Source organism: Salvelinus namaycush, chromosome 37, assembly GCF_016432855.1.
Source record: "Salvelinus namaycush isolate Seneca chromosome 37, SaNama_1.0, whole genome shotgun sequence".
In the NCBI taxonomy this organism is placed as follows: Eukaryota; Metazoa; Chordata; class Actinopteri; order Salmoniformes; family Salmonidae; genus Salvelinus; species Salvelinus namaycush.
In genome coordinates this window covers 9869177-9926288 of record NC_052343.1, presented here as the reverse complement: position 1 = coordinate 9926288, position 57112 = coordinate 9869177, and the positions used below count along the sequence as shown (strand labels likewise).

The window sequence follows — 57112 nt, the reverse complement described above, 5'->3', positions numbered from 1 at the left end:
AGCCTGTAGGTGTGTTTTGGGTCATTGTCCTGTTGAAAAACAAATGATAGCCCCACTAAGTGCAAACCAGATGGGATGGCATATCGCTGCAGAATGCTGTGGTAGCCATGCTGGTTAAGTGTGCCTTGAATTCTAAAGAAATCACAGAAAGTGTCACCAGCAAAGCACCCCCACACCTCCTCCTCCATGCTTCACAGTGGAAACCACACACGCGGAGATCATCCGTTCACCTACTCTGCGTCTCACAAAGACACGGCAGTTGGAACCAAAAATCTCAAATTTGGACTCATCAGACCAAAGGACAGATTTTCTAATGTCCATTGCAAGTGTTTCTTGTTCCAAGCAAGTCTCTTCTTCTTGTTGGTGTCCTTTAGTAGTGGTTTCTTTGCAGCAATTCGACCACGAAGGCCTGATTCACGCAGTCTCCTCTGAACAGTTGATGTTGAGATGTGTCTGGTACTTGAACTCTGTGAAGCATTTATTTGGGCTGCAATTTCTGAGGCTGGTAACGCTAATGAACTTATCCTCTGCAGCAGAGGTAACTCTGGGTCTTCCTTTCCTGTGGTGGTCCTCATGAGAGACAGTTTCATCATAGCACTTGATGGTTTTTGCGACTGCACTTGAAGAAACGTTTTAAGTTCTTGAAATTTTCCAGAATGACTGACCTCTTTGCTTATTTGAGCTGTTCTTGCCATAATATGGACTTAGTCTTTTACCAAATAGGGCTATGTATACCACCCCTACCTTGTCACAACACAACTGATTGTCTCAAACGCGTTAAGAAGGAAAGAGATTCCACAAATTAACTTTTAAGAAGGCACACATGTTAATTGACATGCATTCCAGGTAACTACCTCATGAAGCTGGTTGAGAGAATGCCAAGAGTGTGCAAAGCTGTCATCAAGGCAAAGGGTGGCTATTTGAAGAATCTCAAATATAAAATATATTTTAGATTTGTTTCACACTTTTTTGGTTACTACATGATTCCATATGTGTTATTTAATAGTTTTGATTTCTTCACTATTATTCTACAAAGTAGAAAATAGCAAAAATAAAAACCTTGAATGAGTAGGTGTGTCCACACTTTTGACTTTTGACATGCACACGTAGGAACTGTACAGGCACTGTACATGTCGCACCTACATTTTGTCATTATTTTACAGTTTGTAATTGTGGCCTTATAAGCAGTACTCTACCTCACACAGAATGTGTCATATGGAGTGATGGTGGAGGGGTGAGCTTCTCACAGGCAGCTCCGAGTGCTGTGTGTGTGGGAGGGGGGAAAGGGTGTGCTTTAAGACCATCTGCTCCTTGGGGTATTTTAGTGGGTGCCAGAGCTTGTGGACCAGCGCTCGTCACAGGCAAACAGCAATGCAAGCTGTGAGCTGGCCTGTTCCGGAAAATTCCTCCAGTTTCTGCCTCACAATGGGCAGTGTTCCGCGTACAGTGTTTCCTTTATTCCAATGAGCCACCAGCGAGCACTCACATACATACAGTATATGATATTAAGAATACAAATGATCTTGGCTAAGCTGGCTCGTTCTCTTGAGGACAGTGGGGCCATTTGTTATTGGTTGATCATTTGGAATATGAGTCATGGTAATATGTCAAGGTGTCATGGCCTGTTTCGGCCCTACTGATTCTGTGCCGATAGTCGCATTGTTGCACTAGACGTCATGGAAATAGCCTACACTAGGGCATATGCACAGTGTACACTGTGATTTTCTCTTTGAATAATAATTGATAGAATGAAATTATAGGGATAAAGATGCCTGTGATTATTCTGTCTATTAACTACTGTGTTGGCGCTGGGATAATCCAGCCCCCACAGGCTATGTGAAACGTTATGAAGAACAGGAGGAGTGATCGAGTGTACGCCTAGGGAGATTCTCAATTGAGCAAAAGTACATCCTCTCCTCGACTCCCCCGTCCTCCTCTCCTCTGTGACCCGGAAACCGATAAGTGGTCGAGAGGTTGAGGACAGCGTCAATTCGTTAGTTGGTGAACGAAGGAGTGTCCTCCTCTACTCGATTACCTACTTCAGCAGAGGACGCACAAGAGCATCCTAACGGCGGCTAGCGCGGAAGGGTTTTAACATCCGCCACACCCCCTTTGAATCAGCTGTTGTTTTCTCGAATGAGAATGCACACATAAATGCACACATTTAAAAACTATACACTACTTATTATTTTACCTTTAAAATGGCTTGCACAACTAGCTACATTTGTTTTTATCACTTTACACATTTATTTTGGGATTCCACCCCTAGAAACGTCATCTGCCTGCTGATGCTTGAGTGGAGAAGGAGAGTCTCATTTCATACAAGGACATTTGTTTCCAGATTCCCTGGACAGAGGAGAGGATGCAAGAGGCGAGCAAAGCCAATTGAGATTCTCCCATATACTCCTAAAGGGGAATTTGTGTTGCAGTCATTTATACAATGTGAATGTTTCATGAGTGAAAGTCCACACTAAGGTCATTGCCTATGTTGTACATTTCAACTACCGTATGTATCACAATACAGAACTGTGACCTGTAGCAGTGTAATGTTGTTATTACTGTATAACACACAGAAACCGACAATCATGAATAAGAAACAACTTTATAAAATTATTTCATCAACGTGTTATTTTTATCTCAATACCATTAACTGAAGTATAGCAGTTTGGAAATGTTGCTGTGCCAACAATGCTAACAATGACAGTGCGATAGTGGTCAGATTAGCAGATGAGCATGCATACACTCTCAGCTCTGTAAATGTTTGACATGGCTTAGGAGGATCCCTCCCCATGTGGACACGTACACACACACACGCGCATGCACACACAGGCACACAAAAAATGACCATGGCGCAGGGAAACACTGCTTTGTCCCAACGGAACGACAGCGAGTGGAGGAGGATGGGGGGAGGAGAGAGGAGGGGGCAGGGAGGAAGGTCACATAGCTGTCGTGTCGCCATAAAGCTGTAAGGGCCACAGTGCGAAGTGTGCTGGCACGCCGTGTGCTGCGTGTGTGTGTAGGGGTCTGTGGCATGCTGCACATTCGTTTGTACAGGCTCCAGTCTGTGAATGAGGTATTCACTCTGACGTTACCAACCTCCCCCACCCAGGCCTACTCAGCCCATCCTCAAGTGTGTTTGTGTTGGGATTCCCTTGAAAACATCCATGGCTTGGTGGATGTCATCATTTGGCCTATGGCTTAATGGCTCTTGGAGACAGTGACTCACGCCACTTAAACTATAACAACCGCTCCACTATGAAATAGAAGTATTCTTTGTTGCGTTGATATGTAAAGTAGGGGATACTCCTAGTTGCTTGCTGGACCATGTTGTCATCCCACATCCACAAACATACCTTATGTGGGAAAATATTTGGTGTGTGTAGTGCGTCCAAGGGAATGCCCAAAACATTTTACAACACTAATATACTTATTTTTTAGTAATAAAATAAAAACCGTCGTTGTTCATTTCTAGATCAAAATCCCAGGTTAGCATCTTTTGGCTTAAACGGTAGTCAACGAGGGCACCGTACAATAACTAAAGCCTCTAACTGAGGGGATGTATGATTCTAATGGAACTGTTTGGAAAAGGAGAATATTCTCATCTGTATGGGTATACACCCAGCCATGCTCCTCTAGTCATAGTCACTAGTCATAGTGATGTTATGACTCAACATCACCCTGAGGTCACTGGCTCTTTGTGGATACAGTAGGTTCTAGCGGGGAAGTTATCTAATGCTAGCAGGGTTACTTTGACCTGGTTGTGAGAGTCAAAGGCCTGGTCCATGGTCTGAGACAGACTGGCCACAGCAGAGAGGGCGGTAGAGGAGAGGAATGTGTGGAGTGGGTCTAGGAAAAGGCAGAGAAATGTTTGAATTCATATTCAAAACTACACACCACACATTCACCACAGCCTGCAGCTCACACAGTCGCTCTCTTTCCCTCTTTCCCTCTCTCTCTCTCTGCCTCTGTCCCTTTTTCTCTCCCCATCCCCTGTCCTAGAATCCATAGAACCCGGCAGACAGGATTTTACAACCCGTGGAGACGCACAAGGGAACCACACGCCCGGGGAGAACGTAGAACCGACAGAACCGAGGGAAGGAACCGAGAGGGAGCCGGAGCCTGGTGCTGAAGCTGGTATGAGGCAAGTGGTCTGTGGCTGGTCTCTGTGCTGGCCATTTGTCTGTCAATCAATGGCTCTCGTTGTTGTTGCTGGTGGTGTCAGTGCCCTGCTCTCCGGGCTATTCTGTTCATCCTGCCATTGCTGAAGCATTGACTCTCAGCTCAGACACAGTCCCTTCTCTTGGGGTTTTGTCTAATGCAGATGGTACAGCTTGACGCAATGTTTTAGAAATATTTTACTGGCATTGGCTATGATTGCCCTGACCTAGAGCCTCATGGTTTGATTTAAAGGGGTCCATGTCAACTTTATAAGTGATCTGTATGTGGACCGTACTTTTTACTTTGGATTTTAAATGTGTATGTCTGTGTGTATAAGTGTTACGACACAGTTTGGAAATACGCACGAGCATGCTGTTTGTGTGCGTACAATCGCATGTTTGAGAACGGGATGTTCGTGTGCCTCAGCCCAGAATAACCTCTCGCTGTTGTTGCCAAACTGCCTAAAACCAACAGAATTTGCCCTTATTTTCCGTAGGAACACAGCTTATCAGCCTATAGACTGTCTGGGGACGTAGTGATGTGTTAATCATGGAGCTCTCCAACACAATCCACTCTTAGGCCCACCATCTGCAGCTACCGGCTGCTCGGGAGACACAGACTGGTAGATACAGAGTAAAGGGTCCAAACAACCAACGGACCAAATGATGATGGTTGACGCCATGATGTAATGTAGTGGATAAGGGCCTAGGGACTAGGGTAGTGAGTCATGGTTCTGAACAGGTCCCAACAGTGACTGTCTGTCGAAGACCTGGGACTTACATATGAATAGCCTAATGAGGGACTCTACTAGCACTGCCACTACGGCGCGGCCGAACAGGTGCCGTCTGAGAGAGAGAGTGTGCGTCATCATGTCTATGTGTCAGTGCCAGTGAAGAGCCTGCTGTCCGTCTAATGCAGCAGGGCTGATGTCATCGCCTGATGCTGATGTCACTTGTTGTGTGTTTTTTTTTTATACAGAGAAGTTAAGGGAGAGGGCTGTTGAGGTGTCTGGGTGTGATTGGGCACCCTCTAGTGAACATTACTACTACTACTACTGCGACCACCAAGCTGAGGAATCAGATATTTTCTGTCTTGGCTACTTTTCGCCCATTGAGCAATTCAAGGTAATAGTCAGTAATGTCTACTGTCTTTTTACACACAATCATATGGACATATGTCATTGTTACCTGAGATAAAAGCAACATAGGCTTATTAGAATATGTAAACAAAAAAAGAAGACATTTAACCATTGCAGCTATATGTCACCACATACTTATATGTCACTATAATATTATATTCAATATATATCACATAGCATTGGGCTCCATTGGTCCAGAACAGAATGGTAAAGGGTGAAGTTTTGGATGTGTAATTGAGGTCTGATGTCTGTTACAGAGGCCTCTGGTTCAGGGTTAAATAGACGCCATGTGGTGTTTGGAGCTGCTTCTGCCGCTGTTGCTAATCATCAAAGGTAAAACTTGTATGTTTCTCATTCCCTCTTGTCAGTGTGAATAACTACTCGATTACATCACAATAACTCAGACTGTAAATTCCCTTGAAGACTGCAGATGTAATACTAGAAATCCAGTAATCTAGATATGCAATTGCAATGTAAAACTGATTGACAGTTGACTTTTTAGAGTATGTCAAACTTACAGCAAACAACACTAAAACAAAAGGGTACAGCGTTGCCACAGGGTCCAACTGGCACACATGGCAGCAGGGAATCAGCCTACTGTTCCAGTGCTTTGTGATGGCTGGCTGGCGTCCATCTTGGCTCAACCTTGTCCCTCTCACTTAAACAGTGGTGCCAGTGGTGAGAGTGAGACATATGCTTCCTCCACATAGGGTCTCTGCTCTTACCATCTCAAGCAGGGATAACATCATGATATCATCCTCTGTTCTCTCTCTCTCTCTTTGTCTCTCTATGTTCATCTTTTCTCAGTGATTCCATTTGAAACTGTAGATGTATTGTAGATTGATTGTTCATTGATACAGTATACAGTTTCGCTCTCAATATTCCCATTTCCAATCTTAGTCCCATATCACTCCTTCCCTCCCCCAGATGTCAGTGGCCAGTGGAACGTATGGATACCCAGGGACATCTCGGCCATGACCAACTCCTGTGTGGTCATCCCCTGCACATTCATGTACCCGTCTGGTATCCGGCCATACCGCGGCATCCACGGCATCTGGTACTTTGGCCAGCCCTACCCCCAGCTCTTCCCACCTGTGGTGTTCAAGACGCGCACAGAAATCGTACATGAAAGTTACCAAGGGCGTACCAAGCTCATCGGGGACCTGCACCAGAGGAACTGCACTCTGCTCATCAGTAATATCGGTACAGAGCACTCAGGGAGGTACTACTTCCGTGCCGACCTGGGCGGTGCCAACATCTACACCTACCCAGACTTCTCTGAGCTCAAGGTGCTGGGTAAGCCTGCTGAGAGACCCTGAGGGGCCATGTTTACAATTGAATGTGTCACATTTATGAGCTGGTTTGCCCTAGCCTGGTACCATATCTGTTGTGCTGTCTTGTCAACTACAGTGGACACTGACAGTAGGGAATGGCAAGCACAAATAGATCTGGGACCAGGCTAGGATTGCACTAGCTGTGATTATAATTATTGTAGTTTTAACGAGAATAGGTCAATATTGTGAATTGGGGAATTTCACTCGTTCACTTATGTCCTCTCTGTCCCCCAGACCAGCCGAACATTGACATCCCTGAGGAGATAGTCGCTGACGAGAATCTGGAGTTGACGTGCTATGCTCCAGACAACTGTCCAGAAAATAGCCCAGAGATCCAATGGATGTACACAGACTACCTGCCTGAACCCGAGTATACCTCAGACTACGTGGAAGAGAGCAACACAGCCGTGCTGTCCAGCACGCTCACCTTCACCCCCAGGCCCATGCACAACGGTCAGCTGCTGGGCTGCAGGGTCTACTACCCCAACACCACCCTGGCCTACGAGAGACTCATCTCTCTGGATGTCAAGTGTAAGTAACCAACTGACCGTTGTCACTGAACCTGTAGCTTGAATCCTCAAATTCTGTGAGAAGCGTGTCATTTGGACACAACAGAGGGGACATTATGTCATGTGGGGGATTATATTCATATGGAAAAACTAATCCTGCCGACTACGCCAAATGTAAAAGTAGCAGTGTTACACATATTTCTGATATACACATTGCAGAACCATAGTCAATATCTACAGTCACCCGTTATTCTCCATCTACAGTAGAAGGATAACAACTTGACTTAGCAATGTATTGCATGATTGTGACATGGTACACATTGGGTATGTTCGCCTGGCATCCAAACCTGTTTTTCTACGTTTCACCTTTGTTTTTCTTTGAAACAATGATGAGCGCAGTGTTGGGTCTGGTTTAACCAGGTTATACACTTGTCACTTTTACAAGTCTAACCCCACCTTCCCCTTCCTCTCACCCCAGATGCCCCTCGCTCGGTGTGGGTGAACGTGTCTGCGGAGGTGATGGAGGGCAGCTCAGTAACGCTGCACTGCGAGGTGGACAGTAACCCTCCTCCCAGGATCTCCTGGCTGTTTGGGGACCAGGAGCTGCTTTGGGACACGGCCTCCAACACCTCGCTCTCCCTGGAGGACTTAACCCCCTCTCAGGAGGGCATCTACACCTGCGTGGGGAATAACGGCTACGGCGTCATGAACACGTCCATGTACCTGGCCGTCTTGTGTAAGTGTCATTGTGCAACATGGTGTTTGTGGAATAATCAAAAATAGTTACATTTAATCATTGTAGTTATACAGTATGTCAACCAAGCTGACATTTTAGTTTCTGTCACTTGCGGTGACATATGTGACCGACCGGCTCGATTCGGTCTTATTTAGTAAAATTTGAAACAGTGTTTTTTTACATTGGATAAAAGTAGAGACTAGAAAATGGTATATCAAACATTACAGTTGAGGAACAATGTGAAAGTAATTCTGCTTTGAAAGTTGATTAACTTGTAACCCCACTTTTAAGAAAATGGCACTTTAATGTTTTGGTAGACCTATTGGAGCGCTCTTCTTTGTCTACACCCATTCAGCATTGTTCACACCCTCTTAAGACATAGCCTCACCAATCTCTGTAAGGATTCACATGTGAGGCAATGTGCTAAACAGTGAGTATGGTCATGTACTAAACAACCAAAGATTTTAAGACTAAAGGCTGGTTTATACTACTTCTATCAACATGTCTGTATACAGTTGTCAATTAATTATTACAGGAAAATAAACTCACAACAAGATCATTATTTACACGTTAATGGTTCGCTAATTACAGAAAATAGCTTATGGTTGAATGTTTTTACTTGGACACTGTCTCGTTGGCCTAACGTTATATCCTAATTTGATTTTGGGGCAGGTCATGCTGTTCTTCACATTACAGTCTCTGGTAAACAAACACTATATCAAATAAAATCTAAGTTTATTTGTCACATGCACAGAATACAGAAGGTGTAAACTGTACAGTGAAATGGCTACTTGCATAGTGGAGTCTTTTGTTTAGACATGTAGCTAGCTAGCTAAACAATGAACCATTATCCCAACTCATAGCATTAGTACCCTGCATGAATCTACAGGTAGCTAAACTAGCAAATGGCTCTGAGATACGAATAATATTACTACACAGATCATACACGTAATGTTAGCTAGCGAGCCAACCAGCCAGCCAGCCAGCTAACGTTAGCTAGCAAGCTAACAGTACGCTTTAACTTGCAATGAAAACGACTTTCTGACAAAATTAGAAATGTATAATATCTTAAAATGTTGCTAGCTATACTCTCTTACCCGTATACAGTACATGGATGAACGCTTCTCCCTCTGTCACGGATGACATGGTTGCCCTTAATTCTGAAGATGTAATCCAGAGACAGGTGTTTTATACAGCAGACTTCCGTGTTTTCTTTTCGACTCCCTCCACATTTGCTATAAAACGCTTACATTTTCTCCATCTCCTTAGCTATCATGCTCTGCTTCCACCGAGAATTCCACTGATTTCAAAACTCGGTCCTCCAGAAAGTGGAGAACTATCTTTCAGAAAAATCTGCGTTAGAAAGGATGACCTAGACATACTGAGCAACTCATTATAGACAGAAGCATGCTACATGGCAGACCAGTCCGAACTCATCTCTCGGCATGTCCAGCCCATCCATTATCTCAGCCAATCATGACTAGTGGGAAGGTTCCCACTTTTTCTGTGGCTAAACCAACTAGGCTCGTAATTTTAACAATTGTATTCATATTTACAGATGGCATACAAGTTTGTTATTAAGGCACATGAAAGTGCACATGATCCAGAAGGCATTTCTGCCCCAAAACATATTTTTAGTAATAAAAAAATTATAATTATGTTCAAATGTCTCTCCTGTGAAGTAGTAACGCACAATATATATAACAATGTATTAGTTATGTGATAAACCTGGCCCATAGCTTCCTGCTCTTGGTGATACACAGTACAACATTTCATCCTCTTTAACTGACTCCTTTGTTCAACTCCTTTCTTTCTCCTCATTTAACTCTACCTTTCATCACCTCTCTATACTCCCTGCAGACCCTCCCAGTGAGCCAGTGGTAAATGGTTCCCTGACCATTATGGAAGGTTCTTCCATCTCCCTGCAATGTAGCACACAAGGCAATCCCGCGCCCACCCTCACCTGGCTGAAGGACGGGGAGCTGGTGGGCACCATCACGGCCGAGGAGGTGTCTGTGCTGGAGCTTCTGGAGCTCACCCCTCAGGGAGAGGGACAGTACCGCTGCCTGGCAGAGAACGAACACGGACGAGCCAGCAGCTCCCTCAACATCACTGTGGAATGTGAGTGGGTCATCATGTTGTATCATAACATATGGTATCATATCATACCGTATTGTACCACACTACATTACACTACGCTACACCATCCCATCCCACTCTACATGTCAGTCATAGCCCTACCTCCACCCTCTCTTCAGACGCCCCAGTCCTTCTGGACGAGTCCAAGTGCGCGGTGGTGAGGGAGGGAGTCCAGTGTGTTTGCATGGCTACGGGTAACCCTGAGCCCACCATCGAGTTCTACCTCCCCGACAAGAACATCACCATCAACGACACGTTCGGCCGCTACAACTACTACACGCGCACGGACGGCCACACGTCCACGGGCATGATCAAGCTACGGGAGAAGGGCGAGCGCCTGGGCAACGGCGCTGTCAATGTGCACTGCAGCATTAGCAACATGTACGGGTCGGAGAGCTTTCATTTGGAGTTACAGCAGGAGAGTGAGTACACAAGTTCAGGTTCATGGTTAAACACAGAACTGCATACCATTAAAATGCAAACAATTGTATAGCCTAGCATACATGAGAGATTGAACTGAAATGAGACGTGTAGTACCTTTATATGATATGTACATTGACTGTATAAGTAAGACCACAAACTGGCTACCCCATTGGCTTGATATTGAAATGGCATTATCTTGAATTAAATACTTTATAGTACCATGACCTAGTTAAACAGTATTTTCTGTTTCTACACTGTCTTCAATATGATGTTCTTGTCTGACGTTAGAGAAGTACATGATGGCAGTGATCGTTGGCACCATCGGTGGAGTGGCTGTCATCGCCTTCATCATCGCAGCAGTGAGATATGTGGGCCATAACAACAAGAAGTGAGTATCCACCCTTCACTAACTGTGACAGGGGTCGATGCGAGTTACAGGTAGTCATTTCCTGTTTGAATTGACGATAAGGAAACACTTCAGCCTAGCCATCCATTCTAAAACACCTCTGTGTATTCATGAGTGAATGATTGATCGATGGACGGACGTGAGAATCATGGTCATAAGTTATGCTAACGCCAGAGCGAGTTCAATTAATTTGCCATCACTAGTTCCCTTTCTGAAATCCTCTGAGACGGAGATCCAAAATGGCTGCCTGGTGGAGTGGGGTTAGCAAGCCAGACTAACCGTAGCCTATAGTTTGCAGGCTCAATTCCCTGCTTTGATACTGCTTTGTACCCTTGACCTGCTATGCTAAAAATACAGCCACGTTAGCCTACTTAACTAAGGTGCTTCAGCATTATAGCAATACATCACATTCAGACAAAAGCTTTTACAGGAAGTCGCTCTAAGAGAGGGTGTCGGCTCAACCGCAACTAAACCCATGAAACAATAACCACAACCATGAACGTCGCCCACAACCATGAATCATAGGCCTGTAGATTATTAACTATGTTGGGAAACAGGCCCTTGTTTTAAAATGGATGCCCAGGCTTGGAGTGTCGCCCTGAGTTAGTTAGTGGCCATGAGACCGAGTCTGATCTTGTGACTCCACCCCCCCCAGAGAGAATGGCAACCCTGGGCAGGACCTGGTCTCTAAACTGGAGAACCCAGCGTTGTACTACAGCACAGTCAAGAAGGACAAACAATGTTTGAGGAAGAAAGTGGTGAGACATGTTGATGATGATGACTATAATGGAGATAATGACCATTCTCAGATCTGTCTTAGACGGGAACATGATAGCTTACCCGTTGCTGATACTGATACTATACTCGTTCAAATCATGTCCCATTTTTGATGCACAGTAAGGTTCATTCCGTGGAGATACTCATAAATAAAACTTCTCATGTTAAAGAGAAAATGTAAACTTCCCCAGCCAACTACTGGCCTAGCCTGAGAATCCCAGTACCACTATAGCTATCAATCACAGTACCACAGGGGTAGCTGCGGCCACAGCCTTTCCAAACCACTGTTTTCTGCTTCATCGCTTCTCTGCGTTCTTCTGTCTCTTTTTCTATTTCCTAACTCTTGCACAGCTTAAGACAGAGCTTCTGGGCTCAAAGTTTAACTCCATTCTAGAGGAGAGCACGGTAAGGTTCCTAAACAACCCCGCCCCAATCCCAACTCCAAGTCTCAGTGGTAGACAGCATCCCTCACACATCCCAGACAGCTAAATGATATGATGGCTCAAATTCGTCCTTAATCTACAATATTACGATTTACCGTTTGGCCGAGTTAACCACTTGGTGTTACGGTCCTGAAGTGGATCTGTATCGTGAAATGTCCAGACCTTGCCTGGCAAGGTGGATGTGGCCCACATTCAGACCTAAAGTAGCCCAGTAACTATGGGATGTTGTTAGGGCCACATAACTCAAGCCAGAGATGGCCCATAAGCAAAGTGCCAACCCTCCCCCAGTTCGCATCTCCTACATTCGGACCAGATCTGGGCCATATGACGCGTTGTGGTGCCAGAACTGAGCTATACTGTATGTGTCACCAAACAACCAGATCTAACCGACAGTCGTCTGCTGTCTGAGATCCGCTTCCATGTGCTGTATCTCCTTTCATTTCCACGACTGTTGTTGCATGGCTGCCTCGATACTAACAGGATATGCTAAACCACCTCAATCTCCTTGTTTTACGTCTCTGCTCATCAATAACTACTAACCCTCCATTCTTCTCTCTCAATGTCTATCATGTTATTCCTTTATACGCTCTATGTTCTGAGGTGTCAATGGCATTGGTGGCACTGCGCAGGTATAACCTGTGAGTCTGAATGGGCCTTCTCTCTTTCCATACCTTCAACAGGGAGAAGACGGGGATTATCAACCTGTGGGCTCTATGGCAGACCTGGAGAGGCAAGAGCTGAACTACGCCGCCCTGGAGTTTCTGGGGGGGCGCTCCAGGGATGGGGGGACCTCAGGGAGGGGGGATGACGGCAGCGACTACACCGAGATCAAGGCCAAATGAATCGCGATCCTTCCCTGACCCATCGTCACCGCGGGACACAGTGGCAGCCATGTTGTCGCCCCCTTCCTCACGTCATTCGCCCCCTCTTCAAACGTCTTCCCCCCTCCCCCGTGGACACCATCACCACCCTTCACCATCACATCAAGATCCCCCATCGTCTCTCCCCGTCCCTGACTCATCTCAAATGACGTCCCCGTTAGTCGACCCTCAAGCCTCCAGGGGGAGCCCCAGTCACATCTCGCCACCCAGGACTGCTGGTAGCTACTTGCAGGGTCGGAACACAGCCAAGTGGACAATGTAAAAAGATCTTTGTATTATCAGCAGCTGTCGGTCTCCCAGCTCTTACCCTACTGGTCATAGTCACAAAATTCCCTCACAACAGGTGCAATGTGTTTGTTACTGTACTGTATCATCTAGATTCAATGTTGCTATTTCCATCTCTATACCATTAATTGTTTGCATTGCTATCAAGCTTGGGACACAGTAACACATTTTCTGGGGCTCCCCTTCTGTATGTCACCCTATATCATACTTATAGCTAGCCTGGTTAAACCAGATTGAACGCTGCGCTCACCAGTTTTCCTGTGAAAGGCAACGCAATCAGCTTGGATACCAGGCGAACTATCTAGATCTGTCCATTATAGTCCTTCTCCACTGTGTCCGCTGCCAGTCGAAGTGTCTGGGAAAGGGGTGTATTTTGTGCTTTTTATTTTCTTATCTCTATTTCTGACCCTGGATCTGGAGGAAATGAGGGATCTCTTCCTGATCCAGCGGTTGTCAACACTGACCAGTGTTCAACAAACGCCAGGCCTGATACATATCCAATTGAAGCCAGTCATCTTCATCTCACATATTCTGTTCCCACATAGAGTTCAATAGTGATGTGTGCTGTGACTCTGTGGCTTTTGATGATGATGAGAAATGAATATTTATTTGATTTTATATAAAGAGAGAAGATGTATACTCTTAGAGGTTTATCCAGCCTTGAACACAAGGTTCTGTTTGTGCAAGAAGTGGGCTGATTTTTTAGTTCTTATGCATTATAAGCACTGGTTGAGTTGTGGTTTGCTCTTCGGGAACTGTGCTGGGCTAACACAGAATGTTCTGTTTATGTCGTTGGCCATGATTTAATTATAGTATTTTTGGACGATTTCTCTGTTTTGCTAAGTGTAAGTGTTAACTTATACTTAAATGGGAACCAATGGGGTAGAATACATTTTTGGATCAATCTGGCATACATGACTCCACTGTAGCACTTGCACAGCAGGCCAAAATGTATCTCGTTGAGACAATGTGTGTGTGTGTGTGCAAACAGTGCTGAAAGATCAGCGAACACTGATCACTGTGGCTGTTTCAAAGGATCACTTTACCTGAGACCGCCTCTCCCAACATGTCTTCTTCAATGGTTGTGAATTGTGAAATCGAAGCCTAATCCTATAGGGTTGTATCAGATGAGGCGTTTGAGTGGCACAACATTGAAGCTGATATACCAGTTAGTTGTGCTATTCAAATATACGTGATCAACTCATGTATTGTAATCTCCAAGCTCACTAATGACATCACTAGATAACAATGACTGTTAATACAATATTAATAAGCTGCATATAGATGGGTAAAAGGATACCAGTATACATTATGTAAATAAATTCCCTGCATGACTATTATGCTGTCAGCCATATGTGTAAATATACTACGGTATGTACATGCTCAGTATTACAACAGTGATTTACACAGGCAAGTCGGATACAGGTTTGGTAACACTTTAACTGACTTCTCTGTCATAAGGGTGACGTAACGCGGTCATAAAATAACACATGTCATTTTCGGTCATGAAAACTGATGTGAAAATACTGACAACCCTTTACACTGTCACGACACAAATGGTTATTTATGTAAATTAGTTGGCTAGCTGTATTCTAAGCCAATAAACTGACTGAAGCAAAGATTTGTGCCATGACAGTGTCAAGACAGCTGTCAAGCTTATGTCAGCTGTCATGACTGTTAATAACATATTTTATGTAATTGTTCTGACATGGTTTAGTCACTAGACCTAATGTCAGAGCGTTCAAGATGTGTTACCCAACATTGAGACATGCCAATATGGACATCCGTTTAGTAACACTTACTGTCGTCAGTTCTCTTGAACGCCTCATGGGGGGTTTATTTCTTTCTAAACCTGGAAACAAAATGGAGAAGCGCTGTTCATGTCTTATCTAATTTGTTTGTCACATAGTGTGTTGGAAAGCAGATTTGTACTTTCTTTATTTTGTGGTATTCATTATTGTCCTTGTGATGATTTTTTTTATATCTTTGACACAATAATTCCGATCAGAATTCTGCAATCTTTCTGCAAATTAGCACTGTTATTACTTAATGACAATATGAGCTCTATGATGATGTTTGATCATTCTCTTTATTTTACAAGTCTGTCCCGCCTCAAGCAAAGCCATCTTTCTTTGGTTCCAAACAACAAATAAATAAAGTAAACAACAGAGAATGTGACCAGCTCAGTTTATCTATATAGTATGTTATCTGTTCTCTCATACCCAAAACAGTAAGGAAAATACACCCCAAATACATTCTATATCTCCATGTATTAGTAGGACTTTATTGATACAGTATGTAACAGTTATTCCTCCCACACCACCCCTCATGGTTTGCAGTAGCTACATCACACAAAGCTTTTCTTTAAACCATTTCACTTGATAATACGCACAAATGTGTTACCTTGATTATCTACATAACATCTTTATTAACATAGTTGAACATGAGGAAGATAACAGAAACTTGTAGCTTCCTTATGTGCTTTTACATAAAATACAACATCATTTGGTTAAAATTGAGCTTTTTTGTTGTTGCATAAAACCAGAGACATTACTCAGAAAAAAGTTTGAATTCATTCACATAAAAATGTTTTCTGCGCATCCACACACACAAAAAAAGCATATAGCAATGGAAAATGTAATTTAAGGTTAGGCATTAGATTTAGCTGTGTGTTTAAGGCAATGGTTAATTCGGTTTAACATCAGATTTTATGACTTTGTGGCTGTGTCAGCTATTGACCACTCTGCAGAGCTGCCTCCAGAATGAGATTCATGACAAAAAACACTAACCTGTCACTTGGTGCCCGGGGAGCTGTTGTTGTGGGGGGTTGTTCAAGGGCACAACGGCAGGCAATGGCATGTAGGATTTTATACCAGAAACCCTCCTGGTGCCAGCTCACTTCCCACCAGACTTTTCCCATCGGACCCGGAATTGGAACTGGTAACCATCCGGTTGCTGGCTCGTCTCTCTAACTGGTAGGCTACTGTCTCTGGTTGCAACTTTCAGTTAACAGGACGGAGCTAAAACGTTTTCCTTGAGTATCATTTACCTTGCTCAGACAGTCCTACATTGCATAATTTATTGATAAAAAAGCTAAATATAACAATGATAAGAATTTTATGCCACCTGACTTCATGCCATATGTCCCCATGTGTGAATTGTAGTTTTACCTTTTATAAAATTGTACCAAAACTTCCTGTTTTCATCACAGATGTCATGATTTTTTTTAATACGGTATGGCTTTACTAGCAAAAATATTTGGATGGAAATGTGGTTACTGATATACTTTTTTAAAACAATTGTCTTTTCACACTTCAGGTGACATTTTCAAAGTGGAAAAGAAGTACAAAAAATACAATGAACTTCATAATTGTCACGCTTCAGGTAAGAACCAAATGCTGTGTTGAAGTAACAATGTTAATTACAGCAACAGGGGCAGGCAAACGACAGGTCAAGGCAGGCAGGGGTCGATAAACCAGAGTAGTGGGGCAAAGGTACAGGACGGCAGGCAGGCTCAGGGTCAAGTCAGGCAGAGGCCGGTCACCTCCGCCACAGATCCCTTCAGACTGAGGCAGACGGCAGATTGTTGCTCCAACACCGCCGTGGCCCAGGCGAGTGCCCTCCCGGACATCAGCGTAATGATATACACTATCCTCAAGCGGTCCAAGGGGAACGAAGAAGGCTGCAGCTAGAAAACGAGGGAGCACTGGGAGAGAAAGGCCCGGCAGGTTCTGGAATCTCCATTGTAGCGCTCCGGGGGAGGTAATCGGGGTTCCCAGGAAACCGGGGTGACGGCGTTGCTACCAGCTGGGGCTGGGAGGTTACCATCATGGTAAGCTGCCTAGTAGGCAACCCACGCAATTGCTCCCGCAATGCGTCCAATGCTAGGTCATGACGTTCGACCACGGCCTGGAACACTTCCATCAGACCGCGAAGCAACTCCTCGTGCCTACCAATGGTGGCTCCTTGGGAGGAGATGGCGCTGCGGAGCTGGTCCAAGTCTGCTGGGTCAGTCATGGCCAGTTCGTACTGTCATGCTTCAGATAAGACCCACATGCAGACTGTGTTGAAGTAACAATGTTTATTACAGCAACAGGGGCAGGCAAACGACAGGTCAGGGCAGGCAGAGGTCGGTAATCCAGAGTAGACGCAAAGATACAGGGGGGCAGGCAGAGTGGTCAGGCAGACGGGCTCAGAGTCAGAACAGGCAAGGGTCAAATCCAGGAGGGCGGGAAAAAGAGAGACTGGGGAAAAGCAGGAGCTAAGACAAAAACGCTGGTTGACTTGACAAACAAGACAAACTGGCAACAGACAAACAGAGAACACAGGTATAAGTACCCAGGGGATAATGGGGAAGATGGGCGACACCTGGAGGGGGTGGAGACAAGCACAAGGACAGATGAAACAGAACAGGGCGTGACAGTAATAATCTCGTGGTGTGATTTAATTTAAAAATTTTCTTCAACAATGTGTGTTATAAGGAGGTGATTATGAAACTATAGTTCAGTAAACTGTGCATAAACTGAGTACAAACAATATTTAATAAATAGTCGCCTCTTTATAATGCACATTGTTGAAGAAAAGTTTTAAATTAAATCACATTGCCAGATTATAATGACATTAATGGTGAATTTTGCACTTGACAATTTTTGTAGTATGACAATGTTGTTCTCGATGTCTTTGATTTGAGCTGAATTTGAGCAGAAATGAATTGGTGATTCTTCTTCACTCAAATATTAAAATGTAACACGAGTCCTATACGTACATACATAGGATGTTAAACTGAAGAACTTCCGTGTCAGGCTCCCTTCAGCTTGGTGTAGTATGGGGAACTCCATCTCGTTCTGGCCAATTACATTCCTGCTGACACACTCCACGCTGCTGTTCTGGTATTCTGAGGCAGACATGGTGATGGTGCTGTTCACGGTTTGGGCACTCCTGGAGACGATGACACTGTAACTAATATAGACCCCTAACATTGGCCAAGCAATCACTGGTAAGGGAACCCCCTGACTGACACAAACACATGTCAGGACCTCTGCTTGGACCACACACACAGAGCCATTCAGGAACTTGGGACGGTCTAGGGAAGACAAATAAATAGTTTTTACATTCAACATCATGAGATATGGCTTTTTTACCTAACAGAGAATCTTTAAGAATAAGTAAGTACTGTACTGCATTTTGATAATGAGGGAATGCTCTGAAAAGTGAATGCACTTACATTTTACTGTTAAAGTCACTGTTTTCTCCACAGTAATTTTGGCCTTCTTGTAGAAGCCCATACATGTGAGGTTGATGTTGTGATGTTCGGATTTAGGAGTGAAAGACAATGTATCCACACTGAATCCATTCTCTGCTGTTGATGGATCCATTATCCTCAAAAAATATTTTTATTTGATTTATTTCACCTTTATTTAATCAGGTAGGCTAGTTGAGAACAAGTTCTCATTTACAACTGCGACCTGGCCAAGATAAAGCAAAGCAGTGCGACACAAACAACAACACAGAGTTACACATGGAATAAACAAGCGTACAGTCAATAACACAATAGAAAAAAATTAAGTCTATATACAGTGTGTGCAAATAGCATGAGGAGGTAAGGCAATAAATAGGCCACTGTAGCGAAGTAATTACAATTTAGCAAATTAACACTGGAGTGATAAATGTGCAGATGATGATGGACATGCATAGGCTCTCTGTCCCTCTCCAGGCTATTCCAACAAAGTCTTCTTCGAGTCTTCGCGGGCAGAGGCAGGTCATTTAGTTTGAGTGAATATACTTTGCAGGTCAGTGTGGCCCACTCTCCCTCTGTGAGAGGGGGTGTCTCCACAGTGGTCTTCTTCTGGGTTAGAGCTAAACAGAATTTGGCAAAGATGGATCACTTTGACCATTCATTTGTCGAGCATTTTCATGCAGATTATGCTGTGATGTGAAATACATGATTATCATGGTTTGGTAGTTCTGAATCAGTAACAAAATATGCTGCAATTCAACATTATTAGAATTCAGAGTGTGTAGGTTACATTTATTCTCACTTAAGGTGAGAACACATTATAATCTGCAGCGTGATTTAAGAGAATGAAAGTAGTATATTTGTTGACGTGGTTTCTTACGTACCAGACACTGAGACTCGTACCCTCTCAGGAAAAACATACATTTGATCATCTCCCCAAGGTAACTTGAATCTATACTCGCTTTCTTCTTCTTGCAGGTCTTCGAGGTCTTCGAGGAAAAAGCTGCAAGACCTTTCAGGACCTCTCAGGAACTGCCAATCAACACCACACACCTCTGCATCTTTTTCAAATACAGGTGTAAGTGGATCTTCTTTGAACCAGACTCTTCGTACGTATTCAGTAATGTTGCCTGGGTATGTGAATTTACATGATATAGGAATGCACCGTCCAGCCTCTACTGTAACGTCTTGGGTCACTGTGGAGAAGTTTCTACCTGTCAGACGAGGCTCTATTAAAAAATGTACAGTATAGTAATACATATACATTTGACAAGACAATGCTTACAAAGAGAGTAATCTTATTCCAAAACATGTTCCTTGACTCTTTTGTCAAGTCATAGAGCATTATTGTGGTGTGGGTGGGTATTCTATGTTGTATGTCTAGTTTGTCTGTTTCTATGTGTTTGGCCTGATATGGTTCTCAATCAGAGGCAGGTGTCAGTCGTTGTCTCTGATTGGGAGCCATATTTAGGTAGCTTGTTTATCAGTGTGTGTTGTGGGTGAATGTTCCTGTGTCTGTGTCTAACCATACGGGACTGTTTCGTTTTCGTTCGTTTCACTTTGTTGTTTTGTTCAGTGTTCATTTTGCTTTATTAAAATATGGAAACTTACCACGCTGCGCATTGGTCCTCCGATCCTTCCTACTACTCCTCCTCAGAAGAGGAAGAAGAAAAGCGTGACAATTATACTGTACCTATGCACTGACTACAGCTTGCTGTTATGACCCAGCAGATAGCCACAGTGCAGATCTCAACCAGCATCTTCTGTTATCACAAGACATAAGAAATCAAAGTTTATGAGATATAAATCTATGCTGTAATAGAGAATATACCATTTGTTTCCCTAAACAGCTAGCCAAATGCACAAACAATTCATCACTTCATAATATGCTGATAAATGACTCTTGTTTATATTGTTATAAATCAATTTACCACTCTCTACTGTGTACCAGCCATCTCCCTGTCTCACCTAGGTCTCACCGTTCGGTTGAGATCTTGTTCTCTGATACTTGTGAGCACAATTACAGATATATATCTAAATATTGTCTGTCATTTCTGGTTGCGGGAAATGTAAAAATATCTGTAGAGGCCAGAGTTGAGGGTCAGTATCTATCTTTAGTTCCCCCTTTTCACAACCTAATTTTGTGTTGAGACAATATAAACTGTTGCACAGTACAACACTGTGTTAATGTCAGCACAATTAGGAACAGCTGTAGATTATACTAAAGTTAGCATAGTAACCTAAAATACTGCATTGACATTCAGTCCCTTGGTATACTTGTTTGTTTAGTCTTTGAACTAATGCATGAGGGCAGTTCATATTTCAGATTAAAATAACTGTGCATATGGTTCACATTGGTCAGTTACTTTATCCTGGGATTGCATTCCACACATCTTAACACTTCAGTTTTTAGTGCATCTCAATGAATTACAAAAACAACAAATATCAAACCAAAAGTCATTGGTAGAGCTTACACTACTTCAATATTTTCTGCTGCTGGTTAATCTTTACTAATAGTTCACTAACATCTGACTCAACCGATATCTTTGGCCTCCGTACACACTTAGGTTGTACAACTGATGTACGACGCATTTGACACCATGGTTGTGATAGATTATATTTTTGTGATGCAATAAAGAGTTCCAACGCTTATGTAACTATATTTGTGCGGAAAAACCCAGTTTTATCACAATGATTGTGCCAAATGCATCAGTTGAGTATGTTTTACTTAGTTGTTAACCCACTTAGGTTTACCCTACATTTCATTTCAATTCCATTCAGTTTGACTATGACTTACAATGGCTAGAATAACTCGACAAGGCTTTTAGTTTAGGTACCAACTGTGTGAGTATCTGTAGTTTGGTGCATACTGATGAGAGACTTTGGAAGGCATTTGCAGGAGTAACCAACAGGTTGAGGCTCATGCCACCAGAATTCAGCCCAAAGGAAGCCATATCTAGAATCCCTTATAAAATTCACAATAGCTGGTATTGTAAAGACAGTTTGCTATACTGTCACTGCTGCAGCATGAGGCCTGCTCAGGAGACCTGTACTTTACACCTTTTTCAACAGCAGCAACACATATATTTCAGGGAACATGGTGTAGAGTTTAAACGAAAGTATTTAGGAGAAGTAAAACCCCACCTAACAAATATAGCAAGACCATAGCACTTCAACAGTCTCAAAGTGTGAAGAGGAACTTAACTAGGGCCCACAGAGTGTTGTAAGGGTTGGTCAAACTCTGTGAAGATGCACTAACAGGTCTGGTTAAAATACAATAAAAATGTAATGGGAAACTGAGTTGAAGTCCAAGAAGGCATGACTTTTACGGTAATATTGTTTTTAGAGGAATTGCAGTAATGGTCAAATATTCTTTTAAGATTTAAAAAGTAATGCAACTGTGAAAGAGGAATCATCACTCTTCAAATGTGGGTCTGATATAAATGTATAAGTGAATGATTGTGGAAGAAAAAAAATCTAATATGTTCCTGATTTTGAATAAGCTATAAAATCATCACAAAATACACTATTTTTTCAAAAGTATGTCGAAACCCCTTCAAATTAGTGGATTCAGCTATTTCAGCCACACCTGTTTCTGACAGATGTATAAAATTGAGCACACAGTCATGCATTTTCCATAGACAAACATTGGCAGCAGAATGGCCTAACTGAAGAGCTGAGTGACTTTCAACGTGGCACCGTCATAAGGTTTCATATTTCCAACAAGTCAGTTCGTCAAATTTCTGCCCTGCTAGAGCTGCCCTGTCGACTATAAGTGCTGTTATTGTGAAGTGGAAATGTCTAGGAGCAACAATGGCTCAGCTGCAAATTGGTAGGCGTGTAGCGCTTAAAAATTGTCTGTCCTCGGATGCAACACTCATTCCAAACTGCCTCAGAAAGCAGCGTCAGCACAAGAACTGTTCATCGGGAGCTTCATGAAATGGGTTTCCATGGCCAAGCAGCCGCACACAAGCCTAAAATTACCATGCGCAATGCCAAGAGTCGGTTGGAGTGTCGTAAAGCTCGCCACCATTGGACTCTGAAGCAGTGGAAACGCTTTCTCGGGAGTAATGAATCATGCTTCACCATCTGGTAGTCCGACGGACATATCTGGGTTTGGCGGATGCCACTAGAACGCTACCTGCCCCAATGCATAATGCCAACTGTAAAGTTTGGTGGAGGACAAATAATGGCCTGGGGCTGTTTTCATTGTTCGGGCCATGCCTCTTAGCTCCAGTGAAGGGAAAGCTTAACGCTACAGCATACAATGACATTCTAGATGATTCTGTGCATCCAACTTTGTGGAAACAGTTTGGGGAAGGCCCTTTCCTTCTTTAGCATGACAATGCCCTCATGCACCACGAGAGGTCCGTACAGAAATGGTTTGTCGAGATCAGGGTGGAAATACTTGACTGGCCTGCACAGAGCCCTGACCTCAACCCCATCGAACACATTTGGGATGAATTAGAATGCCGACTGCGAGCCAGGCCTAATCGACCAACATCAGTGCCCGACCTCACTAATGCTCTTGTAGCTGAATGGAAGCAAATCCCAGAAGCAATGACCCAGCATCTAGTGGAAAGCCTTCCCAGAAGACGGGAGGCCTTTATAGCAGCAAAGGGGGGACCAACTCCATATCAATGCCCAGGATTTTGGAATGAGATGTTCGACGAAACTTTTGATCATGTAGTGTATATTGAATACAACCCAGTAGTCGCTAACGTTAATAATGAACGGAATACATAGTCAGTTGCGGAACTGAATGCATTCAACCAAAATCTGTCTTCTGCATTAAACTCTATTTCGCAGGTTTTTCCACTTTGGCTGCTTGGTTAAACAAACCAGCAACTTTTCAGTTACTGCCTCAACGCTTTTAAACTCTAGGCTACCTGTCGCTCATAATAAATGCATTCAGCATGCTTGTGAGTTACTTAAGAATATGTCAGCGAATGTGTTTTTAACGCATATAAAGGGAAGTACCCTTTTTGCAGCAGATCTTGCATATTGAGGAAATGACTTCATCTTTCAGACCACAGAGGGGTTAAAAAAGACAGAGAATATTGCAAGTGTATCTCTATCCAATGCAAGGCATTTTCCATATTATTCACATGTACTTGTTACAAACGGCCAATCTTGAAATATGTACACATTTTCTTGTGTAAATCTTTCTTATAGTAAAATGAAACTGCATGTAAATATAAAAGGCATGGGTATTGCAGTGTGTTGGGATTGCAGTCTGTGGGTCAGTTGTTTGAGTACGGTGCTTGCAATGCCTGGGTTGTGGGTTTGATTCCCACGGGGGACCAATACAGGAAAAAGTACAAAAATGCATTGACTCACTACTGTAAGTTTCTCTGGATATGAGTGTCTGCTAAATGACTTAAATGTTAACCAAGTTGGTTTGATGGGTAGGTTGATTATGGTCTATATACAGTATGGCTGGGCGGTATACAGTACAGAGGGACTTCCTGGATTGCAGCACCAGGTCAGAGAGAGTAACAGACTGGGGACATGAAGTGACAGTTCACACCCATCAGAGACACACAGGGCTCCTGATCAACAGGAGGAGAGAGCACACAGAGAGGTAATGTGCTGATTCAGTCTAACTTTCTGCATGGATCGAAAGACAAGCTATTGAACCATTATATAGTTTGGTTTTGTTACATTGAATGACTGTTAAAACTTGATTATGACTACTTAATGTAATGGTAATTTTCTATTAATCCTTTATGGCATTACAACACATTGCTTCAAACGGCTTTATATACAGTTGAAGTCGGAAGTTTACATACACCTTCGCCAAATACATTTAAACTCAGTTTTTCACAATTCCTGACATTTAATCATAGTACAAATTCCCTGTCTTAGGTCAGTTAGGATCACCACTTTATTTTAAGAATGTGAAATGTCAGAATAATAGCAGAGAGAATGATTTATTTCGGCTTTTATTTCTTTCATCACATTCCCAGTGGGTCAGAAGTTTACATACACTGAATTAGTATTTGGTAGCATGGACTTTAAATTGTTTAACTTGGGTCAAACCTTTCGGGTAGCCTTCCACAAGCTTCCCACAATAAGTTGGGTGAATTTTGGCCCATTCCTTCTGACAGAGATGGTGTAACTGAGTCAGGTTTGTAGGCCTCCATGCTCGCACATGCTTTTTCAGTTCTGCCCACAAATGTTCTATAGAATTGAGGTCAGGGCTTTGTGATGGCCACTCCAATACCTTGACTTTGTTGTCCTTAAGCCATTTTGCCACAACTTTGGAAGTATGCTTGGGGTCATTGTCCATTTGGAAGCCCCGTTTGCGACCAAGCTTTAACTTCCTGACTGATGTCTTGAGATGTTGCTTCAATATAACCACATAATTTTCTTTCCTCATGATGCCATCTATTTTGTGAAGTGCACCAGTCCCTCCTGCAGCAAAGCACCCCCACAACATGATGCTGCCACCCCCGTGCTTCACGCTTGGGATGGTGTTCTTCAGCTTGCAAACATACCCCTTTTTTCTCCAAACATAACGATGGTCATTATGGCCAAACAGTTCTATTTTTATTTCATCAGACCAGAGGACATTTCTCCAAAAGTACGATCTTTGTCCCCATGTGCAGTTGCAAACCGTAGTCTGGCTTTTTTTTATGGCAGTTTTGGAGCAGTGGCTTCTTCCTTGGAGCAGCGGCAGCCTTTCAGGTTATGTTGATATAGGACTTGTTTTACTTTGGATATAGATACTTTTGTACCTGTTTTCCTCCAGCATCTTCACAAGGTCCTTTGCTGTTGTCCTGGGATTGATTTGCACTTTTTGCACCAAAGTACATTAATCTTTAGGAGACAGAACGCGTCTCCTTCCTGAGCGGTATGACGGCTGCGTGGTCCCATGGTGTTTATACTTGTGTACTATTGTTTGTACAGATGAACGTGGTTCGTTCAGGCGTTTGGAAATTGCTCCCAAGGATGAACCAGACTTGTGGAGGTCTTGGCTGATTTCTTTTGATTTTCCCATGATGTCAAGCAAAGAGGCACTGAGTTTGAAGGTAGGCCTTGAAATACATCCATCCTCCAATTGACTCAAATGATTTCAATCAGCCTATAAGAAGCTTCTAAAGCCATGACATTATTTTCTGGAATTTTCCAAGCTGGTTAAGGCCTAGTCAACTTAATGTATGTAAACTTCTGACCCACTGGAATTGTGATACGGTGAAGTAAGTGAAATAATCTGTCTGTAAACAATTGTTGGAAAGATTACTTATGTCATCCACAAAGTAGATGTCCTAACCGACTTGCCAAAACTATAGTTTGTTAACAAGAAATTTGTGGAGTGGTTGAAAAAACTATTTTTAATGACTCCAACCTAAGTGTGTGTAAACCTCCGACTTCAACTGTAGCTTATGCATAAAGATTTATGAATGCAGTTAAAGATATTTTGGAGCAGTTATTAACGCTTATGCTGGGCATTATAGGAACTGAGTGTCACACAGCTAGGAGTGGTGGGTGCGGAGTCAGGCGCAGAGAGCAGAGGATAATGGGGAAAAACAAACTTTATTACGGTATCCAAAGTAACGCCAAAAACGACAGGCGAAAATAAATATGTCCCACCCAAAACTGGACACCAAACAGTCAGTGAACATAACACGCAACCAACATAGACAAACAGAGAACAAGCCCGCACAAAAGCAGGCGGGCCTAACAGGCTTAAAGAGCCCTGAAACAAAACTCAAACAAGAAACAGGTGCAACCAATAAGACATAACAAACAGAAAAGGAAAAGGGGATCGTTGGCAGCTGGTAGACCGCCGACGACCGCCGAGCACCGCCCGAACAGGCAGGGGAGCCACCTTCGGTGGAAGTCGTGACACTGAGACCATACATTTTTCTTTGACATACTCTCTAGGCATTACAGCAAAATATTTCTTAGTTGAGTAAACATGCTATAAGACGGTTGTTATGATGACACTGTAGCACTCATAAAGATGTAATGAAACATTAATATCGGATGTGTATTGCTATATGTTGTTATTATCACAACACCATTTCATGTTCTATTTCACACCTGTGCTCCAGACCTGTGGACACCGACAGAGATAGTGACAATAAGAGAAAGAGGAAAGAGATCCCGTGTGATTGATTCATCAAGGCAGTGGAGGCAGGATGTGGGTCCTCATCTCGGCAGCTCTACTTCTCTCTCTGAAAGAGAGAGCCACATGCAACGGTAACGTCCCTTTTATCACAACTAATGTTGATATGATAATCATAAGTAGATGTGGTAGTAGTAGTGGTATGGCAAATATCTCAGTAGACACTATCTCATAAAAAATGTTTACGAACAAGTGAAGTAGTATCCAAGTGCTTTCTGTATTACTCATAACTGTATTCATTTCCCTCCATCAGGACAGCAACAACCACCACCAAAAGCATCAACCTGGACCATCACCTTCAGTCCAGCAGAAATAACAGCAGAGAAGGGACTATGTGCTGTTATTTCATGTACTTTCACTCACCCTGATGACATCAAGCCTACCACTGCAATATGGTTCAAGTGCCCTACAAATGGCAGATGTGATAAGGATGAAAACATAATTTTCCACTCTGAAACTCCCCATAAAGCTCAGGAGGATTTTAAACAGAGAGTGTCTCTACTAGAGGCTGATCTGACAAAGAAGAACTGTAGTGTGATCATCAACGACATCAGAGAGAATGATGCTGGAGAGTATCAATTCAGAACGTTAGGAGGATCATTTACAAACCCACAGAAAATGAAAATCACAGTGACAGGTACAACATGACTATTACTCTCAGTTACATTGACATGACTATTACTGTAGTTAGTTATGTACACTGACTGTAACATACAGGTACATACCTCCTATTCACAAATGCCAAGATTCCCCTCCCCAAGTCTCCCTTTCCAAAGTCTGCTTTTTTCTAAACAATGGTGGAATTTTTGGGGGCATTATTTGGAGCAGTTTAATTAACATAGGTAGCATAGTTAGGATAATGTTACACTGCGTCTGATTCTGTTTCTCTGATGTCTGGTACACAGATGTAAAACTCACTTCTGTGTTTGTATTTCCTGCCTCCAGCTCTGACCCAGAAGCCCTCAGTGTTGACTCCTCCTCTGACAGAGGGAGGACCAGCTACTCTGACCTGCACCGCCCCGGGGATCTGCTCTGGAACTCCTCCTAACATCACATGGACATGGAGAGGAACTGGAGACAACATCACTGAGCTCAGAGACAACACCACCATACAGATTAGAGAGGACCTGACCAATGTGACAACAACCCACTTCTCAACGTTGACCTTTACCCCCTCAGTTGAACACCACAACATGATGGTTACGTGTCAAGTAACCTTCCAGAAACAATATCAAATTGAAGAGACAGTAACTTTGAATGTGACATGTGAGTACCACATATCCTACATTTTACATTAAACTCCTTATTCCAGAGAATCTTTGAAACCTAGGAATAACCTTGATAATAAGCAAATTATACAACATAGTCTGAATTTAGTGTATGTTTAAAAATAAATGTGTACAATTAGAAACTCTTTGCACTTAAAGATGTGAAAGACCCTGAAATAACTGGAAATGAAATGGTGAAGGAGGATGGTACCCTGGATCTGACCTGCAGTGTTAACAGTTACCCTCCATCTGACATCACTTGGAGTAAGAACGGGACAAGTGCCCCACTTCAGAATTACAGGGAAAATGCTGCTCTCACCATCTCCAATGTGACAAGAGAACATGCTGGGGAGTATGTGTGTACAGTTCAACACCTTAACAGGACTTTGACAGCTTCCATTGTTGTCACTGTGATGTACAAACTGGACTGAAATATACAAACTCATGTCATATTTTATGATCTGGAATTACTCTGGCATGTTTTTAGCATCAATCTATCACTGATATCTCTCTCTTCACTGTCTTTTCCCAGACCTTCCTGTGATTCTTCCTGGCTCTGGGTGTGTGGACCAGGCAGAGGTCATGACCTGTGTGTGTGTCAGTCAGGGGGTTCCCTTACCCCTCAGAGTGGCCACTGCTGGAGCTCAACACAGAGAAGTAAAGCCTCACTACGTCAGTGTTGGGGTCCTCAGTGAACAGCACCATCAGCCTGCCTGTTGGAAACCACACCAACACCACTGTGGAGTGTCAGCAGAAATGTGGTGGTAGGAGTGAGAGAGAAGTTGCAGGTCACCCAAAAAGGAGGGAAACAGAGAGGTGCTATAATTGAAAGACAAAACATGGAAAACATTATTTCCTGTAGACCGATTGCAATTGTGTGGTGTGGTTATTGCAAGGTCTAACACTGCTTTAATGACACTCTTTCTCTCTTCATATATTGTAGATCTTTCTGAAGGATGTGGGAATGCAGTTCTCCCCTGGACCATAGCTGGTGTGTCTCTCAGTATGACTGTAGCCCTTCTCATCTACCTGTCTACAAATGCTTACATACGGTAGGATCATTTTCACTTATAGCACAATAGAGACAAAATGAGGATAGTTATATTTCTTATTTTCTGCCAATGTATTTCACACCTGGTTCATAAATGTATTTTTTACGTGTAAAGGAAACTTTATTTCTCAAAGTATCTGTTATAAGCCCAGACACTGTCTGATAAGATGCTTACTACAGGCCTAGATTTACTTTCTCTGAGTGCTAGAAGTAACTTAACCCCACCACTTGGTTTTTTCTTGTGGTTCTCAAAGGATGCAAGGTAAGAATGTGAAGCCAAAAGAAGAGGAGAGTACCTACATCTCATTGGATAAAAAATACACGTCTCAGGAAGAGTATGAGGTCATTGCCAGGCGTCCAAGATGATTGAGCACCTGTTCTTCCCTCCACTCCTAAGCTTATGCTGAGAGTTTTCAGTAGACTGAGATCATTTTCATGTAAAACAATTCACACTTATCGTCTTTAAAACAATATATTTTATTTTTTATTTTTTAGGGGTGGATCAGCTTAATATTGAGGAAATAATGTTGCTTCCAATGTAATTGTCTGCATCATTTCCAATCCCCCATATTTTTGGGGTAAATATATATATCCATACACGCATGCATACATATACACATATATACATACACATACCTATATAGACATACATACTTTTTTAAAGAATATACCTTTATTATTATTCCCCGCAAACCCTACCGCCGATCCCCCAATTGGAGTAAACTAATAAACACTTCTGCTTTTAGCTTCAATTTATACATCTTATACACATTTTACAGACACAGTCTACTTTACAATAGTTCTCTCTTGTTTGTTCTTAGTCCTTCCTCTATTTCTGATGTCCATCCAGTTTGATTTCTATTTGTAACTATGCTATTTTACAAAAGTTCCGAACCTATATACATTTTACAGATCCCGTATGCTTTACATTGTTTATCTTGTTATTAGTCCCACCCTTCAGCTCCATTCAACCCCTCCCATCTATCTCTCAACATCATCCATTTTGGATTTCTATTTGCCATATATTGTTCATCTGTGCTGTGATGCTTCACATAAGAATTGAACCTTCCTATTCTCATAGCTTCTACAGATTGTAAATTAAAAATAAACATGTCTGCTAAAATAATTATTATATTATTGATTGATTGACTATGGCTTTTCAAATCACCCAGAATTGCTATCTGTAGCGTTAGTTCTAGGCAAATATTGCAATTCTTCAGCCATTCCTGGACCTGTGACCAAAAACGAGCTACATATGGACAATACCAAAATAAATGATCTAATGACTGCCTCCTCACAGCAGAATCTGCAGAGCTGGGAAGATTGTATCCCCCATATATATAACATTCTATTAGTTGCAAGAATTTTTTACAGTAATTTAAATTGAAAAATGTGAAGTTTTGAATCTGGTGTTGTTTTGCGTATCAATTCATAAACCATGTGCCATGGAATGGGTACATCGAAAATCTCTTCCCAACTATTTTGCAATTTATATGGCACAGCTGTCAGTTTTTTGGTCCTTAAATGAAATTGGTATATGTTTTTATTTATCACACTTTTCTTTAACCATTTATGTTCTTTAATACAGGGCCGACATACAAGTTCCTTACTTTTTTCCCCTTCTACTTGCCTCTTCCATTTTTGTGGTAATGCTGCAATTAATTGGTTGTAATTTTGGGGAGAGTAGACATTTCCATACGTCTGTGTTAGCTGCATGTGTGACATTACTCCACCAGTCCTATTTATGATATCATTCACAAAAATTATACCTTTTGTAAATATTTTTTCGATAAATACAGTTTTTTTATCAATAGTATATTTGAATTTAACCACAATATTTGTTGTACTATTTGTTCCGTCCTTTCAGGTGGATTAAACTGAAATTGCAACCAACTTTCTAAGGCTTGTTTAAAAAATATATATATTTTGGAGATTATTTCCTTTTCAAACAACCGAAAGTGAGCAGGTGTAATCTGAATAAAGGGGAAAAGGCCCTTCTTGAATATAGGATGAGACATTCGTACCAATTGACTAGAAACCAGTTTGGATTTAAGTATAACTTTTGTATGACTGATGCCGTTAGTGAGAGGTCTAATGCTTTAATATTTAATCATTTCTGCCCTCCGAATTCATATTCGTTATATAAATAGGCCCTTTTAATTTTATCTGGCTTGCCGTTCCAAATAAAATGTAATATTTTTTGTTCATATAATTTAAAAAGCAGGTCACTAGGTGTAGGCAAAACCATAAGCAAATAGGTAAACTGTGATATAACTAAAGAGTTAATCAGGGTGATTTTTCCACAAATAGACAGGTATTTTCCTTTCCATGGTAGCAAGATCTTATCTATTTTTGCTAACTTTCTATAAACATTTATTGGAGTGAGATCATTTCTTTCTTTTGGGATTTGTATACCGAGTATGTCCACATCTCCGTCAGACCATTTAATTGGTAAACTACATGGTAATGTAAAATGTGCATTTTTTAATGATCCAATACGTAATATGGTACATTTATCATAATTTGGTTTTAATCCAGAGAGGATAGCAAAAGTATCTAGATCCTCTAAGAGGCCGTGGAGAGACTCTAATTGTGGTTTTAAAAGAAAACATGAATCATCAGCGTACAATGACACCTTAGTTTTTAAGCCACGTATTTCTAATCCCTTGATATTATTGTTTGATCTAATCTTAACAGCTAACATTTCGATGGCAATAATAAATAGATATGCCGATAGTGGACAACCTTGTTTTACTCCTCTAGATAGTTTAAAACTTTCTGAGATGTAGCCATTATTTACTATTTTACACCTATGGTTACTATACATAACTTTAACCCATTTTATAAGAGATTCCCCAAAATTTAAATATTCTAGGCATTTATATATAAACTCCAGTCGTACTTTATCAAAAGCCTTTTCAAAATCAGCTATGAAAACCAGGCCTGGTGTCCCCGATATTTCATAGTGTTCTATTGTTTCCAGTACTTGTCTTATATTATCTCCAATAGGTCCGTCCATTATCTCCAATAGGTCCGTCCGTCCATAGGTCCATCCATGTAAAAACCTGTCTGATTAGGATGAATAATATCTGACAATACTTTTTTAATTCTATGCGCCAAGCATTTTGCTAGGATTTTTGCATCATAACACTGAAGTGTAAGAGGTCTCCAATTTTTTAAATGGACTGTATCTTTATATATACCACTTGGGTCCTGTTTCAGTAATAATGATGACGCAACCTTCTTGTTGCGTGTCTGATAATCTACCATTTATATAGGAGTGGTTAAAACAAGCTAATAATGGTCCTTTGAGTATATCAAAAAAAGTTTTGTATACTTCCACTGGTATGCCATCCAGCCCTGGAGTTTTCCCATCCTTAAAGGCATCAAGCAGTTCCTCCTCTGTAATTTGGCCTTCACACGAGTCTTTCTGTACAGATGTTAATTTTACATTATTATTAGGGAAAAAATCCATACAATAAGTTTCAGTTAGTGGAGATGGAGGAGCCTGAAACGAAAACATATTCTTAAAGTACTTTACTTCCTCTTTCAAAATATAATTTGGTGAATCATGCGTGACTCCATCATTTGTAACAAGTTTTAATACATTTGTTTTGGTAGCATTTCTATATTGAAGATTGAAAAAGAATTTGGTGCATTTTTCCCCATATTCCATCCAGTTCGCTTTATTTTTATAATATATTACACTGGATCTTTCTTGAATAAGTTCCTCCATTTCTTTTTGTTTTTCGTCTAACTTATTCTGTGCCTCTATGGTACCGTTTTTATTGCTATCTAACTGTACTGTTAGTCCTTCAATTTCCTTTGTTAATATGGACTCTTTTGATCTAAATTGCTTTTGTTTTATAGATGAGTACTGAATTGCATGGCCTCTAAAGGCACATTTAAAAGTGTCCCGTACAATAAGGGGATCTGCTGTACCTATGTTATGTCTGAAAAAGTCAGTTATAAATTCTTCTGTCCTACTTCTAAACAATTTATCATCTAGTAGGCTTTGATTAAATTTCCAATATCCTCGCCCACGTGGAAATTCTGTAAGAGTAATATATATGCCAATTATGTGATGAATCGACCGCATTCTGTCCCCTATCAACACTTTTTAAACTTTTGGTGCCAGAGAGAATGGTATAAGAACGTAGTCAAGACGACTAGCTTGATTAAGCCTTCGCCATGTATATCTCACTAGGTCAGGGTATTTAAGTCTCCATATATCCACTAATTCCAATATATCCATGACATTCATGATTTCCTTAAGTGCCTGAGGGTGATAGTTTGTAGTGTGATTTCCTTTCCGGTCCATAGAGGTATTTAAGACCGTATTAAAATCTCCCACCATAATAATGGAGTCTAGTGTTGCTTGTAGAGTTGATAAATTCTTATATATATTTTCAAAGAAGCTTGGATCATCATTATTCGGACCGTATAGGTTAATAAGCCATATCTGTTTATTGTCCAATAACATATTTAAAATAATCCATCTACCTTGAGGATCTGTTTGGACAATTTGCACATTTGGTTCAAAATTATTGTTAATTAAAACCATCACCCCTTTTGAATTTCTTTGCCCATGGGAGAAGTATATTTCGCCCCCCCAGTTCTTTTTCCACAAAACTTCATCTAAAACTGTTGAATGGGTTTCCTGTAAACAATAGATATTATATTCCTTCTCTTTTAGCCAGGTAAATACTGATTGTCTTTTCTTATTATCTGCTAAGCCATTACAATTGTAACTGGCTATACTTTACCATAATGAGACACAGCTTTCAATTTTTTAAATCAAAATATAGGTTTGTAAACATACCATTAAAAAGTAACATGATGATTGAGTGTCTATATAGCTGTACCATGATTTTTGCATTTCTACTAAGTAAACCTCCAATTGGTCCCTACTATTCCACCCGCTAAAAGCCCTCCTCATCCCGAGTTGGGTTGTCATCCCAATGCCCGGCAGACCACCCTCGACCCCCTGTATCCCATAGCCCATAACCGACTGGGATCCATCCTTTGAAAAGAGCACACAGTGCCATTTACCGAATTTAAGTAGATCAACTGCCAAATGCATTTCCATCGCCCTCACCTCGATATGTATTATATATAGCTGTGGATCATCCTCTATTGTCCCTAACATCTTTTACTCCTTCGCAACAGTTGTGGGATACACACATACACCCACACACACTCAACCCTTACCCCCACACAACCATAAGCTTACTTTCTCAACAATTGCACCAACCGAGAGCCCAACTCAAGATAGATCTTGATTTACAAATGCACTCGCAGTTGCAGCTGCATGAGAAGGACTGCAAGACCGCGCAAAAAATGGGCAAAATTTGAGTTTTTATTTACCATTGTCACATCCTAGATGATGGAGATCAAATGTACACCTTTTCCCTGAAACACCCACAATACGGTCATCCGTATTGACCATATTCCCAAGCATCTCCATGCAGTCCGACTTTGATTTTGTGCCACTAGGGTCACAATAATATACCCCCTCTCTGAATGTTCGAGTGTGACCCCCTCCCCATGGGTTACTACAGCTAGTGTTGCCAGCACTGCCACTGCCTGGGTGGGGGCACCCCACCGGAATCCCCACCGGCTAGGTACAAGTTCGTCAAGGTTCTCATTAGCAGCTTTGAGAATTTCTTTGTGTAGTATGCTCTTCCTTTAGGGGGCTTTGGCTTTGCATGACCAACCCTGCCAAGCAGGCTCAGAATCTTGAGGGGGCAGTGCTGCTCTTGGTCTCTGACCTCATTTGGCTGCATACAGACCGCTGACAGCAGGCACATAAAACAATTAGGGACTTCTCCTTAGTATCTGGGTCATTCAGGTGGGTGTCTAGGGTATAGGGTCATGGACCGTACCATTAAAATAGGATCATAAATAAATAATTAGGTATAATTTATTTTCAAAATGTAGTTCCCCATGTTAGGAAAATAATAAATCAAATGTAAAATGTATTTTAAAACTGTTCCACCATGATAGGACAATAAATAAATAAGACGTATAATTCATTATTAAAGTATATCCATCATCTGAACAACATTGAAAGCCCTCTCATACCCCGGCTCACAGCAATACATTGGCTCTGGGATATGCAACCATTTCATTACTCACTCAACTTTCCAAACATAACAAATAAAATAAAAAATAAACACACACCACACCATCCACACATACTGTGCCTCCTGTTTACTTAGTTTCTATCTTCACTATGTTGAATTAGTGCTTGTGTGTTCAATTAGTTATATGTGAAGATATATAGAAAAGCTATATTTTTTATTGTATTGTTACAATCCATAACCGGGCTAGAATTGTGTTTATTTTCCTCATCTTTGAGAACTTTGTAATTTTTAAAATAACCATGGAGTAGTCTTTGTGTCTCTGAACAACTGGTTATCAATATATAGTTTATCAACGACGAGAGCTACTCGTTTCGCTTTTAATCTATTTTCTTTCAAAATTGGATACAGAACTTTGCGCCGTTCTGCAATTTCCTTCGGAAACTGATCATTCATGCCAATTTTGGTCCCAGCAAGTCTTTTACCCAGGCTTTTAACCATTATTTTATCTTTAAATTAAGCAAATTTGGCAACGATTGGGCGTTCATACCTTTGGCCTCTCTGTCCGAATTGGTGTACACGTTCAAATTGGATTTTGTCAATAACTTCGCGTGGGATCTGAAGCGCTGTAAGGAGGAACTCTCTAACTACAGATTCAGGAACTTCCCCTTCTTTCTCCTGGAAACCTGTAAGTGCCAGATTCTCTCTCATGGATCTAGTTTGTATGTCCGGTAAGGCTTCCCTCAGAACGGTGTTCTCCTTTTTAATTTCATTCATTTCGGTTTCAATCTTATTGACTGTCCCTTTTAGCTTGTGTGTTTCCTCCAATGTCACAGCTTTTTCATCACTCATCTCGAGGCTTGCCTTCAACTCTTTTATATCCTTACTAACTAATTCAAGTATACCCAGTTTGTCATTTATTGATTTTAACAGATCGGTTTCAACCTTTACCATTCCCGGTGGTGAAAACTATTAAATCGTCTGTTTCTGTAGAAGAGTCACGTTTGCGTTTTGAAATCGTTTCCCCTGTCTTACTCTCCGTCATGTTTAGGTGTTGCTTGTTTTCGTAATATTTATCGATAAATGTCTCTAGTCTTAACATTTGTTTTGTGTTATTATCCAGATTGAAGGTTATCACCCACCAGATTATGTAGTGCTAATATTTTAGTCTAACTTGCCGATATTGAATATTACGTTTTATCTTGAGGTGCTCTACATAACTTCGTTCAGTCCGCCATTACCTTTACGTCCGCCACGTCCAACACATTTTGGTTGAATCTGTATTATGTATTTCATGGAAAAGTATTATAAATTTTAAAAAATCCCATACTTAAACTTTTTTTAAACTTTTGATAAACTATGTGAATCAAATATGGAGATATAATGATTCTTTGCACTATCATACTGAAATTGTACATTTGCTCATTGCACTTTGTGCATTGCTGTAGATTCCTTCACCTGCCAATTCTCTGACTTCAATATATATATATATATATTTCCATTCCATATTGTGGTAAAAAAAGATGTGTGATGTAGTTACTGTAAACAATGAAGAGGTGGCATGAGATTAACTGTTAATTAAGTAATGTAGAAACTGTATGAAATAATATATACAGTCGTGGCCAAAATATTGGCATCCTTGCACTTTTTTCAAGTAACTCACAATTTTCCCTAAAAATAAGTTGAAATTGAACAAAGTATTTGGTCTCCACAGTTCTTTATTTCTCTGTTAATATTACAGAACCTTTGTTTTTGATTCAGAACACAATATATTGATTTAAATCAGAAAATATACAAATGGCATTAACAAAATTATTGACACCCTAGACTTAATATTTGGTAGCACAGCCTTTGGTCAAAATAACTGCAATCAAGTGCTTCCTATAACCATCAATGAGCTTCCTGCACCTCTGTACTGGCAGTTTAGCCCACTCCTCTTGTGCAAACTGCTCCAGTTCTCCCAGATTAGAAGGGTGCCTTCTCCTCACTGTTGTTTTCAGATCTCTCCACAAGTGTTCAATGGGATGTAGATCTGGACTCATTGCTGGCCACTTCAAAACAGTCCAGCGTTTTGTCTTGAACCATTCCTGGGTGCTTTACCAAAAAGCTCTAATTTGGTCTCATCTGTACATAGAACATTCTCCCAGAAGGATTTTGGCATGTTCAGGTGTGTTTTGGCAAATTGCAGTCGGGCTTTCTTATGTCTTTCTCTCAGCAGTGGGGTCTTCCTGGGTCTCATGCCATATAACCCCGTTTCATTGAGTTGGCGACGGATGGTGCGAGTTGAAACTGTCGTACCTTGTGTCTAAAGGTCAGCTTGAATCTTTGTGGCAGTTGACCAAGGTGCTTTCTCCACCAATCAAACAATCTTTCGCTGCAAACTTACATCAGGTTTTCTTTGGCGGCCACGTCCAGTGAGGTTGGCTACAGTGGCATGGGCCTTAAACTTCGTTGGGATAGGGGGTGGTATTTTGACGTCCGGATGAAAAGCGTGCCCAAAGTAAACTGCCTGCTACTCAGGCCCAGAAGCTAGGATATGCATATAATAGACAAAAATATAGATTTGGATAGAAAACACTCTATAGTTTCTAAAACTGTTAAAATTATGTCTGTGAGTATAACAGAACTTATTTGGCAGGCGAAACCCCGAGGACAAACCATCCAGGATTTTGTTGTTGTTGAGTTGACTGTTTTCAATTGTTTTTCTATGGGTAACTAGATTTATGAGGCACTTGGTTGCAGTTCCTATGGCTTCCACTAGATGTCAACAGTCTTTAGAAATTGGTTGATGTGTTTCCTTTGAGAAATGAAGAAGTACCGCTATTCAGAATGAGAATCAAGCCAAGTGTACTTTTTTGTTTGGTGCGCGCGACCTGTAGCTCACTCCACTTTGATTTTATCCGCTATTGAACACAGTATATTCCGTCTTAAATATTATCGATTATTTACGTTTTAGGATACCTAAGGATGGATTAGGAACGTTGTTTGAAATGTTTGGACAAAGTTTACAGGTAATTTATTACATCATTTGTAGTCATGTTGGGCGAGTTGGAACCCGTGTTTTTCTGAATCAAACGCGCCAAATAAATGGACATTTTGGGGATATAAAAAAGGAGTTTATCGAACAAAAGGACCATTTGTGATGTTTTTGGGACATATTGGAGTGCCAACAGAAGAAGATCTTCAAAGGTAAGGCATGAATTATATCGTTATTTCTGACTTTTGTGTCGCCACCTGCCTGGTTGAAAATGATTGTTATGCATTTGTATGCTGGGCGCTGTCCTCAGATAATCGCATGGTTTGCTTTTGCCGTAAAGCCTTTTTGAAATCTGACACCACGGCTGGATTAACAAGAAGTTAAGCTTTATTTGGACATATTGCATGTGTATTTTCAAGAATGTTAAATATTTACAATTCTGTAGTTTGAATTTGGCGCCCTGCACTTTCTCTGGATGTTTGTCAGGTGGGACTAAACTCAGCAAAAAAAGAAACGTCCCTTTTTCAGGACCCTGTCTTTCAATGATAATTCGTAAAAATCCAAATAACTTCACAGATCTTCATTGTAAAGGGTTTAAACACTGTTTCCCATGCTTGTTCAATGAACCATGGACAATTAATGAACATGCACCTGTGGAACGGTCGTTAAGACACTAACAACTTACAGACGGTAGGCAATTAAGGTCACAGTTATGAAAACTTAGGACACTAAAGAGGCCTTTCTACTGACTCTGAAAAACACCAAAAGAAAGATGCCCAGGGTCCCTGCTCATCTGCTTGAACGTGCCATAGGCATGCTGCAAGGAGGCATGAGGACTGCAGATGTGGACAGGGCAATAAATTGCAATGTCCATACTGTGAGACGCCTAAGACAGCGCTACAGGGAGACAGGACGGACAGCTGATTGTCCTCGCAGTGGCAGACCACGTGTAACAACACCTGCACAGGATCGGTACATCCGAACATCACACCTGCGGGACAGGTACAGGATGGCAACAACAACTGCCCGAGTTAAACCAGGAACGCACAACCCCTTCATCAGTGCTCAGACTGTCCACAATAGGCTGAGAGAGGCTGGACTGAAGGCTTGTTGGCATGTTGTAAAGCAGGTTCTCACCAGACATCACCGGCAACAACGTCGCCTATGCGCACAAACCCACCGTCGCTGGACCAGACAGGACTGGCAAAAAGTGCTCTTCACCGACGAGTCGCGGTTTTATCTCACCAGGGGTGATGGTCGGATTCGCATTTATTGTCAAAGGAATGAGCGTTACACCGATGCCTGTACTCTGGAGCGGGATCGATTTGGAGCTGGAGGGTCCGTCATGGTCTTGGGTGGTGCGTCACAGCGTCATCAGATTGAGCTTGTTGTCATTGCAGGCAATCTCAACCCTGTGCGTTACAGGGAAGACATCCTCCTCTCTCATGTGGTACCTTTCCTGCAGGCTCATCCTGACATGACCCTCCAGCATGACAATGCCACCAGCCATACTGCTCGTTCTGTGTGGGATTTCCTGCACGACAGGAATGTCAGTGATCTGCCATGGCCAGCAAAGAGCCCGGATCTCTATCCCATTGAGCACGTCTGGGACCTGTTGGATCGGAGGGTAAGGGATAGGGCCATTCCCCCCAGAAATGTCTGGGAACTTGCAGGTGCCTTGGTGGAAGAGTGGGGTAACATTTCACAAGAAGTAACATCTCACCAGCAAGAACTGGCTAATCTGGTGCAGTCCATGAGGAGGAGATGCACTGCAGTACTTAATGTAGCTGGTGGCCACACCAGATACTGACTGTTACTTTTGATTTTGACCACCTCTTTGTTCAGGGACACATTATTCCATTTCTGTTAGTCACATGTCTGTGGAACTTGTTCAGTTTATGTCTCAGTTGTTGAATCTTGTCATGTTCATACAAATATAGTTTGCTGAAAATAAACACAGTTGACAGTGAGAGGTAAAAAGGTAAAAGGTCAGTGAAAGGTAAATGCATTCTATTACTGATGTACAGTTAGTGTTAACTGAGTGTTGTTTTTAAAATCAATTGCAGATTGTCTTTAGAAATTCATATTTACTATCAAGAGAATCAGATACGTTGTCAAATGCACCAACGCCTTGCACGATAATGTAATGGACGTCCCTGCTAACTCCTCCAAAATATAGTTAATGTGAAATTTAATTCATAATATTTTCCTTAGACATAAAGAGAGGACCCTAAAGGACTCAGACTCCAAAAGCCCTTTCATGAACCTGGAGATGATGGCATGTGAAGGCTAACAGGTGCAGTACCAGTTACATTCTTTATTCAGCTTTATCAACATTCAGTTAGCATTGACATGCCAATATGAGTTGATAAGACAGCATAAACAGTTCTGGGACCACCAAGCTAACATAAGACTCCTAACACAGTTATTTGTGTAATGTACTCCATAGACAGATGAAGGACAGGCTGTGGGGTGTGAACAGACCCCTCTGCAGGTGGTGCTGAGGGAGGGAGCAGAAATCAGAGGGCCCCAGACCAGTGGAGCCACGGGGAAATTTGCAACAAGGGAAGAACCAAATGATGTGGACTACGCCAGAATCAACTACTCCCTGCTGAAGAAGAAGACTCCTGAGGAGGCAGAGAAGAAGACCACTACCACAGAGTCGAACTACGCTGAAATCAAATGAGAGAAGGAAGATGGAGGAGATGGGAGTGGAGTGATGGAGGAGGGGGTAGACGGGAAGGAGATGATGGGGAAGAATGAGGAGAAAGAGAACAGTAAGCCAGCAGCAGAGACATATGAGGATACAGCGCTTTACTCCACCGTCAAGGCTATTATGGGTGGTGGTGAGTGACAAAGCAATTTTCGCTAGAAACGTGGGGGATGGCATACAGTATTATACAGTCATGGGTTCTTATATCATTTTCTGAATCCAGATTGAAAGTTTTATGATGATACTGGGACTTTTGTTCAACTGAAACTACAGTAGTTAATAGTTTTGGTGTTGTTTCCTCATGTGCTGAATCCAGTTTGAATGTTTTATGAAAGTACAGAGACTTTGTATAATAACTGAAACTACTGTAATTAGTAGCTTTGGTAAATGCTTTGTTTTACAGCACTGTGTCAGCTGGTACTGTATGTGCCTGGTGGTTGTACATTTTCAATAAGAATACTTCCTAGTTGTACATACTGTAGAAGCACATTTTGGTAATGTTTTTGTAATGTTTTTCAAGGAAGTGTCATTTTACTTTTGTAATGATTCTGCTTTGTCACCAGGTGGAAGGACTGACAAAGATGTGGTTTGGAAAAGTAGAGATCAAACCATTTCTTGTTTTTCTCCTCTTTCTTTCATATTTGCATTTCTAATTGACAAGTGGGTGGGAATATTAGGTAGTATGTATGGTTGTACCAATATAGAATACTGATATGCTGCAGAACATTTTGGCAAAATGTAATAAAGTAATCTCATTTTGAGCTAGCCAGAGACCTCAAATTAAATGATTCAAGAAAAAAGTACATTATGATTTCAAAAGTTGTGTGCTATCGACGTGTTGGCTTGTTTAGCAACCAAACTATGGGGTAAAACAGATAGGTTGGCTTAGATTGTGACAACTTGTAAACTATATTTTATCTCCAATGTTTTTTGAAAATAGTGAGTAGTTGTTGTCTCTCAAATACATTGTTACAGTTGTTGGTTAGGGCTAGCAGTTTTTTTGCCAAATTAGCAAAAAACACCTAAAAAAAAGTAGTATCAAGAAGAACATAAAACATGCTGGAACGTGCCACCTACGATGCTAGATGTCTGGCCATCCAGAATCATCATCCTGCATATCGTTTTTATGACATTGTCAGCTATCCCATCTATGGGAATATTTTTCTATTTATAAGTGTGCATTATTGCAGAATTGTTTTATATGGAGGCACTACCTCATTTCATGGTTTTGTGTATTTCCAGTTGTTGTTCTCCAAACTCTGTTCAAAGAATGTTTAATGGTGTATTTTTTGTTGTTGCTATTTCCAACCTACCATCTCCACAAATTTCCTTCAACAGTAACTTTAGGCTACCAGTGGTATAAATCAGGGATGGGCAACTTTGATGGGGGTTGGAGGCCACAATTAATCTGAACTCATCACGGGGGCCGCAGTGGCTCACGGGTCTGCATACCCACATCCATACACACACATGTAGTCAGAGCCGGACCTATCCTTTTGGGAGCCCTAAGCAAAATGTTGTTTCCCCCACCTTGCGAGCACAACATTTTAGGTCTCCCCTCTTGACAGCGGAGAGAAAAATGAAGGTTTTAGAGGTAATTTCCTGCAACTACACATTTTGCCATGGGTCGTAGAGAAAATGTTGCAGTTTTAAAGCAAGTTTACTGCAAATCTACACATTTTGCCATAGGGTGGAGAAAAAGGTTTGCAGTTTTTAATATGATATCTGAGTGAGAGTGACTAACAAATTCAATGGAGACCCCTCGGTTGGCAATTCGACCATGATTGTTACAAGTTTAGATAGCTGGCCGCTAGACTAACTAACCAATTGAAGAGATTTTTGGCTGACATGGTCTAGTTGAGTGACTGTCATTGAATGACATAACAAGAGAAAAACTGCTGATACAAAACCACATTTCGAAAATGCACCTCAACAGTAAGTTGAGACCCCAACTGAGTTCCCCTCCCCCACAAAATATTATTATTGTATATATTTTTTTGTCTTTGGAAATTGATCTGTGGTCCTACAAAAGGGGGGGGGGGGGGGCACCACCAATTGGACGTCACTGGCAGGTAGCCTAGTGTTTAGAGCATTGGACTGGTAACCGAAAGGTTGCAAGATTGAATCCCCGAGCTGACAAGGTAAAAATCTGCCGTTCTGCCCCTGAACAAGGCAGTGAACCCACTGTTCCTAGGCCGTCATTAAAAATAAGAATTTGTTCTTAACTGACTTGCCTAGTTAAATAAAGGTAAAAACAAATGTTCATCAGAAGAGTTTTTTTCTTCTTCAAAATGAAGAAATGCTTTTTATTGATCTATTTCAGTTCATTCACCATTTATTCTACGTTTACTTTGGAACATGTATCTGTTCGACACATAGACTCATGTGACTCATAGACTCATAGACTCATAGACACATAGACTCATAGACTCACATAGACTCACATAGACTCACATAGACTCACATCATTATATCTGTCCCATTATGGCGTCTGTGAGAGCATGGACAGCGCCATTGAGGCCATCTCCATTTTGAAGTAGTCAATTTTCTTCTTACAACTTCTATGAGTTGGCAAGCAAACTCAAAGGGTGCATACCGCCACCAAGAGTGTGTTATATGCACAGGCGTAAAGCCAAGGTTGGCGATATACTCCCGCATGCAGTTAGGGAATATTTGCTCACAGGTATAATTAATTGGCTGATCCCTCCTGATGACCCAGATGGAATCATGTGATCCTTCTTTAACCCATAGGAAGTCCCACCCAGTTAACAACTTCAAAATGGTGAAAGTCCTCAACGGCTCTGCCCATGCTAAAACCGGCTTTTGGGCGCTAGAGTCCTCCATCTATCTCTATGGTTCGAGATCATATCTTACCAACAACTCCACTAGATGGAGACAATCCATTAAACATGACAACTGCAAAGCCACATTACTTACAAGCCTATATACTTCTAAACCCATTCTCAGTTTGAGCTTTAATCATAATACTCATTTATCAGAAAAGGAAACTGATTTAAGGTGATCTCAACCATCTGCTGGTGTAAGTGAAGACAGAACAACAGGCTCTGATTAGAAGGCAGATGTTTAAAATTAAACCTGAAAGCTTTTACAATTGAGAGCATCCTGTCGGGCTGTATCACCGCTTGGTACAGCAACTGCACCGCCCACAACCGCAGGACTCTCCAGAGGGTGGTGCGGTTTGCACAACGCATCACCGGGGGGCAAACTACCTGCCCTCCAGGACACCTATAGCACCCGATGTCACAGGAAGGTCAAAAAGATCATCAAGGACAACAACCACCCGAGCCACTGCCTGTTCACCCCGCTATGATGCAGAAGGCGAGGTCAGTGCAGGTGCATCAAAGCTGGGACCGAGAGACTGAAAAACAGCTTCTATCTCTTGGCCGTCAGACTGTTAAACAGCCAGCACTAGCACCGAGAGGCTGCTGCCTGCATACAGACTTGAAGAATCACTGGCCACTTTAATAAATGGAACACTAGTCACTTTAATAATGCCACTTTAATAATGTTTACATATCTTGCACTACTCATCTCATATGTATTGTAACAACCCAGGGTTTATAAGCGCAGATATCGACTCTGCTTGAGCATGCTTTTGGGGCACAGTCGATAACACGCAGGACTTCTGGCTAGAAGGTCGAGGGTTCGAGACCTGCTCCCTGCCTGTTTCATTATTCAGTATATACTGTATTCTATAATATCTGTTGCATCTTAGCCTATGCCACTCTGTCATTGCTAATCCATATATTTATATATTCTTATATATATACTCCCGTCGCGGGAGGATTTTAAGGGGTCGTGGGACTTGTGCAAGAATATATAACCTATTTTGAAAGGTAACCTCTACACCAAAACTTTTATTTTGAAAGGATACTGGCTCACCGCTTATTGTTGCTGACTTTACAGTGGTGAAATGGCTAGCTGCGTGCGTTCGGACTTGGTGGGTTTTCGCGCTGCACACACTCACTGACCAATACAATAACATTCTTGAGGTGTCAATATCTAGAGGCCTCACAAGATTAATTGAAGAACGTATGCACAGTACAAGAAAAGGCACTTCGCGCGTCATACCTTGTGGCCCAGCGCATTTCTAAGTGCAAAAAAGCCCACGCCAGCGCAGAGGATCTCATACTCCCTGCTGCGATTGATATGTGCACTGAAATCTTGGGAGAGTCAGCCGCTAACAAACTTAAAACTATACCCCTATCTAATGACACCATGAAGAGAATCCAGGACATGTCTGAGGACATAACGTGCCAGACATCAGAGCGCAGCAGTGAAAATGGCATTACGCACTGCAGCTTGATGAATCCACAGATGTGGCTCACCATAAATTCTAATGGTCTATGTCAGACACGTGTGGGATAATAACTTCGAGGAGCAGTTCCTTTTTAGTGTTGATTTGCCGACCACCACCACTGCAGGGGCTATCTTTAACACAATGGATATGTACCTGGGCTCTGTGGGACTGGACTGAGATGGGTGTGTCGGTGTGACCACTGCTGCTGATGGAGCAGCTGCCATGACGGGAAAGCACTCTGGCGTAGTAAAACGGATCCTGGAGAGAACACCAAGTGCGACGTGGAACCCCTGCTTCCTACACAGGGAGGCATTGGCAGCGAAGGACATGGTGCCTGAGCTCCACGCCACTCTCCAGGATGTGATCATGTGTGTCAACTATATCAAAAAGAGTTCCACGAAAAGCAGGTGTTTCCAGGCCTTCTGTAGGGATATGAGGAGCGAGCACCAGCAGGTGCTTTATCATGCAGAGGTCCGCTGGCTTTCCAGGGGTAAAGTGTTGGGGTCGCTTTTATGAGCTTCTAGCGGAGATTTCTTTCGGAAAACAAGTCACCTCTGGCCGAACATTTCGATTGTGAGGAATGGCTCGCACAGGTTGCCTACCTGGTGGATATTTTTGATAATCTGAATTCTCTCAATGTGTCAATGCAATGGAGGGGGCACAATCGATTTGAACAGAGGGACGAAATGGATGCCTTCAAGATGAAGCTTACCGTTTGGGAAAATCATGTTTCTAACAGGAATATTGACATGTTTCCCAATGCTGATTTCGAGATTCAGAATCTGATCAACAAAGCACACGGCGACACACTGGAGAAGAAAAAAAAACGTTAAACGGCATCTTCTCAAGCTGCAGAGAAAGTTTGGCGACTACTTCCCGGAGGAGAACAGGAGACAAGACGACTAGATACGGGACCCCTTTTGAGTGGAGATGGGAAGCGTCACGTTGCTCAGCAACGAAGAGGATCAGCTGGTGGAGCTGTCATTTGGTCACGGACTGAGCATGCGCATCCCGGAAATGACACAGCCACAGTTCTGGTGCAGCATAGTAAGAGAATATCCTGCTCTCGCCTGTCATGCAACCAGAATCATGCTGCCGTTCAGCACTACCTATCTGTGTGAAAGTGGCTTCTCTGCTATGGCCGTGCTGAAAACTAAAAGCAGAAACAAACTGGACAGCCAGCATGACCTCCGAGTTGCCCTGTCAACCATCACCCCAGACTTCAATAATACATAAACTTATCAAACTTAACACCCCCAGCTTTCCCACTGATAGGTCACACACATGCGCACTCGCAAAGACACACACAATAAATAAACAGGTTCATGAGCTATTGTTCACTATGTTAATTGTTATTGTTAATTAATACTGACATTCACATTACATTTGAAAAAACAGCAATCATTAGGAATTCTTAATCACCAATTACAAGGTGAATAGTTTCACAACCTTAAAGTTTTTTTTAAAGGTGTAAGTTTTTAACCAGTTCAATACATTTTAAAAACGGGTATGTGTTACTGTTCATTAATATTATTGGACTGGTTTTGATGTCATGTGCTGAGTGATACTGTATTACACCCAACTCCTGAACTGGTCTCCTAATTAAAATGGCTTATTCTCTTGAATTTATAATAAATGTTTTCTCAGTTAATATGGCTGTGTAATGACTTTCTTTAATACCATAAGAGTAGACCGTGAGATAGAGTCTATTTTGCAAGTGAAGCCTACCCAAGATGGCAGCTGCAATACAACATTACAAAACGGAGTCATCAACAGTATATAATGTTGGGTCGTGAAGCAAAACCAGTTGAGAACCACTGTTTTAGAGAAGTGATACTTTTGCAGATATCGGGCATGAGGCCCTGTTTGAAAACACACCTCGGACTAAGTATCGATAGAGTAAATGAAAGCATTATCATGGAAGTCAAACAGAAATTCGAATACATAAATGCACCCTACTGGGAAAGGAATTACAAACTTTGATGATTGTTTTAGAGGAAATAACGTTGCCTACTCATTCTTGTATACATCCTTCTTGCTCAGGAGTCAAATATTTATGTCCAGAGAGGGATTTTTTTTTTTTTGTAATAATTTGTGTTTTCCTAATGTTCAATGGTTGTACTACGTACTCACAGACAATGAAAGCTCTGTTCATGTTTTTATATGTTTGAATTGATACCATCATAGTCATCAATACAATTCAATGGGTGGCGCTAAGATCAACAGTTATTACACATTCGCACGGTATTGTGTGCACTAAAATAAAATAAACTGTTAATTTACAGATTACATCACCTGCCACTTGTAAGTGTGAGCATCATGGACTCATACTGTATTAAGGGTGAGACTACAGGATTAGAATGTTCCACACACAGTACAGAGCCTGTAAATAGATCTAACAGACACAGTCAGCTCACTTCGCTTGTATTGAGGATATACTGTATCTGCTATTAATAATGAAGATGTATTTCCCTACTAGGGTCTGTCCTTAGGTTTTTCATCCAGGTCAAAGGTAAGGCATAGGAGGAAGTATACATTAGTACTGTAGACCATACAGTTAGTTGGATCTAAGATTGTGTGTTTGTTTACCTAACACTTAGAATACTTTTAGTTTTGCCAATTAAGCGTATTTATATTCATACATTCATAGATTGAACCTCCTACATTTTGATACAATGTTTTATTAGCAGGCTGAGATGTTAATACTTATCTCTAAATTAAGCAGTTAGGGATAGTGTTTCCCAGGCCTCAAGGGCTGCAGTGCATGTCAGTGTTTATTTCTTTCTAATCAGAGACTGATAAATATGTCTGTATTCTAGTGTTTGGACATGAATTGAATTGCCAATCAATGATGAATTCGATTAAATATATTAAGTGCCTAGGAAAATGGTATTAAATCATCCAGGATTGAAGCAGGTTTGTGGTGTTTGCTCTATGCCCTATGCTAATAACCAACCTCCCCTCTCTTACAACCATGGCAGCGGATGTTGTTTCTCACAGCCTGAACTTCCTGGAGACCCTCAAAGAGTCCATTGAGAACAATAAGCTGTCAGATGTCGAGGATGCTGTGGAAAACCTCCTTATTAGCCGTATCTGGCCTAAGGTGTTCCTAGTGAGGCCCTCCTGTCTGAAGAAACTTGACTTCCCAGGCCTCCTGGAGGAGATGGAGGGACCTCCCAGAGATCCAGGCCCACGCCCTCCTCCTGGCCTTGCCCACTCTCTCCCCAGCCCTGGTCACCCAGGAGAGGGATGCCTTGAAGACCCTGGTCAGGGCGGCCACCTCGTTCTCTGGCGAGGTGTCAGACATCCCTGTTCCCCTGGTGGCCTGCATGGTGGAGGACATCATGGGTTTGAGGATCGTCACCTAGGCCAGGACCTCACTATGTTTGCCTATGGAGCGGATGGCAAGGCAACGCGACGTGGACCCTATTTCATGAACATGATTAACTGAGTATGCACTTTGTTTTCTAGATGTGAAGAAACCCAAGAGCTCAAGTAGTAACACAGTGAGAGAGGGTGACACCCTGAATCTGACCTGCAGTGTTGACAGCTACTCACCACTATCACCTGAAGTAATAACAGGTCAACAGCTTTGGAACAGAATCAATCTGGACTGGACACTCACAATCTCCAATGTGACAGGAGAACATGCTGGGGAGTTTGTGTGCTCAACACCTCAACAGGACTTCCAGCTTTCACTGTTGTAACTGTGATGTGTAAATACAAACATCACTGTACAACCCTGATTGAAACATACACCTTGATATGACATGGGAATCACTCTTATTTGTTGTGATGTTAACATCAATCTATCACTGATACCTCTCTCTTCACTGTTTTTTTCCAGATAGCCCTGTGACGCTCAATGGCTCTGGGTGTGTGGTCCAGGCAGAGGTCATGACTCAGGGGGTTCCCTTACCCCTCATAGAGTGGCCACTGCTGGAGCTCAACACAGAAAAGTAAAGCCTCACTACATCAGTGTCTGGGTCCTCAGTGAACAGCACCATCAGCCTGCCTGTTGGAAACCACACCAACACCACCACTGTGGAGTGTGTCAGCAGAAATGTGGTGGTAGGAGTGAGAGAGAAGTTGCAGGTCACCCAAAAAGGAGGGAAACAGAGAAGTGCTATAATTTTAAGAAAAAACATGCATTTTCCCATAGACAGTATTAGCTTGCAATTGTGTTGTGTCAAGGTTGTGGTGTGGTTATTGCAAGAGGTCTAAGACTGCTCTGATGATACTGTTTCTCTCTTCATATATTGTAGATCTTTCTGAAGGATGTGGGAATGCAGTTCTCCCCTGGACCATAAATGTAGGTGGTGTGTCTCTCAGTGTGACTGTTGCCCTCTTCATCTACCTGTCTACAAATGCAAAGGATCCTTTTTACTTATTACACAATAGAGAAAAAATGTGGATAATTATATTACTTATATTCTGCTAAAGTATTTCACATCTAGTTCAAAGACAGAATATATAAGTATTTTTACATGAAAATGACACTTTATTTCTCAAATGATCTGTTATCATCAGCCCAGCCCAGACACTGTCTGATAAGATGCTTTCTATAAGCAAAAGAAGAGCACTTACATCTCATTGGATAAAAAAGACACGTCTCAGGAAGAGTATGAGGTCATTGCCAGGCGTCCAAGATGATTGAGCACCTGTTCTCCCCCCACTCCTAAGCTTATGCTGAGAGTTTTCAGTAGACTGAGATCATTTTCATGTGAAATAATTCATACTGTTCTTCTTTGTAAAGTTTAACATTTGCATGCATAAAATGTATAAGTTAAGAGGCACAATTTTTATAATAAAAATTATTTTGGATTTCATGGAAAAGCGCATAAGTACTGTATGATAAGTGAATGGAAAAGCACATACATTTTTCTATTTTTACTTTAGATAAACTATGTGAATGAAATATGGAGATATAATGATTCTATGCGCTCTGCACTTTCATGAAACTGTACATTTGCTCATTGCATTCTGTACATTGCTGAAGATTCCTGTAGATTCCTTCACCTGCCAATTTGCACTCTGCCACTGTGGCATTCTCTGACTTCAATATACACTACCCTTCAAAAGTTTTTTGTCACTTAGAAAAGTCCTTGTATTTGAATGAAAAGCACATTTTTGTCCATTAAAATAACATATAATTGATCAGAAATACAATGTTGTATATGACTATTGTAGCCGATTTTTTTAATGGAATATCTACATAGGTGTACAGGGGCCCATTATCAGCAACCATCACTCCTGTGTTCCAATGGCACGTTGTGTTAGCTAATCCAAGTTTATAATTTTAAAAGACTAATTGATCATTAGAAAACCCTTTTGCAATTATGTTAGCTAGTCTTTAGACTAGTTGAGTATCTGGAGCATCAGCATTTGTGGGTTCGATTACAGACTCAAAATGGCTAGAAACAAATAACTTTCTTCTGAAACTCATCAGTCTGTTCTTGTTCTGAGAAATGAAGGCTATTCCATGCGAGAAATTGCCAAGAAACTGAAGATCTCGTACAACGCCTGTACTACTCCCTTCACAGAACAGCGAAACTGGCTCTAACCAGAATAGAAAGAGGAGTGGGAGGTCCCGGTGCACAACTGAGCAAGAGGACAAGTACATAAGTGTCTAGTTTGAGAAACAGATGCCTCACAAGTCCTCAACTGGCAGCTTCATTAAAGAGTACCAGCAAAACATCAGTCTCAACATCAACAGTGAAGAGGTGACTCCGGTATGCTGGGCCCTGTTACAAATCAAATGAGTTTGAATCCTTCACAAAAGCATGGGAGTTTACACATGTCACCACAAGCGCACATTACCCTCAAAGTAATGGCCTTGCTGAAAAATCTGTGCAGATTGCTAATTCACTCATGGACAAAGCAAAAGCAGACAAGAGAGACCCCTACCTCAGTCTCCTTGAATACCGCAACACTCCAGTTGACAACTTCAAATCACCAGCCCAGCTGTTGATGAGCCGCAGACTTCGCTCAATCCTTCCCAGCACCAACCAGCAGCTACAACCTGAGGTCGTCAGCTACAAGGAAATGCATGGAAAACGTGCACAGAGACAACAACAACAAAAGCGATACTACGACAGGTCAGCTAGACCACTGCCACCACTGATCGACGGAGAGTCAGTTAGAATCCAGGAGCATGGCATCTGGAAGCCAGCAGTCGTCATCCAGCCAGCTGATATATCACGTCCGCACCGCAGAAGGAGCGGTGTACCGCCGCAATCGTCGTCACCTACTGAACACAAAAGAACAACACACTGATGAGATGAACTGTTCCCCTGAAAGAGAACGTGATGGACTAAACACACACACAGCACAACATACACCATACTTACCTGCAACATCACAAGAGCTGTTGACTGACACAGAAGCATGCTCAGCATCATATCGCACAAGGTCAGGAAGAGAGGTCAAGCCCAGAGCTGTCCTAGACCTGTGAAATGTCAAAGGGTGTAGGCGGATCGCTGCCCTAAAAGAGTTCCAGGCTGTAAACTTGTTATTGAAAGTTCACTTGAAATGCTTTGGTATTGTATTTGTTTGAAATGTTAAGATGTATTTCTACTGTGAATGCTGAGTTGCTGAGAATCCCTTGTTCAAAAGTAACAGTATGTTGGATCATTGTTTCAGAGTCTGTTGATTCAGTTGGTGTAGTATGCAATATAAATGGTTACTTACCTTGAGTTCAAACTGCAGAGCATGTATTCAAAAGAAACGCTTAGAATATGTAAACATTTCTTTTGTTTTAAAAGAAGGGGGATGTAATATTCATATGTGTAAACATACTGAATTATAATTGGATGTATTTTACCGCCATATCATACTGTGCTATGATTGTTTAAGACCACCCAAATGGTTAGGTCATGGTCAGTTTGATCCGGTTTGGCGATACGTGAACATGCCAGGTATAGCTAGCTAATAAAGAGCTACGTTAAGAAATATCCTGTAGTACTGCATTTTATTATTTTGTACAAAGTGTGCAAAACAAGACAGTTAGGGCCACATAACTCAAGCCAGAGATGGCCCATAAGCAAAGTGCCAACCCTCCCCCAGTTCGCATCTCCTACATTCGGACCAGATCTGGGCCATATGACGCGTTGTGGTGCCAGAACTGAGCTATACTGTATGTGTCACCAAACAACCAGATCTAACCCACAGTCGTCTGCTGTCTGAGATCCGCTTCCATGTGCTGTATCTCCTTTCATTTCCACGACTGTTGTTGCATGGCTGCCTCGATACTAACAGGATATGCTAAACCGCCTCAATCTCCTTGTTTTACGTCTCTGCTCACCAATAACTACTAACCCTCCATTCTCCTCCTTCAATGTCTATCATGTTATCCCTTTATACGCAATATGTTCTGAGGTGTCAATGGCATTGGTGGCACTGCGCTGGTATAACCTGTGATTCTGAATGGGCTTTTTCTCTTTCCGTACCTTCAACAGGGAGAAGACGGGGATTATCAACCTGTGGGCTCTATGGCAGACCTGGAGAGGCAAGAGCTGAACTACGCCGCCCTGGAGTTTCTGGGGGGGGCGCTCCAGGGATGGGGGGACCTCAGGCAGGGGGGATGACGGCAGCGACTACACCGAGATCAAGGCCAAATGAATCGCGATCCTTCCCTGACCCATCGTCACCGCGGGACACAGTGGCAGCCATGTTGTCGCCCCCTCCCTCACGTCATTCGCCCCCTCTTCAAACGTCTTCCCCCCTCCCCCGTGGACACCATCACCACCCTTCACCATCACACCAAGATCCACCATCGTCTCCCACCGTCCCTGACTCATCTCAAATGACGTCCCTGTTAGTCGACCCCCAAGCCTCCAGGGGGAGCCCCAGTAACATCTCACCACCTAGGACTGCTGGTAGCTACTTGCAGGGTCGGAACATAGCCAAGTGGACAATGTAAATAGCTATCTGTGTTATCAGCAGCTGTCGGTCTCCCAGCTCTTACTCGACTGTTCATAGCCACACAATTCCCTCACAACAGGTACACTGTGTCTACTGTACTGTACTGTGCTGTACTGTACTGTACTGTACTGTACTGAACTGTAGTGTACTGTACTGTACTATCTAGATTCAATGTTGCCATTTCCATCTCTACACCATTAATTGTTTGCATTGCTATTAAGCTTGGGACACAGCACATTTTCTGGGGCTCCCCTTCTGCATGTCACTCTATATCATACTCATAGCTGGCCTGGTTAAACCAGATTGAAAGCTGCGCTCACCACCGTTTTCCTGTGCGATTCTATTTATGCCATTACCCATGATTTAATTACGAGTATTTTGGGATGATTTCTCTGTTTTGCTAAGGGTAAGTGTTAAGTTAACAATAAATGGGTTAGAATACATTTTTGGATCAATCTGGCATACATGACTCCACTGTAGCACTCGCACAGCAGGCCAAAATGTATCTCATTGAGACAATGTGTGTGTGTGTGTGTGTGCAAACAGTGCTGAAAGATCAGCGAACACTGATCACTGTGGCTGTTTCAAAGTATCACTTTACCTGAGACCGCCTCTCCCAAAATGTCTTCTTCAATGGTTGTGAATTGTGAAATCGAAGCCTAATCCTATAGGGTTGTATCAAATGAGGCGTTTGAGTGGCACAACATTGAAGCTGATATACCAGTTGGTTGTGCTATTCAAATATACGTGATCAACTCATGTATTGTAATCTCCAAGCTCACTAAAGACATCACTAGATAACAATGACTGTTAATACAATATTAATAAGCTGCAGATGGATGGGTAAAAGGATACCAGTATACATTATGTAAATAAATACTCTGCATGACTATTATGCTGTCAGCCATATGTGTAAATATACTACGGTATGTACATGCTCAGTATTACAACAATGATTTACACAGGCAAGTCGGATACAGGTTTGGTAACACTTTAACTGACATCTCTGTCATAAGGGTGACGTAACGCGGTCATAAAATAACACATGTCATTTTCGGTCATGAAAACTGATGTGAAAATACTGACAACCCTTTACACTGTCACGACACAAATGGTTATTTATGTAAATTAGTTGGCTAGCTGTATCCTAAGCCAATAAACTGACTGAAGCAAAGATTTGTGCCATGACAGTGTCAAGACAGCTGTCAAGCTTATGTCAGCTGTCATGACTGTTAATAACATATTTTATGTAATTGTTCTGACATGGTTTAGTCACTAGACCTAATGTCAGAGCGTTCAAGATGTGTTACCCAACATTGAGACATGCCAATATGGACATCCGTTTAGTAACACTTACTGTCGTCAGTTCTCTTGAACGCTTCATGGGGGGTTTATTTCTTTCTAAACCTGGAAACAAAATGGAGAAGCGCTGTTCATGTCTTTATTGTTATTGTGATGATTTTTTAAATATCTTTGACACAATATTTCTGATCAGAATTCTGCAAATTAGCACTGTTATTACTTAATGACAATATGAGCTCTATGATGATGTTTGATCATTCTCTTTATTTTACAAGTCTGTCCCGCCTCAAGCAAAGCCATCTTTCTTTGGTTCCAAACAACAAATAAATAAAGTAAACAACAGAGAATGTGACCAGCTCAGTTTCTCTATATAGTGTGTTATCTGTTCTCTCATACCCAAAACAGTAAGGAAAATACACCCCAAATACATTCTATATCTCCATGTATTAGTAGGACTTTATTGATACAGTATGTAACAGTTATTCCTCCCACACCACCCCTCATTGTTTGCAGTAGCTACATCACACAAAGCTTTTCTTTAAACCATTTCACTTGATAATACGCACAAATGTGTTACCTTGATTATCTACATAACATCTTTATTAACATAGTTGAACATGAGGAAGATAACAGAAACTTGTAGCTTCCTTATGTGCTTTTACATAAAATACAACATAATTTGGTTAAAATTGAGCTTTTTTGTTGTTGCATAAAACCAGAGACATTACTCAGAAAAAAGTTTGAATTCATTCACATAAAAATGTTTTCTGCGCATCCACACACACAAAAAAGCATATAGCAATGGAAAATGTAATTTAAGGTTAGGCATTAGATTTAGCTGAGTGTTTAAGGCAATGGTTAATTAGGTTTAACATCAGATTTTATGACGTTGTGGCTGTGTCAGCTATTGACCACTCTGCAGAGCTGCCTCCAGAATGAGATTCATGACAAAAAACACTAACCTGTCACTTGGTGCCCGGGGAGCTGTTGTTGTGGGGGGTTGTTCAAGGGCACAACGGCAGGCAATGGCATGTAGGATTTTATACCAGAAACCCTCCTGGTGCCAGCTCACTTCCCACCAGACTTTTCCCATCGGACCCGGAATTGGAACTGGTAACCATCCGGTTGCTGGCTCGTCTCTCTAACTGGTAGGCTACTGTCTCTGGTTGCAACTTTCAGTTAACAGGACGGAGCTAAAAAGTTTTCCTTGAGTATCATTTACCTTGCTTAGACAGTCCTACATTGCATAATTTATTGATAAAAAAGCTAAATATAACAATGATAAGAATTTTATGCCTCCTGACCTCATGCCATATGTCCCCATGTGTGAAACTGTGGGATTGTAGTTTTACCTTTTATAAAATTGTACCGAAACTTCCTGTTTTCATCACAGATGTCATGATTTTTTTTTATACGGTATGGCTTTACTAGCAAAAATATTTGGATGGAAATGTGGTTGCTGATATACTTTTTTAAAACAATTGTCTTTTCACACTTCAGGTGACATTTTCAAAGTGGAAAAGAAGTACAAAAAATACAATGAACTTCATAATTGTCACGCTTCAGGTAAGACCCAAATGCTGTGTTGAAGTAACAATGTTAATTACAGCAACAGGGGCAGGCAACGACAGGTCAAGGCAGGCAGGGGTCGATAAACCAGAGTAGTGGGGCAAAGGTACAGGACGGCAGGCAGGCTCAGGGTCAAGTCAGGCAGAGGCCGGTCACCTCCGCCACAAATCCCTTCAGACTGAGGCAGACAGCAGATTGTTGCTCCAACACCGCCGTGGCCCAGGCGAGTGCCCTCCCGGACATCAGCGTAATGATATACACTATCCTCAAGCGGTCCAAGGGGAACGAAGAAGGCTGCAGCTAGAAAACGAGGGAGCACTGGGAGAGAAAGGCCCGGCAGGTTCTGGAATCTCCATTGTAGCGCTCCGGGGGAGGTAATCGGGGTTCCCAGGAAACCGGGGTGACGGCGTTGCTACCAGCTGGGGCTGGGAGGTTACCATCATGGTAAGCTGCCTAGTAGGCAACCCACGCAATTGCTCCCGCAATGCGTCCAATGCTAGGTCATGACGTTCGACCACGGCCTGGAACACTTCCATCAGACCGCGAAGCAACTCCTCGTGCCTACCAATGGTGGCTCCTTGGGAGGAGATGGCGCTGCGGAGCTGGTCCAAGTCTGCTGGGTCAGTCATGGCCAGTTCGTACTGTCATGCTTCAGATAAGACCCACATGCAGACTGTGTTGAAGTAACAATGTTTATTACAGCAACAGGGGCAGGCAAACGACAGGTCAGGGCAGGCAGAGGTCGGTAATCCAGAGTAGACGCAAAGGTACAGGGGGGCAGGCAGAGTGGTCAGGCAGCCGGGCTCAGAGTCAGAACAGGCAAGGGTCAAAACCAGGAGGGCGTGAAAAGAGAGACTGGGGAAAAGCAGGAGCTGAGACAAAAACGCTGGTTGACTTGACAAACAAGACAAACTGGCAACAGACAAACAGAGAACACAGGTATAAGTACCCAGGGGATAATGGGGAAGATGGGCGACACCTGGAGGGGGTGGAGACAAGCACAAGGACAGATGAAACAGAACAGGGCGTGACAGTAATAATCTCGTGGTGTGATTTAATTTAAACATTTTCTTCAACAATGTGTGTTATAAGGAGGTGATTATGAAACTATAGTTCAGTAAACTGTGCATAAACTGAGTACAAACAATATTTAATAAATAGTCGCCTCTTTATAATGCACATTGTTGAAGAAAAGTTTTCAATTAAATCACATTGCCAGATTATAATGACATTAATGGTGAATTTTGCACTTGACAATTTTTGTAGTATGACAATGTTGTTCTCGATGTCTTTGATTTGAGCTGAA

General features: G+C 42.0%; 1 protein-coding gene and 1 long non-coding RNA gene across 5 annotated transcripts; both read left to right on the top strand.

Annotated features, from left to right (window-relative positions):
• The first annotated feature begins 3761 nt into the window (after nt 1-3761).
• On the top strand, nt 3762-15407 carry LOC120030796 (myelin-associated glycoprotein-like). Of its 4 annotated transcripts, none has more exons than XM_038976238.1 (11): nt 3763-4134; nt 5137-5282; nt 5554-5629; nt 6224-6592; nt 6865-7161; nt 7618-7875; nt 9736-9996; nt 10134-10436; nt 10726-10825; nt 11499-11601; nt 12744-15407. In XM_038976238.1, the coding sequence occupies exons 3-11, from the start codon at nt 5584-5586 to the stop codon at nt 12903-12905; spliced, it is 1899 nt and encodes a 632-aa protein (XP_038832166.1). In that variant the 5' UTR covers nt 3763-4134; nt 5137-5282; nt 5554-5583; the 3' UTR covers nt 12906-15407. The 4 variants fall into 4 exon arrangements, with proteins under 4 accessions (XP_038832167.1, XP_038832166.1, XP_038832164.1 ...); XM_038976236.1 differs by lacking the exon at nt 3763-4134 and adding an exon at nt 4667-4996 and having other exon boundaries at nt 12744-12905; XM_038976237.1 differs by lacking the exon at nt 3763-4134 and adding an exon at nt 4667-5017 and having other exon boundaries at nt 12744-12905.
• A 13232-nt stretch (nt 15408-28639) lies between these two features.
• Nucleotides 28640-29446, top strand: LOC120030835. Its single transcript, XR_005473695.1, has 3 exons — nt 28640-28683; nt 28811-28919; nt 29173-29446. It is a non-coding gene; the product is annotated as an uncharacterized LOC120030835 (long non-coding RNA).
• Nucleotides 29447-57112: the final 27666 nt, after the last annotated feature.

Coding starts and splice junctions, on each gene's coding strand:
- LOC120030796 (XM_038976238.1), top strand. CDS start 5,584: ATGTGGTGTTTGGAGCTGCTTCTGCCGCTGTTGCTAATCATCAAAG. Junction 7,876..9,735: donor CATGTACCTGGCCGTCTTGT/GTAAGTGTCATT, acceptor TACTCCCTGCAG/ACCCTCCCAGTGAGCCAGTG. Junction 11,602..12,743: donor AATGTTTGAGGAAGAAAGTG/GTGAGACATGTT, acceptor TACCTTCAACAG/GGAGAAGACGGGGATTATCA.